The sequence below is a fragment of the Mycetomoellerius zeteki genome, unplaced genomic scaffold, assembly GCF_001594055.1.
Source record: "Mycetomoellerius zeteki isolate Tzet28-1 unplaced genomic scaffold, Tzet1.0 scaffold126, whole genome shotgun sequence".
Classification (NCBI taxonomy): Eukaryota; Metazoa; Arthropoda; class Insecta; order Hymenoptera; family Formicidae; genus Mycetomoellerius; species Mycetomoellerius zeteki.
This window is the reverse complement of record NW_017256190.1, coordinates 53049-117019: the sequence shown is the minus strand read 5'-3', so window position 1 is coordinate 117019 and position 63971 is coordinate 53049. Positions and strand designations below refer to the sequence as shown.

General features: G+C 32.1%; 2 protein-coding genes across 2 annotated transcripts; both read left to right on the top strand.

The window, feature by feature from the left end:
* The first annotated feature begins 4050 nt into the window (after positions 1–4050).
* Positions 4051–16472, top strand: LOC108731406 (phospholipase B1, membrane-associated). The gene is made up of 7 exons (XM_018461734.1): positions 4051–4312; positions 10044–10145; positions 11029–11240; positions 14228–14404; positions 14754–15052; positions 15515–15693; positions 16150–16472. Exons 1-7 carry the CDS (start codon positions 4177–4179, stop codon positions 16338–16340), a joined length of 1296 nt encoding a protein of 431 aa, XP_018317236.1. The 5' UTR covers positions 4051–4176; the 3' UTR covers positions 16341–16472.
* A 3455-nt stretch (positions 16473–19927) lies between these two features.
* LOC108731407 (phospholipase B1, membrane-associated) lies at positions 19928–51733 on the top strand. Its single transcript, XM_018461735.1, has 8 exons — positions 19928–20054; positions 29433–29533; positions 31569–31773; positions 34792–34968; positions 35075–35234; positions 39142–39301; positions 39548–39699; positions 51484–51733. Exons 1-8 carry the CDS (start codon positions 19953–19955, stop codon positions 51669–51671), a joined length of 1245 nt encoding a protein of 414 aa, XP_018317237.1. The 5' UTR covers positions 19928–19952; the 3' UTR covers positions 51672–51733.
* Positions 51734–63971: the final 12238 nt, after the last annotated feature.

Below are 63971 nucleotides of genomic sequence, written 5' to 3'. Positions count from 1 at the left end.
AGAGAGAGAGAGAGAGAGAGAGAGAGAGAGAGGAAGAAGTGTTTTATAGAAAAGGTATATAGTTACATATTATAAATTGTATTTTTTAAAAATAGCTATGTATTTTCACCAATTGATTAGTCTCATTATTCTATGCGTACAAGTGTTAAGGTATAGTTATCAAAACGTGATCTTAAAGAATTAATTCGCATGCACATATAACACTGCCGGAATTATTCTTATATTCGAAATAACGCTATCTTTTATTCTTTATAACATGGCTAAGAAATAAGCTATTGAAGTAAAAAAAATACATTTTATAAGGGATGAACAGTACTCTTATTATTTCTATCACTAAAAAGTAATTTTACAAAACAAAGAGGGATGTATGAACATGTATGGATAATCATATTTCATATATGATTATTTCGTACATTTATGAATTTTTATGTACGTTTTATACATGTTTATGAATTTTTATGTACGTTTTATACATATTCATGCATGAAAAATTTTTTACCGGGATTTTTTTCTAAAAAATGTCAAACATCGCCAAAAAAAGTCATTTTTTACATATACATTGAACTTCAATTATCTTGGAAATATGACGTGTTAAAATTTTTTGCTCGCGGCATCGTTTTTAGCATTCAAAAATCTATAAGAGACATGTAGTCCGGTTCAAAGTAATTTTTTGCTGTAAACTAGTGTTACTTTTGCTATTTTTATACTTTATTTCTTTTAATTTAATCCAAAAAATTCTTATTTTAATTTAATGTTATATATTGAAATTTTTAGTTTTCCTGTCTTGATACAGTTTTTGTTTTGGTTAATCTTTTTTTCCAATAAAAAATATTATATAATATATAATAGTCATACGTAATCAGTTGTACGATGATCGGTTTAGATATGAGAGGAGAATATGTAAAATAGATTACATAAACTAATGACGTCTATTTGCAAATCATATTTGAGAAAAAGATACCTATGTGAATATAAGATGCTCGTTAGTCTTGTTACACATTTTTCAAATGTTTTTTCTCATCATTATAAAGCGCTGCGTGCTATCTGTATTGTGTCGGCAAACAAGAGGCTGAATACTTTGAACATCATGAACAGATGCATCTCGGACTGTGTACGTGTCAACACTTTATGCATCCTGTTTCTCTCAAAATTTGCACAAACAATCTGATATTTTCTAGGTGTTTATCCAAACAATAAAATATATACTACTGTGTCCAAAAAGTAAGACCAATTTTCAATTTAAATTGCGCGGATATATCGAATGTGAGAAATATTTTTTTTTCTAAATTCGTAGCACTGTGACAGACATCTGTGTCAAACTTCACATCATAAACGACATTAGTGTTTCAGCTGCGCTTGGTTTTTTACGACGCAAAAAGTGTTTTTTCCGATTTTTACAATGTGTGATTTTGTTGAGCAAAGAAGTTGCGTTAAATTTTGTTTGCGAAATCAAATTTCTTGTGCAGAAACGTTTAGGATGTTGCAGAGAGTCTTTGGTGAGCAGACTTTGTCGGAAAGAAATGCTTACAAGTGGTATAAACAGTTCAAAGAAGGCCGAAAATGAGTTGAAGACAAAGTGATGAAAATCAAGGTGATGTTGACAGTTTTCTTTGATTATCGTGGTGTTGTGCACTATGAATTCCTTCCACCGGGCCAAACTGTTCACAAGGAATATTATTTGAGTGTTATGCGTCGTTTGCGTGAAGCTATTCGCAAAAAGAGGCCGGAATTGTGGAAAGACAACTCTTGGTTTTTGCACCACGATAATGCGCCATCTCACACTGCATTGGTCCTTCGAGATCATTTTGCTAAAAATTCGACCCATATCGTTCCACAACCACCTGATTTAGCACCGTGTGACTTCTGGCTATTCCCTAAACTCAAAAGACCGCTCCGGGGACACCGTTTTAACTCGATTGAAGAGATACAAGCTGAATCGAAGAAAGCTTTGAAGGCCATTCCGGAAATCGACTTTAACAATTGTTTCGAGGATTGGAAAAAACGTTGGCATAAGTGTATTGTGTCTGAGGGAGATTACTTTGAAGGCGACGAAATAGATTTGAAATAATAAATAAATATTTAAGAAAAAAAATTGAAATTGGTCTTACTTTTTGGACACAGTAGTACACTTGCAGAATATTACAGTATAAGTAATATTATTCATTTAGAAAATACTTTAAACCCGCCTTTTCGTTTTTTGCCTTATTTACGATTCCAGTCGAAGCTTATAGACTATTTTGCATATTCGAACAAATTGCTAACCCATGTCTGCCGATATTAAAATATCAACACTATGGCAATTTTGACGTCTTTCTCCGCTAACATGTGGCCTTGCAAGATCTGTTTTCAATACAACTTTTGTCAAATTTACACAGGCATGAAGATCTTATTTCTTAATTTTAATTATTATAATTATCATTTTAAGAAAGTATGTTTTTATTTTTATATATCTTTAATATACTAGTAGAATAACTTAGAATAACTGTAATGGAAATCTATATCGATAATTATTTTCTTTTACTTTTATATATTGAGAAAAAATGTATTAAATTTTAATAAATATTTATTCCTTTATGAACTCTTCAATAAATAGATTTAAATTGATGAAGATTCTGTAATAGTAGAAATGTATTGTTATTTAAACTATAAATACATTATTATATTTTCTAACATCTCACTTGCTCGATCATTGTTTATTTTAAATTGTATTATTATTGCTGTGCAACTGAACGAGCATCAATTTTAATTGTTTTATTTAATAAATATTTGTTTGAATAATACTAATTTAACATTTACTTAAGGTAAATTAAATATTTATTAAATGAAAAAAGTAGTTAAATCAAATTAACGGTTCTTATATCAAATAAATGTATCAAGTAAATCTAAATAAATATGTTTATATTTAGTAAATCTTCAGCTAATACTATTCAAACAAAAATTTATTAAAATTTAGTACCTTTTTCTTAGGGCATGAGTCACCAAAGCACAAGTTGTGTGTATACGTATGTATTTTTATGTGTGCATATATTTTAACGAAGAAAAAAGGAAATTTTGCAATTCATTCGATGCGCTTTATTGATGCATTGCACATACAGCACGTTAAAATGAATCGCGATGTGATTTAATTACAGTCGAGTTGTAAATTGAAACAAAGAGAGACAACTTTACTATATATAGAAATGATGTTTAATACAACTTTTATTACTTCTTGTGATCACGATCAGTAATGTGACGTATACGTTTTGATCTAAGTCATGTACCGAAAAATTATCCAGATAATTAAAATTTAAATAAAATTTTACCAAGCCTTACTACTATAAATATTATATATCAATAATAAGATTGAAAGACCGCTAATGTTAAACATAATACTTTAAATGAATTTACAATAGTTCAACATCTTAACGTTCTGACCGTTATGGCGCTTCTTAATTTAAAGTATTATATAAATACATATATCTTTGAACTAGAAAAGTCTTATTTTTATAAGTTTTTGTCTGCAAGCTGATAAGTGAGATTATATAATTAAGTTTTTTTCTTATAGGAGAAACACGCACTGAATTCAGTGAACACATGCTGAAGACAATTCTATCTTTACTTACAAAAGAAGATAAGCTTTTCATCTTTCCTTATAACAGTATAGTAGTGTATAAAATATATTGATGCATTTATACAGCCACTATTTTACGAATGATTAATAATTTTAATTTAACATTACGTGCACGTGTTATAAAATATATCATAAAAATCGCTTGTATTTATTAACATTCATTTGCACGTTTTGTATAAAAAAGTCATCATTTATTAATTATTCCAATACAGACAACATGATTGTTAAATTTGAAGGAGTGTTGAATAACCAAAGATAATGTTGTATAATCTGCCAGTGAATAATGGCCTTTATTCTAATATTTCTGAAATCAATTACTCATAGTTTATTGTTGCTATGACGACGCAGAACAAGGCGGCCTTGCCTTTGATTGTCAGACAATACAATCAAGGTCCCAGGTTTTCCATTGCATCCGAGTCTTCTTTGTAGGTTCGGCTCTGCGGTGGGTCATTGAATATCTCGATCTCGGACGGTTCAACACGCCTCTGCTGCAAATCACCAAATATCACAGAGTGTTCAGTCAAAACAACTTTAAATTCTCATAATCGATTCTGTACCTCGGAACAATGTTGAATTGGTGCCAGTTCTACTGTATCTTGCTATATACATCCGTATTGGCAATGGAAGAGAAGACTGCTCTCGATACGCCCCTTAACATCATGTTGCTCCGTGCCTTGCGAAATTGGAGTTTCGATGCTTTCGGTATGTTTAATTAGTAATATGAATGGTACAAAATTCTTTGAGAATTCTATTCTTATATTTTCCTCGTGAATTGCATTAGAAACACACTTAAGGCAAGAACATATGATAGACAAGTGTCGGCTAATGATTGCATCGTTTTATGGAAAACAATTAAAATTGTGTTACTCATATATGCGATTACACACACTGCCAAGGATTTTACATAAACCGCACAACAGTCGGCCTCTTTCTATCGTGTGCTCTTATTATCATTTTATTATAGTGTCAATGCTGAAATCTTTTTCTAAGGACAAGAATACACAATAGACAAGTGCGGCCGACTACTGTGTCGATTATAGGAAACAATTAAAATTGTGTCATACTCATGTACACGGTTGCATACATATGCATTATCAGGAACTTTTATTAACAACTCTTCGTTTATGTGTACTCTTGCCCTAAATAATTTTGCAATTTTTATTTTGATATAAGATTAAAATTACAGACCTTCATTTCAAATTCATCATTATATTAAAGCTAAAAATTTTGTTTAAAAATCCTGATATGTAGAGGAGACAGTTGTGGAATAGGTGAAGAGTTATAAAATCAATATCTTATGTAGTTTGCGCTGTGTGTGTTGTGCATTTTGAGAGCGACCATCTTTAAAGCGAAAATGACTTCTTCACAGTGTGAAAACGTTATAACACATTATTAATGATCATTAATGTTTACTATATCGTAAAAGCTGCATTTCATTGTCAGTTTTGTAAATAGTAGACAATTCTACAGATATGTATTCTTCATGCAATTTTAAGAAATATATTGAGACAGAAACACCACTTCAGTGGCTACGTGGTATCATTTTATTCGTGTTTAATATTTGATGTATAACAAAAATAAAATTAACTAAAAGCTTAATTAATTAAAACTTACGCTCAGAAATAATATTTTCAAATAAGAGTGAAATGGTACATATTAAACAAAATGGAAGCTTTCGGATATATGACATATTAATTTTCTAATTTCACTTTATAATTTCAATTTTGTAGATTAAATGTAGCTTTCAAATAATATAATTAAATTAAATTTGACAATTAAATGTGTGCGTGTATTCGATATGTGAAGTTATATCGCGCAGCGAATACAATATTGAATTATTCACAGTAAAATCTTAAATGTTTAAACATTTAAGATTTCATTGTCTCGTAAATAATTTGATAGTTAATTAAGAATGAAATATTATTTCAGTTAATAGAAACAATCTTGTTTCTCCGTTTCTCCGAGATATAATCGCTAGATGAGTATCGTCACACTGAAAAAAATTTACTAAATCTTAATATATATTTCTTTTAATTGTATTTACAGTAAATAAACATTTCAATAAAAATAAATATTTATTTAATAAAAAAAATAGTTAAATCAAATTAATGGTTTTTGTATCAAACAAATATATGTTTACATTTATTTGTTATATTTAGTAAATATTTATTCAGAACTATTCAAACAAATATTTATTAAAATTTAGTATTTTTTTCAGTGCAAAGAGTTTTCATGTTGCGTGTGCGTGTGCGTGTGCGTGTGTGTTGCATTAATATATTTTTATTTATCTGTTACCATTAAGTGTTGATGTATTTAACTATAAGTAATTGATTGCACGAAAAAAGTTAATTAAAAACGTATGTTGAACCTGTATAGCGATATGTATATATATATATTGTTGCATCCGCGACAATCGTTCCGAATCGTTAATGTCCGTAACGCTCCCGCGCACTCACGTTCTCGAATTGCGGAAATAATAACATATATACATGAAAAGGGCATACGATCTTAATTAGGTTTTACAGAAGTTATTGGAACCCCCGTGAAGTGCTTGGTCTACTTTAATCGTTTTCAGAGAGATGATTGCAAATCTAAGGGAAGTTTTTCAGCAATTTCAGTCGGTAAACTTAAAGATAAATCCTAAGAAGTGTAACTTTTCGAGAAGGGAGGTTAGATATTTAGGACACAATTTCGGCTAGGGGAATTGCTTATTAATATATGCAGAAAAGATTGCTGTCGTAAGGGACTGCAGCCTATTCCGCATAGCAAGAAATAAGTACGAAGCTCTTCAGATCGTATTACCGTAAATTTGTGAAGCGATGCTCCATCTTGGCTAAACCTCTTTATAAACTCACTGAAGAGTAAATTTGTTTGGGGGAAGGCCAGAAGGCCTTTGAAGAACTGAAGCAAGCGTTGATATATCTTGCAATTCTCTCCTTTCCAGAGGAGAAGAAAAGAAGTTTATCTCGGATAAATCTCTAAAATGTCGCACGTGCGACGTTCCGAACTGTAAACAACTGTAAATGTATGTGACGCTCCCGCGCACTCACGTTCTTGAATCGCAGAAATAGTAATACATATATAAAAAGGGCACAAGACTCTTTATTGAGCACACAAAGGCAACAATAACGACGATAAAAGTAAGAGAAGCGAGCTCGTTCGTCCGCTTTGACACAGCTTCCAGCTAAGATCAAATTCAAACGCGGTCAGCGTCCCCTTGGAAATCACGTGTCATTTCGTCTTAGGGTGCTGTCCTATGACAGTTGGATTTCGGAAAACGGAATCTCGGAAAAGTATTAAAGTGGGAATCAACCAGAATTATTAGGAAGCATTACTGTTCGTCTGCACATATACGTTAAATACAAGATTATCGAAATTGAATTCTATAGTATAAAAAGAAATTCATTATTAATAAATAATTGTTGTGACAGCACCCTATGACAGCACCCTTACTCGTAACATGATTTAATGTGCAGAAATTCGATGTATCACAGGCGTAACAATATATACTAATATATATATATATATTATTACGCCCGTACATCGAATATATATATATATTATATATCCACCAACAGTCTTAAAACATTTTCGAATAGATACTAAGGGCGCGTTCCATTAAATATTGTTTAAGGTGCTAAAATTCAATTAGGGTGCGTTCCACTCGACGTTCGCAACACTCGCGGGCATCATTTCATTGTTATTGTTTTTAGGTATTAAGGAGCTTTTCTATATAATTCGAAAATCGTAAAACGTAGTTCGTAAACACTGATGCAGAATGAAGATTTGCGTTTGTTTTTTCATTGCATGCAGTTGGTTTTCGTTTGTATGTGTCTTGCGTGCGGTGATCGTCATTTTGCGTCTGCGTTTGCGAATTACGTATTAAGCTTCTCGAATTATATAGAAAAATATCTTAATACCTAAACAATAACGATAAAATGATGCTCCCGAGCGTTGCGAACGTCGAGTGGAACGCTTAGCTGATATTATTTCGCAATTATTTTGATGGTTTCTAAGATTATTACGACGCTTTCAAGCATAATGAATAAGATAAACATACGAAGAGAACATACGTATACTAATCACTGTATACAAAATATTTCATTTCTCTCCGTAATGTTGCGATGAAGCTTACTAATTGTAATTAGCTTAATAAGCCTACGAAGTATACGAGGAAAACAGATAAACGGAAATATAACAGGAAAACAGATATGTACACCAAGTCACTATATACAGAATATTCCATTTCTCTTGAGCAACATTTCTAAACAGATTATTTAATTATTTTTGATCTCTCCTTAATAAAAATATCAAAGACTCAAGAATTTTTTAATTATAGGAGCGAAAGAAGAAGAAAAAGTTGTCTTTTAAATTAAACTTTGGAAGACTAAAATAAATTCTAAAATTATATTATTCTTAACTAATTTTATGTAGAAATGTCATTAATATAATTATAATGTAAATAAAATTGACAATAAAAGTTTTCAAAAGTAATTTCACAAATGATAAGAAAATATTTGTAATAAAATAACGCAAAATATCCAATATATTCTTACAATTTGTGTTTTGAAATTTTTGTTTTTTAGTATTTTACACATACAAATACATCGTGATCCTTTCTTAGTGTATAAAGTAGTTTACTATATGCATATAATTTATGTACATCGATAGTGTATAATAATAACAATTAATAATAAGGTAATTCTGATTCAAATGGATATTATACATTTTTTCCGTTATAAATATATATTTTAACTGATAGACAGTATCATAAACTTTTACGCGAGGAATCATGCGTTATATTATTTATATGCGCGATATTCAAAGATACGACATGCGAGATAATACGAATGATATAAATACTTATGTTTCCGCAACACGTTATACATTAGCATTAAAGATGAATAATGTGTACGTAATTATCTGAATTTTTATGAATAATTAAAATGCTTTGAATAATTAAATTCTCGTCATTTAATCTCTATACATATTCATTTATAATTATACATACATTTATAATTATATCAGATTATATTTATAATTTATACATATATAATATATATATATTATATTAAAGAAATATTTTGAGAATTTTGCGAAGCTGCGATGTTACACTGTGATGATTTTCTAAGGACAAAAAATTCTTACGTTATATAATAATAATTAAGATTGTAATGGTACAATTTCTACCTGCGCTTTTAATTCTTTTATCTTGAGTTTTTTCTCATGAAAAAACATTGCTTCTGCTGTATAATCAAACATTGTTATCTTCTGTAATCTATAATCAAAGGAAGCAATTTTTTTCCGGTAAACGCGATAAGCGAATGTAACTCGCGTCTTCGCGATACTTCTTCCTACTTTGTTTAGCTGCTCTTCTGCATAATTCATCGTCTTGTCTGATAATTCGATGCACGTAGCGTACTGCATTTAGGATCTCATTATTCTGTACTTCATCATTATTTAACTATGATACCTTCGTTCCTTTTGCTAAATTCGACATATAATTTAAAATGTCAAATTACATAATTGTGTATCATAAATTCCTTAAAAGATGAATTTATAAAAAAAATATGGACTTACTTTTTTTATAAATTCATGTTTTTTGTATTGAATTTATGGCACAATTATGTAAAAATCTAAACTTTTACGAATAAGTGAAAATAATTTATTTCCTAAATTTATTTTTTTAACGACAAAATTTATGACATTATATAATTTGATATTTCAAATTATACATTTGACATTTCAAGTCTGACAACACGAATCATGCGATAAATAAAAAAAGTGAAGGTCTTAGCAATAAATTAAACATATTTACCAAAAGAAATAAACTGACAAAGTAGTATAAAATGTATAATTTATAATTTTAAATTAAGAAGCGCCATAACGGTCAGAACGTTAAGCTGTTGAACTATTGTAAATTCATTTAAATGAATTTACAATAGTTCAACATCTTAACGTTCTGACCGTTATGGCGCTTCTTAATTTAAAATTATTATGTTTAACATTAGCGGTCTTTCAATCTTATTATTGTATAATTTATATATTTTCATTTTTAAAAATGAATTTATTTTGTAAAAGTAAATTTGTAAAATAAAATGTATAATCATTTCAACCAATTACACTGTATAAAAATAATCATAACTATTAAAATATTCTGTCTATCTTCACAAATTGAATTTCTTTATTTGAAGAAATTTATGATAAAAAGTAGATGTTTTTGATAGTTATGGTTATTCTTATATTGTAATTGGTCAACAAAACATTTCATATTATTCTGTACTTTATTAAATTAAGTCAATCCAAAAATAGATTTAATTAATTTCGTAAATTAAATCCATTTTTTAGAGACATAATTTATGCAAATTTATTTATTTTACTGTGTGTACTATCTTCTTTGTAAATTGTAACACCCGATTTCTCAATTTCGCAGGTAGAACAGGAATGGAGGAAAAATATTTGCAAATAGCAAGAAGAGCAAATAAAGTGCAAGAAACTATTCCCAACTATGTTCCATTTCCTTGTAATGTGACAGGTAGGTTTTTAAGAATTTATTTTTCATTTTTTTATTAACAATTATTTATTTCCATAATTATTTTGTCTCTTTACAAGTTAGTATGAACATACACTTGTATAAAAAAACATCATCATTAAAAATTATGAAACTTTACCAGTAACATCTTTAACCCAGCGTGAGTGAGGTCGGGTATTTCATACCCAGACATTTTTAAAACAAATATTTTTGCTTGTTATTGTGTTTCATGGAACTCCGCTCTCTTAGTAGTTGGAGAGAAGGGTGCGGAGAGGGGTTTGCATTTTTACGAAATAATTATAACCTAGCGTTTTAAGTGCAAAAATAATTTCAAACACAAAATTATTATTTTATTATGTTGATAAGTTTAGAACATCCAGGAGAAAGTAATATAATGTAATAACGAATCATTATATAGTATTATTATAAGCAAAAATCTTTGAATAAATATATGGGTAGGTATATGATACCTATCTCATAGTCGGTGTAACAATTACCCACCTCATTCACGCCGGGTTAACAAATAAATAAGGCATTTTACTTGTAGTTCAATATTTTTAAATGTCTATGTTCGTTTAACTAATTAAAATTTTTCTTTTAGCAAAATTAACTGTTGCGCAATTTTGTATATATACAATTAATAATAAAATTCTTATACAATTTTAATAATTTAAAATTTTGTTACGGAGCAAGTTTATTTAACTAAAAAGTGTAATTTCATTTCAATCATTATTTCCATAAAAATTACTGTATGTCAATTCGACGTTTCATTGAAGAATAATCGATTCCAAGTTGTGTAGTTAACCAAATTATTATTAAAACAATAATAGACGTATAAAACAATGTGTACTTGAAAGAAATCTGCTTGACTGATGATAAATTTTAGGTGGTCGGTCATCAGAAGTGCCAGAATCGGTACATAAATTAAGACCAGGTGATATTGATGTCATTGCTGCGATGGGTGATTCTCTTACGGCTGGAGCTGGGATTTTTGCAGACAATGTGCTTCACGTCGCCATAGAAAACAGAGGAGTTACTGCGACTGGTGGAGGCCAAGGCACGTGGAGAGAATATTTAACTCTTCCCAATATAATTAAGGTAAACTGAAATTAAATTTTGTAACCTCCTTAGCGAAATGCAACATGAACAACGCGTAAGATGTAATAGATAAAAAATGAAAATCGGTTGTAGTTAAACGTGGAAGTTAAATCCAAAGAGGATTAGAACTAATTCTCTTTGGTTAAATCAAATGTATTTAAAATATTTAAAATCAGTGAAATATCTAATATATTACAATTATTTTTATAATATTCCAAATTGTATTAATGCAATAATAAAAAATCATCCCTGCTGAAAAAAATCACATCACAAAGTTATATAAGGAAATTATGTAATTAAAACATATATTGATTTTTTAAAATTACATAATTTGTAAAGTCTCACGACAATATGTTTTTTTTCTTCTATTTCTATTTAATTATTTAAAATTCGATCACTACAAAATCATACGATAGATAAAAAAATTATTTCTAATATTATGTGATTTTTCAAATTACGTGATTTTAAAAAATTACGTACTAATTTGGAACAATCAATTATGTGATTTGCTTGTTTTAATTATATGATTTCGTCATGTAACTTTGTGACATGATTTTTTTTAGTAGGGATAAATGTGCTATTAAAAAATTAAATACTTTTGTTATCATATGTACGTATTTATAAATACATATATATATATTTCAGTTTTTGCACATACATACATATATGTATTTTTTTTTATTACTTAAAATTTATTACCGATTATTCCAGTATTTTTCCATCAGTGCAATATTCCATATGCGTTACATTTAGAAATCCTATAATAGAGTCTGGTCACGAACGATTTTGTCAAGCTTTTACAAGAGAGAGAAAGGTATATACACTTTCTCTTTGTAAGTATATATATACATATACTTATGTACGATAGTATATATATGTATATATGTATATATACTATCTCACTCTATAATCTAATTGAAATTGTAGAGTGTAAGTTAACGTGAGAGATAATATACGGAGAAGAATATATGTATTTTTCTTTTTTATAAATTTTTAATAAAATCGTTCCTGACCAGACTTTATTATAAAGTGTTTATAGTTATATTATTTTTTTAATAGCATTTTTTGTTTGATCACAGAACTCCGAGTCAATTATTTTTCATTTCTTACGTATAAAGTATAAATGAATAAAAAATCCCTGGTAAGATAAAATAGTTTGTCTCTTCGTGAATTGTTTTTCAATAAATGATAATTAAAAAGGACTTTTAATCTTTAAAATACAATTGAAGCTAAATTATATCAGGGCTAATTAAGTTTTGCTAAGAGAATCAGCGCAGTTATTCAGACATAAATTATTAATTACAATTAATTAGATGTAGATGAGATGATATCCTTTTTATTTTCACCAATTGGACGTTTCAACTCTCCTCCTCAACAATATAGATATAAATATAACCAAGATGTAATTAAGAAAACCAATATAATTAAGAAGCTCAGATATACATCAAGATTCTTTTTTAAATTATGTGACGCATGATGCATCTTATCAATTTTGTAATGTCGGTGCCGGTAAAACAATGACAAGGCAATCGACATTTTTTTCGCAACACGCAATTCAACATCTTTAGCTTTACTATTTAAAGAAACAGAGAAGGAATTGTTGCAAAAGGATTTTAGCATAACATTAACATAATCATATATCTTTGTTTCGCGTTGAACTGCCTCTTTTATTTAGACTTTCGTCAATGATTGCATTCGATCTTCACGAGACGCTCGTGTCTCGTATTTTAGAGATTATAATATATTAAGTGTGTAATTTTCTACTTCTTCTTAACTTTTGAACAGTAGATTACCAGCACAGCCATCGATTATTCCTGACTAATAGCAAATCGTTTTATGTATGCTACAAGTGGCTTTTCATTTCAAAATCATGTTTACATTGCAGCTTTGACAAAAAATATTAAGCGTTTTTTTTCCTTACTTTAGTAAATGTCTTACAGAAAATTTCTTTTCTTTTAATTAATTTTATTTTGTTAATTTGTTAACTGGTTAACATTATTTAACGTTTTAGTTAAAAAATTGGTTTATGACAGTTACTATAAATTATCTTTTTCCTTTTAATTATTGAGAACTCTTTAAATGTTGGTAATTAATAGGAAACAATACAGATTATAAGAGTTTCAGATTATAATGAAAAAAATATAGGTGCCTAATATTTTTGGCCAAGATTATATAGATTCCTGAAATATATTCTTTCCTAAAAGCTTATATTGTATTGCTATATAGTCTTATATAATAAAAAGAAAAAAGAAAAATTTTTTTACCAGAACATTAAGCAATTCGCCGAGCGAAAGTTAACGTAATTCAGGACGTAATATTAATTAATGGGGTCATTGTCATAATCATCATTAAGTAATATTAATTTATATTCATGATTTTTTACGAGCTCTCTAATTTCTTTCCTTACTTTAATAAATGTCTTACCTAAAAATTTCTTTCCTTTTCAATTAATTTTATTTTAAATAATTCTAGAGAGTTTACAATTAAAATCACGATTTTTTATTTTTAAGATTTTGTAATTTGGCTGAATAATAATTAAAAAAGTTAATATATATGAACCTGCTGGATGAATATTAACGTAGATAACAAAAATTATATTCTGAGAGAGGAGTAATTCTAAAGACTGACAATTATAAGTAGAAATTAGATCGATAAGAATATAAAATATATATCTATATATATATATCAATTTAAAAAATAATCCTATCTTCAATTGTGTGAAGCGGATCTTAATGTGTGCTTAATAGTATTCATATCCAAATTTTTACAAAAACATCTAAAGCAAGCTTGTCCAAAATTTCGAAATTCGGCTCGTGAGTCGAAACGCTTTCTATCTATCCGCCGTGCCGCAGCTGTCTTAATAGAGCGAGACACGTGGACAGGTAGAAACGTTTCAACTTACGAGGACAGGCCTGATTTAAAGACTATATAATCAAATAATACGTGTGTGCGTGTACAAATTAATCACCTAAAAATTTTTAATGCAGGAATTCAACCCCAATTTGATAGGATTTGCATTGGGAGACTCTTTGACCACTCACAAAGCATCGCAATTGAATATTGCTGAATCCGGTGCCGAATCCGTGGATATGATATACATGGCGCAAGTGCTGGTCAAAAAGATAAAAAATGATCCGCGGATAAATGTGCAGAAACATTGGAAGGTATATTGCGCTAGACAAATTCAGTTCGTTACAACGAGAAAAATTCAGTACAATATATGCTATTATACAAACTACGTTTTGTCATTTGTAATTATTCAATTAAAAACTACACTTTATAGTTTTAAGCTAACTGTTTCTACAACAAAAAACTAAACGGAGCGTTTCATTGCTTGTCACAACGTAAAATTCGGGTATCCGCGGACCCATTACTCGTGTATAGATTTGGACCGGTTCCGCGGGTAAAATTTATCGCCCAAAAAACTTTTCTCACTACGTGAGAACCACTGACAATAATAAAGTAGCTTGATTAAAATTATATAAAATTATGTAAAATTATTCTGATTTGTAGTTGGTTTCGCTGATGATTGGAGCCAATGACTTTTGTACTGAAATGTGTTGGACTTCATCACCTTGGTCAATTCTTGAAAATCACAAGACCGATCTACTTCAGGTTTTGCGGATATTAAGAGATAATTTGCCACGGACTTTTGTAGCGTTGATTCCGCCGCCACATTTAAAGAACTTGGTCGATACTCGTAAAGGAAGACCATCATTGAAATGTTTCGTTGCAACGGACATCGAGTGTTCCTGCATGTTTGGTCTCACATTTCGACGTTATAGATCAATGTATTATGATATTATACGACAGTAAGTAAATAACATAAAACAGAAAATAATCTAAATTATATTATTTATCAAACGTTAAAAATAATTACTTTTTAAAGTAATTTTAATTCAATCTTCAGTTATATATATGTATATGAAGTAGGGATGTAATCGGATACAGCTAATGTCGGATATTGGATATTTTCCAAATATAAAAAGTATATTAGTGATACTAAGAGTTTTCAGAGCATTCACACCATGATGCACGTCATTTCAATATAAAATTTTGACCGGATATGTATACTATACATTGCCAAAAATCAAATACTAGCTGGATATCCGGTTGCATCTTTTTAATTATCAGATATATTAAATTAGAAATATATATTTAAAAATGTGTAATATTATAAATTAATATTATTATTAATATATTGTATTATTATTATTATCACTATAACTGATAGCAAAATGCGGATTGATTAAAAATTTGAAAATATGTTTTAGATGGCAGATGCTAGATATGGAAATCGCTGATTATCCAGAATTTCAAAAAGACGACTTTGTAGTTGTAGCCCAACCTATCTTAATGGACATAACTATACCACTTGCTTCAGATGGATATACCGATATGACATATATGAGCAGCGATTGTTTTCATGTTAGTCAAAAAACCAATGCTCTTTGTAAGTTTGTTCAGAATTCTTTAAGAAGTGTTTTACTAATAATTAAGTAAATAATAAAAAAAACTATTAAATATTAATAATCAAATCAATAGTTAAAAAATTAATCTTTTATATTCAAAATGTTTTGCATAAAATGTGTTTTATTTCTCAATCCGATTTTTAAATATAATGAAACAATAATGTGAGAAAGTGCAACAATATTATTTGGCAGAATGTTAACCTAATATTAACCAGTTTAATCTATTTGACTACCTTCACGTGTAGTTTAGATTGTCTAATTGTAACAGTCGCGTTAGTGTCGAGTTAGCTTAAGTTTTTAAATAGGATAAAAAAGAATTTGATACAAATGTTCAAATATGTTTCATGAAATTGAACTAACTCTAAACTAATTAGAATATTTTTAATTATTTAGAAACAATCAGAAAATTATTTAGAAAATCTTTTCTATTCTTACAGTTGCAAACGGTTTATGGAACAACTTGTTGGAAACAGTGGGTGCTAAATCGACGACATGGACCGAACTTTTTCATAAATTTCACTGTCCAACGCTGGAGAGACCCTATTTGATTACAACATTAAATTCAAAGCAACAATTTATTACTACTACAACTACCGCTGCGTTTCAAACGAGAAATATTGGCACTTGACGAAAGAGAAAGTGTCGATAGCATTATTAGGTCATCAATCATAGTTACGATCCCGTGATTTTTAAATAGAGTCGCAGTATCAATTATTTAAGCGTAAACAAAATACTATGATGCGTTTATTAACCCTTTACAGAACAGAAATGGAATAGATAGAAAATTATTTCTATGCCAATTTTATATTCCATGATACTATAAAGAATTAAATAATATTAATTTGTCAAATACTTTATCATTTGCCATCTTCTATCTATACAGATTGAATACGTAATTTAATTTAATTGTACTTAATATACTTTTAGGATATTATACTGTGAACTGTGCAATAAACGTGTGAACGATGTATTTAATATTATTTCCAAAAATAGTTCAATAAAAGAGAACCTTTTAATACTTAAAAATTTTTCTCTTTCTACGTATAAGATATGAAATTTTAAACGGGTTTGAAAAGCAAAGTCTCATCTCGTAATATTTGCTGTAGCCTTTTACTCACTCTTACTCACCTCTACCGCATAGGAATACGAAAGAATGCAGGGGAACCGTAAATATGGTCATCGTACAGGTGGGGATTACATCGATGGGCACGAGAACGACTCTTTCTTCAACATGCTTCATTCATGTTTAGTAGTGTCATCCGGTAGTATCGGTGAAGAGCATCGGCCTCTTTCCTAATTGACATCTGTAAACTGCTAAGTTTTTTTCATTTCGAAAGCAGTATAATTTATTAAAAATAATTTGGCGTGATAAATTTGGTGCTTAGATAATTACATAACCGGTTTGCCGTTTTTTGTGTAAAAAAAAAATACAGACAGTTTCTACGTAAAAAGGAGGAAAATGTCAATAATAGAATTGAAGAAAGCATCATGTCAAGGAAGGATTAGTTTTAAATGGGAGAATTACGTCCTATAAAGAAAAATATAATTAAGATGGAAAATAACGAGAGTTACATGGTGTTTGATTGATCTTTTAATCGTGTAACGATGCGGAATAATAAATCATCGGAAAGCAAGGTATATTTATGTAGGTATATACTTACACACACACACACACACATATATGTATATCTATATATTTATGTATGAAATATATCCATCGCGTAAGTTATAATATGTAATTAGTTGAATTTACACAAAATAGATTTATTAAAGTATTTAATTAATATTATTAGAAAGTTGTTAATTATTACTGATTCGCGGAAAAGTAAGAAAAGGTATTTTTAATGTCTGTGCACGTTTTCTGACATATACATAGTAAAACGTTTGCTGTGCATCCGTACGCAATCCAATATTTTTATGATGTTGTCTCTATTCTTTTTCATGCAACAAACAAAAAATTACATTTTCTAAAGGTGTGAAGAATAATTTATGAAAATGCCCAGGGGGCTAAGATGCAAATTTAGACACCAGCGAAAGTGCCTTATGTTTCTTAAAGAAAATTCCGACGTAAAACGACGCTTTCAAAGTCTTTGTCGACACTTTCAGTTTTTTGTAAAATTATGGGGAAACATTGTGTTCATTGTTTATGTTCATTCCTATCTGTACATTTTCGAGTGATCGTTTTCTTTTTTTGCAAGAGAACAGTCATCGACATATCACAACATAATGAATAATGTAAGTTAGAATGTGACGTAATTTAAAAAGAATATGTAAATTAATGCGTTTTCAGTCGAATGATAGGCATACGCAGAGCTAAATTTCGGGCCAAGACACCGGAAGATGTTCACTTTCTCCGCATCATAGATAACGAAGTTAACGGAGCTAGAAAGAACTAAGAATTATGACTATATTATTGCGAAAGGAAATTATACTTTCTTTTATTTTATTTAATTAAACTGTACTTTTGAATTTCGTCAATTTGATGCTTTTTCGTATCTTAGAACGATCTTAATAATACTGAATGACATATTATAATGTCAAATCTCTCGCATTCTTATTATCTTAATAATACTGAATGATATCATATGTAAAAGCTCTTGTATTTCGTGCGAGATAATAATATTCAGCATTATGAAGATCGTTCTAAGATGCAAAAAATCTCTTGCATTCTGTGTGATATAATAATATGTCATTCAGCATTAAGATCGTTCTAAGATGCAAAAAAGCATCAAATTGTTAAATTGCTATAGTCAATTTAACTCGTGATATTACTGCAGTAGTTTCGTACAGTTTGCGTTTCAAAACTGAAAAATCATTTTGATCCGCATTTTAAAGGACTACATATGTAATAATTTCACATGGAATCATACAAGTACTTAAGATCCAGCTAGATCGTTTAAGCCAGTTTAAGGTATTGATTTGTATAGATTATGTTTCTCACATATACTGTCCTATGAGATATATATATTATAAATATGAAGATTGATTATATTGAATGGTCGAAACAGAATACATATGTACAATAAACACAGTGGAAAAAAATAATATTAGTACAATTTTCAGTATTACAAGTTTCTAATTTGAATGCGAAACAATTTTCTAGTGGTGTTATATAATGATCTAAATGAGAAGATAGACAGCATGCTTTTTCAAAATCAGGATGTCTATCTTCTCATTTAGATCATTATATAACACCACTAGAATATTGTTTCACATTCGAATTAGATACTTGTAATACTGAAAATTGTATTGATATTAGTTTTTTCCGCTGTGCTTATTCATTCAGTATAATCGATCTTCTCATCATATTTATAATATGTATCTTATAGAATCGCATATGTGAGAAACAACCTACAGAAATCAATACCTTAAACGGTCTAGTTTGATCTCAAGTGCTTGTATGATTTCTATATGAATTTATATACTACATATGAAGTCCCTTAAAATGCGAACCGAAATGATTTTTCGGTGAATTTCTTGAAACGTAAACTCTACTACCGCAGTAATATCACGAGTTAAATTGACTAGCAATTTAACAATTTGATGCTTTAATCCAAACCTTATTATCGATATATACAAGAAAAAATTCATAATCTCTATTTTTTCTGGATTTATAACAAAATTAAGAAATTAATAAAGTTCTTTTGCATTTCAGTATTTAATTAGGATTTTTATTATTCAAAAATATAATTAGAAATATTGAACACAATTTTACTGTAAATTGTTGCTTGTAAAAAAATGTAGAACAAAACGGCTGCACTTTACCTTAAATTAAAAAAGAATTTGCAGAATATAAATTTTGGTTTTATATCTAGTAAAGATTAGTCAGGAAATTATTCGAAGGATTATGTAAGAGATTAACTAAACAGCTCTCTACGATGCGATAGGTAATCGCCGTTAAATAAACAAAAACCCGCTAGTGGCTTTATCGATATGACTCGTTGTATGTATGGGTAATTAATGGTTTGCATGTGTATGTTAAAGTTTGTAGTTCTCTTCAGTCGAAGACGCGGAAGATCTGTTACAGATGCTCGCGTTGTAGAATTGAAGGAAGCGCGCCGATAACGAGCGGAAGCCTAGTTTGACCAAGTCAAAGGCCGAATAAAATCTTTCAACATGAAATGATAGTCATTTCAAGTGCAAAAAAGTCTGAAGAAAATTGAAAGAGGACTTTCTTTGGTAGACAATTTTTAAAACAATTTTTAAATTGTTTTAATTTTGATCGCCACATTTTTAAACTATGAGAGCTATAACGTGGTTGCTTCTCATTATCGCTACCATCCCTTCGGGCAAATGCAACCTCGTCATGGATTTTTTGCACAGCGTATTTCAGGGAGGAAGGGTAAGTTGTTGTATATATTAATTAAAACTCGTCAATTTTTGTTCTCAATTGAGAAATGAAATTGTGTAGGTTTTTTAAATAAGTTTTGAGCTACAGAATAACAAAAAAGTTAATTAACCAATATTCCATAAACATGAAGGGTAAATAATAAAACGTGAATGAAGTCAGTAAATAAGCATAGATTTTTGCCATAAAAATATAATGATCGTTTTTAATATTTTAATTCTGAAAAACCTTAAATACATTGTTACCGCGCGCACATGCCGGGTAGGCCTGGATAACGATTATGTAACTTTTTCCTTAGGGTAGAAACATGAAAATTTTTTGTATGTACACTGCCGTCGAAAAGTTTCCGGACATGGAACTTAAAATTGCATAATATTCAGGTCACCGTAATTCGATAAAAAAATCATTGCAGACAAAAAAATAAAACAGCATTGTAAAGCTTGAAACTTATACTTTAGCATGCTTTTTATTTTTTTGTCTGCAATGATTTTTTTATCGAATTACGGTGACCTGAATATTATGCAATTTTAAATTCCATGTCCGGAAACTTTCATGTCCGAAAAGTTTCCGGACATGGAACTTAAAATTGCATAATACGACGTGTATATACAGGGTGTCCCATTTAACCTGAAATATCGAAATAACTCAAAAAATACGAATTGGACGACATAATAACCAAAATAAAAGTTGTTCCTGTCGAAGAGAGCCGTCGAATGATATCAAAATCGACTTCGCCCCCGCCCCCCTGGGGGTGGGGTGGAGGGCAACTTTTGAATGTCAAACGGGAACCCCCATTTTTTATTACAGATTCGGATTCTCCATGGAAAAATAAGTAAGTTTTATTCGAAACTTTTTTTTCGATTCGTGGCAGATGGCGCTGTAAACGATGAAAACGAAAGAAAGTAGGAGTAACGAAAGATTGAGACTGGGCATTGGATATAACAATTTTTGAGAAAAGTATCCAACGAATCAAACTCCCCTCGCCTCTCACCTTCGGGGTGCTTGTTTTCGGTGAGTCCCCTCGCCTCTCACCTTCGGGGTGCTTGTTTTCGGTGAGTCCCCTCGCCTCTCACCTTCGGGGTGCTTGTTTTAGCGGGCCAATTTAAGATGCGTGCAGGCATTCCGAAATGTTCGGAGTCGCACATTACGAAACTTTATTCGCGATTTATAAATTTACTTTAGAAATAATTTCTCGCTATCAACATCCTGCGAATGTGGCCAATGCCCTTGTCTAAAATTAATCGTTTTAATACTCAAGTCAATTTTTGTGTTGAAATTCATCGTTTGTTTCACTAATTGTTTACTTTGTTGTGAAGTAAAAAAACCGTAAAAATAAAAAGGTCTCTCTACTTAGGAGAGGTGCTTAATTAATTATTGACAACTGTTTCATGACGCCCAATTGTTTTTAATTTTGCATCATGGATTATCTTACTGTAGAAGAAAACTCCTAAGTAGAGAGACCTTTTTATTTTTACGGTTTTTTTACTTCACAACAAAGTAAACAATTAGTGAAACAAACGGTGAATTTCAACACAAAAATTGACTTGAGTATTAAAACGATTAATTTTAGACAAGGGCATTGGCCACATTCGCAGGATGTTGATAGCGAGAAATTATTTCTAAAGTAAATTTATAAATCGCGAATAAAGTTTCGTAATGTGCGACTCCGAACATTTCGGAATGCCTGCACGCATCTTAAATTGGCCCGCTAAAACAAGCACCCCGAAGGTGAGAGGCGAGGGGACTCACCGAAAACAAGCACCCCGAAGGTGAGAGGCGAGGGGACTCACCGAAAACAAGCACCCCGAAGGTGAGAGGCGAGGGGAGTTTGATTCGTTGGATACTTTTCTCAAAAATTGTTATATCCAATGCCCAGTCTCAATCTTTCGTTACTCCTACTTTCTTTCGTTTTCATCGTTTACAGCGCCATCTGCCACGAATCGAAAAAAAAGTTTCGAATAAAACTTACTTATTTTTCCATGGAGAATCCGAATCTGTAATAAAAAATGGGGGTTCCCGTTTGACATTCAAAAGTTGCCCTCCACCCCACCCCCAGGGGGGCGGGGGCGAAGTCGATTTTGATATCATTCGACGGCTCTCTTCGACAGGAACAACTTTTATTTTGGTTATTATGTCGTCCAATTCGTATTTTTTGAGTTATTTCGATATTTCAGGTTAAATGGGACACCCTGTATATATATATATATATATATACACACATACACTGCCGTCGAAAAGTTTCCGGACATGGAACTTAAAATTGCATAATATTCAGGTCACCGTAATTCGATAAAAAAATCATTGCAGACAAAAAAATAAAAAGCAAGAAACTATACGTCGTACATATATATTATACATACATACATACATAAAAATCTTCACTTTTCACGTTCCCGTTCTAAAGAAAAAAATTACATAATCGCTATCCCAAGCGGGTTGGTTCAAATATTTGGCTACTAGAAGTGTGAAGAGCGCGGTTTTAGAACAACCATCTTTGACGTTTGGCGTTTTGCCGTTTCCGAATCTACATTACGTTCTGTAATATAAGTATTGATGAATGAAGTTCGTATTAAACGAATTTCCTTCCGTAAAACGGTATCTCTTTAATCTCGAATAAAAGTGCGAGCGTTGAGCGGAAATCTGAATTTGCTCTCCGAACGTAACAATATGACATTTTGTTGTGATAAAGTTGAAATAGACAAGGAAATAAACGTACGACAACTCAAAGGATATAAAATGAGAATTTCAGATATGCATTTTGCACGTCGTTTTCCCGCCTTCTAACTCTAGACTCTAAGTGCGTTCAGATTAAAAGCATCAAGCGAGCAGTAAAAATTAATAAGCGAGGCGATACGGGTAGTGGTGTAAAAAATATTTTTTACGCTACTTCCTGTGTCGCCTCGCTTATTGATTTTTACTGCTCGCTGCTTGATGCTTCCATTATACTGAATGCATCCTTGTAGTCTATCTCAATTTCAGACTTATAAATCTTTAAACTGAAATCAGAAACTTCGATCTCATACGATTAAACTGTAGATATACAGGGTATATCTGAAATAACACTCACTAATCATACAGTGCTATTCCTAATAAAATTACTTTTACGGATAAAATAAATGGATAAAATATAAGACAATTTTGAAATATCTTTCGGTGTTTTTTGTGAAATATCTTGAAGATGTTTTTTAAAGAACTGTTAAAGTCATAAAGATATCTTAAAGTCTTATACGTCGATTTTAGACATTTTGTTCATTGAGTGATTAAAAAAAAGAATATTGCGAAAATTGAAAAATGGTAGAGGACTTTTTGACTCAGCTTTTATTAGGAATAGCACTGTATATAATAATATGTAGTTAATGGGCGTTATTATACTCTGTATAAATCCCAATCCATTAATGACAATTTAATGCAATTGTAATTAATCTTTGCTGTCCACTCATACCATCGATATCAGCGTTACTCGATGTACAAGAGAAGTTGCGCGATGGGATTTTGCATGTCATTTGACCCTAAAAGAATCGATTCGAATTCTGTATATTACAAGCTCCGAGCTATTTGAGTTCTTCGTGCTCCCGGGCTGAACGCTCGTTCGTTCGATCGATCATGTCACCCCTCCGCGGTACATGTCGACTAAAGCTGATGTTGACGGTATGGAATTAACTACTCTTATATGACTATATTTATGTCGAAATCAATAACATTAATAGAATATAAATCGAGCCGGATAAACAAGTCGTCGACATGAAATATCAATTTTATCTGTATAATTTACTGCATAATCGCATTATATTATAAAAAAATGTATACTATTTTTTTCCGCTTGGGAGCGGAAAATCGACGACTTTTATCCGTTCTCCTACTTTTTTCTTCTTTTCAAGTTATTTTTTTGAATTAATCATAATACGCATTTTTATATTGATAAATAATTTTGTTTATAGAACTGAAAAATGTACTTAAAAACTTGCATATAAGTATTATTAAATACCAAAATTTACTTTAATTAAAAATAAGATTCTTTCTCTTATTTGATATTCCACTTATAATAAAATAATTTTGTATTATGCAAAAAAGAAAAAATTTTATACAAATAAAAAGAACATTAAAGTTATGCGAAATGTATAAATAAGCGGATGTAAATTTATATAGCAGAGTCATGTGAGAAAAGAAATTTATTTCCAGTAATGTTAATTTTTGTGTAAACAGAAGTGCCCTGGTAGAAATTGCAGTTTGACTGAACACCCAGTCAATTACTACCTAGTACTATTGATTTCTCTTTATAATACAAAATATTGCGTAGCAACTGGGCAAAATTAGTTAAAGCAGTTTTACTAGGCAATATCTGCGTCAATTCTTTACAAGAGATTTTGTATCAATACTAAAAAAATAATTGTCCATTTTTCGACCATTTTTAATATAATAGTTATGCAGTGCTCATGTCCACGTATAACATATATATTGTCGATACGTCTCGTACGGAATATACTTATTTTTCTGTTATATAATATTATACTTATATTTATATTTATGTTTATATTTATATTTATACTTATATTTATATTTATATTTATACATATATATTTATATTATATATATATATTTATATTTATATTTTTATACAATATTATACTTATATTATGCTTATATTTATCTGTTATACTTATTTTTCTGTTATAAAATTGTGTAATTAAATATGTGTGAAAGTCATAAATAAATATGTGTAAACGCATACAAAAATATAGAGCGAAGAAGAAGAAAACTTGGAAAATTTAGACAGAATTTTATAGCATGTACTATCATAAAGATTTCAAAGGTTAGAAGCACCAAATATCAAAGATTAGAAGTATTAACGAATGAGTAACAGTTACACAGAAATGAAATATATGTGAGTAGTGAAGAATGAATTTTAATAAATTTATTAGGATATACACACAATGAAAAGCATTGATAATAAGAATAGAGAACAACACAGACAATAGACTTCAACCTACTAGAAACTGAAATCGCTATACTATGTACAGCGATTTCAGTTTGATTGAAATTTTATATCGCCTATTGTTATCTTACTACTTACACAGAAAAAAATTTGCAGATTTTAAATAAATATTTACTCCAATAATACTAACGAAATATTTACTAAATATAAACATATATTTATTCGATTTAAACGTAATTGTTTTATTTTGAATAAATATTTATTTACTATAATAAATATTTCGATAGTACTATTAGAGTAAATATTTATTAATAAAATCTACAAATTTTTTTTCAGTGTAGTAACTGTATTCAGATTTTGCACTTCTTTATTGTGTAGTAACTGTGAAAAAAACGTGATTGGTATTCTGAACAGTTTTGCTATTCAATTTCTAGACAAAAGTCAGTACAACTCCCTAATAACCAATCGTAAACTGCGTTAAATTTCTACCAGGGTGAGAGCGGTCTTGCAATTGTTTACAAATTCTGTTAGCCTAGCTGACGGGCAAAGGTATGTTATCACAAAAAGATTACCGAAAATATTTTAGCATGCAGGAGGCCTCTGTACACATCCGTATTATACGAGAAATCGTACGTGATTTGCGAGGCAAATATCGATTGGACGCACTTGATGCGCTCTGATGCACATAAAAAATGTCGTATACAGCTTGACGTTGAAACTGTGTGTTTAATATGAATAATCTTTCGCCTATAGTGCTAACCGTGCTAAATTATATATATATATATATATATAACTTCAGTATATATGTCGTTACGAGACGCAGTGGAATGTAAATCGAAGAAAGCAAGAGTGATACGTGTCGAATGTTAAATGCGCTAATCAACATCAATTTAAATGACAGAAGAAATCGCTGGTGAGCCGGGTTAAACCGCTAAGTCTTCAATATATTTTATTATTGGGAAAAACGTGTATTTTATAATTTGAAGTATATGCATTTCACATTTTATACCAAATGGAACCAATATACAATGGCTTTGATGTACGCAACAGTGCTTAAACGGCCACCCGAATTCGTCAAAAGTCACGCATTTTACCTTGACGCTTTGTCATGCTCGTCACATGCACGCGCACACACACATACACACACACACACACACACACACACACACACACACACACACACACAGATTGGTAGAATATTTTCACATATAAATAATAAATAATACAATGCGATTATTCATATGAAACAAAATACTCACCTCGCGCTAATTTTAGAAATGTATACAACAATCATTTTTGAAAATTATTCTGCAACACGATATTGTTGTTCGAGTACTGTCGGTGCAATAAATATTTATTAAATTATTACATAAATATTGCCAATTAAAAATCAATTACAATGTAAAGAGGCAATTTAATGTTACGTAAAGCCAGTAGGTGCGAACGTAATTCGAAAAAAAAAATGCTTTGCATTCCGAGCAATTGAGGAGAAAGGCTGGAACATTTTCTTTCATCGGTTTTGTGACGCGCACTTCTGTCACATAGCGGATGTATTTTTTTTTAAACACATTTGAATTGTTATAAACTATTTCGATACACTCGACGTTACACTCTCTTCACTACTCTTCAAACTTCAAATCTATATATATTTCGAAATGAAAAAGATGCAAAGTAAATGTCACTGTCCTTTCCTTCATTTAAATTCAATACGTAACAGATATTAGGAATTCATAGTGTAGTAAAACTAAACACTTACATTTTGTTGTGATGTTAAAAATATTATTAATTAATAAATTATTTTAAAATACAAATTAACTAAAACGTACCATAATGGAATCGTGAAAATATTTTATATGTAATGATAGAAAATGATTGATGTCTTAAACGCTTGAACAAACAAGTCTTAAGCTAATCTTCAAGTAGATTATCTTAAGAAGCCATGAATGTATTATGCCTTTCTTGGCCGCAGCACGCTATAATTGCGACAGATTACATGTATACATGTATCAGTCAGGATCAGTTATGATCTCAATCGCGACGCGATGTGACGCAGTTCCGTATAGTACTGATAATACGCAGTTAACGCAGCTTACAAAGCCTAATTAACAAGCGTTAACGAGCGCTTGCAATACGTATAATCGCTCTGCACGTATAGTCGGTTTGCACGTGTAATCGCTTTGATACTGTTATGCTACTTGTGGATTAGAAATTGAAGGGAACAAGAACGTAAATAATGTGTCGAATGCTAAATGCGCTAATTGACATCGATTGAAACGTTCTGTCAAAAATGTCGCAGGCGAAAAGACTTATATTGTCTCAAGAATATATTTTTAATACTGCCGACGGCACACGATGTTCGTTTTTCTACTTGATTGCTAACTGGATTAGAATCTTGCCATTATATTGGCTGCGGTGCTGACAGTAGCATTACATCTAATGTAACGCATTTGATTGGAGGGTGCATGATGCACATTAATCCTCGGACAGCAGACGATGTGATACTCGCATGCATGGCGGACGCAGGATCAAAAGTGAAGCAAGAATGAAACGTTTATTTCGAAACGTTTGAAGAACAGTTTTTTATTATAATATGTAGAAGGAGAAATAAAAGCACACATTTATCATAGAAACAAATATCTATTTATTCATTTTGTTCACAGTTGAAAAACAACTCTAACTCGCGGGTCTCGTGAAACCCTGCGTTCGCCGACGGAAGGTTAAAGCCGTCGTACACAAAATGACGTAAAGATATGTTTATAAATAAACACAGAAATCGATTAAATCGTGAAATACTCAATACATTTTACTGTACTATTAGGTAAAATATATATTTCATAATTCGAAATATTTGCATTTTATTTTTATCTCACTCAAATAAATCAGTGTACAACGGGTTTAATATGCACCAGTGCGCATTAATGCTTTCAATCGAATTCATCATTATATATACAGGGTGTTTGGAAAGTAATAAAAAATCTTTCGCATAAAGGCAGAATGAACTAAATTGAGAAGAAAAGTCCTCTACCATTTTACAATTTTCGCAATGATTTTCGCAAAACAAGATATTAATTAAAAGAAATTGGAAAGAATAAGGGCAATAGGAGTCAGGCGCAGAAAACGTCGCGCAAATAATACACCCATAGATAAAACTTCTTTATTCTATTAAACGCGCTTACATGTTTCGGCTCACTTTTGAGCCTTCTTAAGAAGGTGAAAATTGTAAAATGGTAGGATTTTTCTTCTCAGTTTAGTCCATTCTGCTTCTATGCGAAAGATTTTTCATTATTTTCCAAACACTTTGTATACTTGCAAAAAATTAAAGTCAAGTTGCGATAACCAAACGGTAAATCGTGTTTGCAAATTGCGCAAAACTTAAATTACCAAAGCGAGCATCTAATGATAAGTATCATTTTAATGAAGATTTCATGTAATTGTCTATTGCGGTTAGAGTGGCATGAAAATAGCTGCTTCTTTCTTTATTGTAGAAGAAATTATAAACTATAACCGCTTGCCCGCGCATCTTATAAAAAAGTACGATTAATTGTGAAATCGTGTACTTTTATGTCAGTGTTGTACAGATTTCGTTTGATAAGTCGGATCGAAAGAAAATAACGAGTATATACCCAGCGATGAGTTGTCGGATGAGGTTTAATGGAGCGGCGGAACGTTAATTCATATGAACGTGTTTTATTCCCCTTGGCTGTCAGTTAAGCTCCATATGGATTGTATACTAACGAGCAGAATGTTCTCGTGCTTACATTAAAGAACGGTTTGTTATCTAAACGATCGTTTCATTATTTCTGCGAGCAAGAAATTCTGGAAACAAACAAGCGGAGATACGTACGCGAGTTCGATCGTCCTCAAGCGTAACAATACATAACAATTTTTACGTTCTGTTCCGAAACATTTCCACATTGTCAGTGTTATTATGATCCATAAGCAAATATTAGTTTTAATTAAATTAAATTAAGATACATTTAAATACGATAAAATTTATATGAACACTTTCGCGTGAAATATGTATATAAATAAGGAAGTGCAAATCATTTAAATCGTGTTTCATTCCCCTCGGCATTTCCAAGTCCGATATGGATTGTATATTAACGAGCAGGAGCCTCGTGTCCTTCTGCTTGCCTTACATTAAAGAGCGATAGTTTCGTTATCTAAACGATCGTTTCATTATTTCTGTGGGTCTGGAAGTAAACAAGCGGGGACACGTATATGAGTTTGATCGTCCCTGGGTGTAACAATACATAAAAATTTTTACGTTCTGCTCCGAAACATTTCCACATTATCTGTGTTATTATGTCCATAAGCAAATATTAATTTTAATTTAATTTAATTGAGATACATTTAAATACGATAAAATTTATATGAACACTTTCGCGTGAAATATGTACATAAATAGTGCGAATCATTCAAATCACTAATTTTTTTAGGACAAAATGGGAATTTCATATCCAGCACAGTATGACGGTGTACGAAAGCAATCGATAATTCCTGATAATGTCCCGTTTCCTTGCAATGTGCATCGTGGCAGGTACAGCTATATGTAATTGAAATTAATAAAAAAATTTTGAAAGCGTAATATATCTGCTTTAAAATTAATAATCATTCTTTATATGTCTCTCTCTCTCTCTCTCTCTCTCTCTCTCCTCTTTCTTCTTATCGATAATTACATATTCTACAAAATATGTAATTATATACAGAATATGTAATTAATACAGACACGCCTCCATTTACGATGAGGTGACGTTCCAAGACTTCGTCGTAAATAGACGCATATCTATATTTTGTCGATTGGAAGTCCAATTAATTGTGTAAATCTTCTTTTAAAAAAAATTTTTTTTTGTACCGATGTATTAACGCAGTCCTGTCTAAAACTCAGTTGATGAATCGAAATGCTTCTATCTCTCCGCCGTGTCGTTACGGCTGATGTGTCAAAATACTTCCACCTCTTCTTCTTCTTTTCTGGTCAATAGATTTCCAATCTTATGGAGATCGAAGTAACACGCTTCTAATTTCACTGGGCTGGAAAAGACTGTCAAATCGGTGCATGTCTTTAATATAGTTCCTCATTGTTTTCCATATGTTGATGAGAAAGGAGCACCTCTTATCAAAGCTCGTTTATCAAAGCTTATAATTCATCTTGAGCACGATAGATGAACTTAAAGACATTATTTATAATTCCACGATCAAAACTCGTCATTATATATTCAAATGGAAAAGGGGACATTAACTGGGATGAAAAGGGGTTGCGTTACGTGTATATACTGGAGGTTTGATCAACTTAAATGTTTTACTGTTCATCCAAGCGTATTCCGCTGTGATTCAGATGATCAGACTGGTCAAATTGTGTAAAACCTCTGAAAATGAGATTGTAATGGAGTGTAAAGCCCCCACTGGCATCTTCCTCGCATCCATCTCTCCGCTCGCGCCGTTTTAATAGAGCGAGATGGCGGAGAGATGGAAGTATCGACTCGCGAGCTTCGGGCAGATCTATGTAAAGTGTAAATGGTATAAATACGATAAAATAACTGTACTTATTTGCAATTAACAGTTGCAAATTGGCGCTAGCTTTTTATATCAAATCTTTTTTGTGCAGGTATACTTGGCGTTGGCTTCTTTATCTTTTCTTATTAAATCATTCGGTAAAAACAAGTAATTTACTTTTTCATAGAACTTTTTATAATTAGTTACCTATATCCAGAATGGCTAGTATATATAATACAAATATTATTATTTAAAAAAAGAAAAACAATATGACTATTTACGCCAGTGCAGTGCTGAGATTTACTTGCACATTTCGACTGATTATCGGCATTTAGACTGCGCGCGGGTTGATGAGATAAGAAGCAGGAACCAAACTGAAAATCCGCCGAAATATGCAAGTAAATCCCAGCACTGGTGTAAATAGTCATATTATTTTTCTTTTTGTTTAAATATCTAATAATATTTGTATCATATACATATCAGCCATTTTGGATGTAAATAATTATAAAGTTCTGTGAAAAAGAAAATTAATACTCGTTTTTATCATCGCAGATTGATTTACTAAAAAAAAAAATTAAAAAATGCCAAATATACATGTCATTCACATAAAAAAAAGATTCAATATAAAAAGCTAGAGTCAATTTGCAGTTGTCAATCAAATAGTTATGGTATTTATATACTATTTTACCTTTACACAGAAGTATTGATTTTCGAAAGCTCAGGGACCAAAATACTAGCACCTCGTTGCACGCGCCGTCGCGGCAGAGTCGAAACGCACTACAACCTGCTGCGCCGTCTCACTCTGTCGAAACGAGGTGGAAGGGTTTACCCAGCTCATCAGCCGAGACGTTGCCAAGAGGTGCAAGCATTCAGATTGATCGCTCAGCCGAGTATTGAACACTGCGTTAATACAGCAGAACAAAAAAACTTTTTTTTAAAAAAAGGAATAAAGCGTGAAGTAGAATTTTCTTGAAAAATAAAAACTATTGCATTAAATAAAAAATAATTTGCTAAATAATTTGGTACTTTTATTATTAATGATTCCAAAAAATGTCACGTAAACTTCTGTTTCGTGCATTAAGGTCCTTGTCAATACCAAACAATGTGCACCGATTAAGACCAGGTGACATCGATATAGTAGGTGGTCTCGGTGATTCTTTAATCGCCGGAAGTGGCGCATTGGAAGAATTTGCTGTAGGAACCTTTATCGAAGCGCGCGGAGTCAGTTGGTGTGTCGGTGGTCAGGGAGATTGGAGACGATTTTTCACCCTTCCAAATGTTTTAAAGGTATATAATATCAGAAACATCTGAAGACTGTCTCATTGCATCGATCTCTCATCATGTATCGTTTCATCAAGATACATTCAGAGAAAAAAATAGTAACTGTAACATAAAAATGATAACTATACATGTAATTATCATTTAATATAATATACATATGCATATATTGTATATAAACATATAAATCATATCGTTATCATATAATTGTACTTAACATTACCATTTTTAAAGTTACTATCATTGCTTTTCTCCGGCGTTTTCCTCAAGTACTTTCGAGGATCGTATCATGCTTGTCGGCCTGTGATGTTTTCATCGTAAATTAATATACAGCCGCACGCTCCGCATTCTCTCGATAACGCACGCTCTCTGATTTACTCTTATACTCGAGTAGATCAATTTCATAATAATTCTAATTCGTATGATTATCACAGTAGTCTGTCTGTCCAATAATGTTCATTAATTCTGTTTATATGAGCTTGAACAGACTCGTATAAATGCAATGTAATAATGAATGTAATTTAATAAACCGCTGTGGAAAGCGATATGGGTCGGAATTGTCGGAAATCAATATATTCGAATGTGTAAGAGCAGATCTGAAAGCGTACGTAAGCATCACCAGATACCGAGAGAACATGCAGCATATGCTTATCAATCATACATATTAAACTCAGATGGCACACGATGATTACTTTTCTGTTGCATTGCTAGTTGGATTAAATTTTTGCCACCGTATTTTTGCCACCGTATTGGCTGTGATGTTGGCATTGTCAGCACGGCAGTCAACCCTAATGAAAATAAGAAAGCTTTATAAAGCGTTGACAACTATTCAATAACGATTTATTAAGACTTTATATTAAACTTTATAAGAACGCTTACATAACACCATTAGGTTTTAAACACTTTCAGTGTTATATATCGTTCCAAGAAAGTTCTGTAATGCTAAAAGCAATGCTTTTCCGAAGACGCTCAGTAAACGCTGATGCACCTTCCTGCAAAGAGTTCACTGTCAAACTTGGAAATGTCTAAAAATCGCTTCTGTTTTTCAAACGCTGCAGCGTTACAATTTTCGCTTTACGGACACTCTACTGAGCGTTTCTATTCTCAACGAACTCCTACAAACATTTATTTAACCGTTCAAAATATTCAGGAAACTTCTTATTTTCTTCAGGGAATACGGTGGCGAGATTGCAATCCAACAAGAAAACAAGCATCATGTGGCTTAATTTATAACGAAAACATGATTTAATAAATATATCGTAGATCAACAAGTTTTTTCATTATCCAACTTGAAGCGACTTCTAACTATCCACGGCTAAAGCTATTTTTATCTTCAATAATCAGAAGACCTTTAGCTGCGAATGCTTCTGGTTGCGTAACGAAAACCACGATCTTCAAATAATCAGAACACCAACGCTCTTATAACATCATTTTATATCGTTACAATACTTACTACAATACATAAAACAATTTATTTAATTACAGTTAAATAAACTATAGTTTTTCATTATAACTAAATATAATACATTATATAATTCAACTATAATTACATAAACTATTCTATAGTTATTGTAACTAGTTATAAAATAATTTATTCAACTGTGTACATTGATTCTACATCCAAAACTTGTATAATCATTATCTTTATGTCTGTTTCTATCAACATAAATTAACTTTAATCTTGATTCAATTTACTTTTTATTTTTCTTTAGAATCTCGATTTAACTTACTTTTAATCCTTTTCTAAAAATTAGAAATATATGTATTATGTCTTATTCTTGTACCTTATTCGGTTATATATTCGGTTATATATTCAGTTACCGAACATTGGCTATCATCATTAACGATACTTGCTGCGTCGCGGAACGAGGGCGCAGATAATCCGAATAAATCTCTTAAGTGCCTCCAGACTACGTGAGCGGTTTACCCCCACCTTCTTTTTAAAACTTCGCTCTATCAAATGATATAATCGCTAACTTTTTAAAAATATAATAGAATATATTGGAAAAGAAAAACCAACCATTTTATAATACCGAAAACCGACATTTTTGTCATGATTTTGCCATGTTATGCTTGTCGACCTGAGATATTTTCGTTCCGAGTTACTATACGGTTGACAAGCAAACGCTCCCCTAAATGTTCTCTCGGTATCCACGGTGATACTGACGTACGTTCTCCGATTTGCTCTCACACACTCGAATGTATTGATTTCCATCCCCCGTAAGGAGAGCAGTAACTGTATCCCGCTTACTACAGCAGGATCATGCATATATATGTATTATAATTATTACAATAATAAGTAATAGTTAATAAGAAAATGTTTTAATGTTTTTTTTATTAATAAATTAAGAAACAAAGGAATATAACATAATATAAATACAAAAGATAAAGTGCCAGGAAAAAGAGGACCAGGGTATCGATCATGTAACTTTTTCTCTAGAGCGGAAACGTGAAAAGTGAAAATTTTTATGTATGTATGTACGTACATATACACACATATAGTATACAAAAAAATTTTCACTTTTCACGTTTCACATTTTCGTCCTAGGGAAAAAGATACATCATCGATATTCAGATCGGAGAAGAACATCCTGGTTTCGAAACCGAGTTCCGAAGATTTTCTGCGCCCTTGTTCCGTGACAGTAAACATCATCAATAATTTCAAAAAAGTAAAATAAAATAACAGGCAAGTTGGGAATTGACGCTGTAGACGGTGCAGAGTTTTTTTTCTATCATCAATAATGATAGCCAACGTTCAGTAACCGAATATGGCACAAGAAGAAGAAGATATAATATATTTTTTTATTTTAATTTCATTTTACGAAAAAACATTAAGAAACATTTACGTAAAAATAAAAATATAAAAGATAGAATGCTAGGAAAGAGAGGACCAGGGTATCGGTCATGTAACTTTTTCTCGATTTTAATTAATACGTTTTCATCATATTTCTTTGCACACGGCTCTCCGCATATTTCGCGCGTAATAAAAATTTTCATTATTTTTTATTACGCGATGAATGGTTATAGGTATTCAATCCGAAATTAACTGGATATTCTACCGGCACAGGAGAATTTATTTCGACCGCAGCGAAATTAAATATTGCCTTTCCAGTCGCTGCTACGGAAGACGCGTTGCAACAAGCGAAAATCCTGGTGCAGAGAATTAAAAATAATCCAAAGATAAATATGAAAAAACATTGGAAGGTAATAATAATCTGATAATTTCTTTGTCGCGACGTACGCTTATTGATGAAGAGAAACTTAAAAAGAAATTTCGCTCAATTTTAATTATTTATATTTCTTTTATTAGCTTATTACGATCCTATTTGGAGCTAATGACATTTGTTCGGCGCAATGTTACGATCCGCAAAAATTCTCACCAATGCGTTACATCCTACATTTACGAAGAACACTTGATTTTTTAAAAATCGCATTACCCCGTACGCTAGTCAATTTGGTTCCAGCCATAGGTAATAAATTAATTAATAATCAATAATATCTAATAATATTTGATTATAGTAATTTTGCAAGTACAAACAAAGAAAAATGTATATTAATATTGCAATATTACTAAATTTTCTAATAGACTAATGTGTTTTATAAATTATACACGAAAGAATGATTTTGCAAAAGGATCTTTTTTTGCATAATCTTATGGTGCGGTCCTTTATCAAATTTTCAGACAATTCTACCGAAATTGGAATTGGCAAAGCAAAAGTTCATAGGCAGGCTGTAATAACTGTACACTCTCATTGTCACTCCACCCTTACTTATATTTATCTATCTCACGCTTCTCCACTTCAATAGCATCCACTTCCATTCCATTATTTCTATCTCATCACCCACCCTTAGGTCGATATTACGTACGTCCGTTTGATGTCATCCGATGAATTTTTCAAGCGGATTAATTGGTTGCAAAACAGATAGGATCTCGAACCTTTTTGTCCTATAATCAAAAGGCTTGCAAAATTTGTCCGACGGCAACAGACGGACGCGTGTAATATTAGCCTTCCCCTATCATCCCCACCCTATCCCCACCTGTACTCCATATGTACTCCCACTCCATGCCTGCCGCCAGATCAGCTACGCCCACCTCATACCTATCCCCTCTTCATACCTACCCCAAAGTAGCTTGGGATGGGAGTGCCGATGAGATGGGTGTGGAAAAGGATAGGGTAGGTGAGGGTGGGACAGAATATGGGAATGACATGTAACCTGTTATTTTGGTATATTGATTTTTATTGTGGCGATTTATAGCGAGCTTTATTCCCGGGGATCCCCGGATTGTTGTTATTATTATCATGAAGAAATTTGTTCAAAACGGTGATACATACATAAAATTTTAGACAATTCCTCCGAAACCCAATTTTCTGCTTGTAAAATTATGGCAGGAGTTTTGCTGAATATATGTATGAAAATAATTATGTTAAGAATTTAAAAAAGTATTATATACAACCAGTTTGAGTTTTCAATAAAATTATTTGAATTGTCTCATAAAATTATTTTCAGATTTGTATCCAGCAAAATTTTAGATTCTTTTAACCAAAACAAAATTTTAGATTCTTTTAACAAAACAAAGTCGTTCTTTCCATGTGGATTTTAAAATAACAAATGTTATGCTTGCATCGTACTGATTTTGTGTGTACCGGATCAAGTCGCAAGCGAAGAGGATGGTGACAAGCAAGATTCCGAGGTCTCTGAGGATTATCTTCGATATATTTCAGGAAATAGTTGCGGAATTGTTGCCAAGGAATTCTGGCTAATTGTGAGCCGTTGTCGCGCGCGAACGTCTTTCTACTCCGTTTCATATTTTCCTGATCCTTTGTACATTACTCTGTTCTATATTTTCCTGATTTTATGTTATGTTAAAGAGAATATTTTTTTTTTAATTAGGGTTTTATTATTTTTAGGTGTTCAAATGTACACGAGCGCGGTTCTGCGCGAGCGTGTGTATGTATGTGTTTGTAAGATTGTGAGTTCGACCACCGCTGGTGCAACGTTTACAAGCCTTCGTAAAAAATATTTAGCAGCTCATTAAGTATTATTTAAAGTTTTAAACAATGGGTAATAAGGTGCATAATATTTTTTACGAAGGCTTGTACTAAATTTTACATCAGCGACGGCCGAACTCGCGATCTCACGTTATACACCCGCTAATAAAGCTTTAAAGCTCAAAATTTGATTTATGCCATTTTAATAAATTATCCTTTGTTTCGAGAACACTAAACTAAACTTATAATAAGTTCTTGAAATGTTCTCGAAACAAAGGATAATTTATTAAAAATGCCATAAATCAAATTTTGAGTTTTAAAACTTTATTAGCGGGTGTATAATGTGTTCGTGCGATCGCGAGTTCGGCCGTCGCTGGTAACGTTTAGTACAAGCCTTCGTAAAAGATATTATGCACCTTATTACCCATTGTTTGAAACTTTAATGAGATTGCGAGTTCGGCCATCGCTGGTGTAACGTTTAGTACAAGCCTTCGTAAAAAAAATTATACACCTCACTACCTGGCATTTTTCCAAAAATAAGAATGTTTTTTCTATCAAATTTGCATAGTTTGATGTACTCTACGGGATGGAGTAAATTTCTATCGTGAATGTCATGATAACCATCGTAAAATATAAACTTTTTTCATATGAATTAGAGAAAAATTAAGCTTTATACGATTTTTTTTCGAGGAGATATACAGTGTATCAAATTTACCTATGCATATTATTCAATTACCACCAGCATTAGCATTACCAGATGCGCATACGGGAAGGTTGTTCACGCGCGCGTGTGCGTGTGTGTGTGTGTGGGGAGGGATTGGAGATACGTGAGCGTACATTTGCTCTTTAAAATTATGTATATCCGTCTCGTGTTTGAATGGCCTCTCGTAAACGTACATGAATATTGATGCTCTAATTGAAGTCTGTGGAATTTCTCATCATACATAAGATATAATATTTCGACGCAATGCTGCTTCCAATTGTTGTAGATTTGTTGACTGTTCCTCTAATCTTCATAGTCTTCTTCTCACCATATCTCATGTTCAAATTTGCGCTCATTGGTGGATATAGTAGTATTTCGATGTTTCATCCTGATGTAGGACGCTCATCCAAATACTGCTAAACTTGCAATTAACTATCTTGAAGAGAATAATATCGAGATACTACTACAGTCACTAATGAGCGCGGATTGGAATCTCATTGAACGTGTATGGGATATAATGGGAAGGAGGCTACAAAGATTAGAGCAACCGCCAACAAATCCGCAGCGATTGGAAGCAGCATTGCATCGAATATGATGGGAAATTCTACAGGCTTCAGTTAAAGCTTGCAACAATATGCGTGCACGTTTACAAGAAGTCATTCAAAGAGGCGGAAATACACAATTTTAAAGAGCAAATATACTCCCCTACACACACACACACACACATACACACATACACGTGCGCGCGAAAAAATTTATTCCATTCCGTAGAGTGCGTCAAACTACACTGAAAAAAATGCATGTAATTTTACACTGTTAAATCTATAGTCTCAGATTTAACTTGACGTGAGTCGCCACTGCTCCTACTAAATATATCTTTTTTTTTTACCAAAACGATAGTTAAATTTGACACTATATCGTGTCCATTTGACACTGTATAATATCAAATATAACCATTGTTTTAGTATAAAATAACGATATGATGGAGTAGGAGCAGTGGCGACTCACGTTAAGTTAAATTTGACACTATAGATTTAACAGTGTACATGGAAATTACATGTTTAGGACTGGAAAATTATTTAAATTACATAAATATGATTGAAAATTTACTGGAAATTATAAATTTCCAATCATATTTAGGTAATTTTCCGGTCACAGACATGTAATTTCTATGTAAAATTACATGCATTTTTTTCATTGTATGCAAATTTCTTAAAAAAAAATACGTCCTTAATTTTAAGATGCCAGGTAAAGGCAAGAATAGATTCAAAATCCATTGAAAGCTTCGTAAAATAAAGACTTTACCCATGAAAATGAAATAATAACACTTTTAAATGCGATCATTATTCGCGGAGTTACGCTTATTGAATTTATGAAATTTTGATATAAATTGATGTGATAATTTTGTTTATGAGTGTAATATTTTTGTCTCTTCCATGGGTATTTTCTCTAAAAAAGCTACGTCACATTTGCAGATTATCTCTGTGTCCTGATCGGTAAATGCCACAGACACGGAGACAATCTACAAAATACGTATACACACTGTGTAGCTTCTTTAATTAATAATATAATAATATATTCATCATATGTATATATATATATAAGAATAATGATAACATATTATATATAATATATTCATTACATATTAAATTTTCATCTAATCGTATTATTATTTTTCGACAGATGTCACAGTCTCAGTTAGAGTAACGAAAAGTACCATGTGTAATATATTGCATCCTCTTTATTGTGCCTGCATGCATCAGGGTAGTCGACCGGAAATCGAAGCATCGAAAATGTCACGGCTTTATCAACAGGCAGCTGAAGCTTTAGTATACTCAGGAAGGTAAAATCGACGTTTATATACAACGTTAATATACAATTAAATGCGTCTTGTTTAATCAATAAGATTAGTTTCGTACTTTTTATCAGAATTTATCATATCCGTGAGTAGTTTTTTTAGTATGTCCGATATCAGTTTTTTAAATTACGATACGTTATATTTGTATCTCTATTTATGTTTATAAAATATGTAGCTAAAAAATTTTAATTTAAAGATTTAATTTAAAGATACTGTTATTTCGTTTTACAGATACGATAACTCTCCGGATTTCACGGTGGTGTTGCAGCCATTCATTAAATTATTTAATGCACCTAATGCAGATCCTAATCGTGCTTCACCGATCGACTCCAGTTTGATTACGTATGATTGTTTTCACTTTAGCCAGAAAGGACACGCACTCGGTAAGACACGATTAATATTCTTGTTTAAATGCATATTGTTATTTCATCGAAATACCAAATTAAAATGCATAATGTGTGTTAAATATAATAGCATTATCTGCTATTTATCATATTTTCAATAAATACGGTAGCAGATAATGCATAACATTAAAAAACACATTAACGCATGGATAATACACACACACACACACACACACACACATATGTACGCATGCACAAATTCTTTCACCTGACAGAGTGCAACCGCTATAACATCACGATATTCTTTCCAATATGACAGGCGTATATTTGCTACGGCATTTATCGATTGAAGTGCGCTTATTGAATCGGAAAGAACGTAGTCGTAATGAAAGCGGTTGCACCCTACCAAATGAGAGAATTTCAGCGTACGTGCATGCGTGCGTGCGTGCGTGCGTGCGCGCGCGCGCGCGCGTGTGTGTGTGTGTGTGTGTTTGTGTATGTGTGCTTGTGTGTGTGTAACTTGTCTTAATAATTGGGGGGATCCCGTTTGCCTACAAATCGATTGCCTACAGTATCGTTTGCCTACATCCCATTTGCCTACAAATCGATTGCCTACATGTTCTATTGCCTACAGATCGATTACTTACATGTATTATTGCCTACATGCATTATTGCCTACATGTATTATTGCCTACAAGTATTATTGCCTACAGTTCGATTGCCTACAGCTCGATTGCCTACAAGCACTTTTGCGCACAAATAAAAATTTACATATACAGTATACGAATTGTGATGTCAGAAATGAGAAATCACATTTTTTCTAGGAAAATGCGTCGAACTGAAACTTTTTTTCGTAATTTTTTATTTATCAACAGAGATGATAACTGCAGAAAAAAATTGTAATTTTTCTGCAATATATAGGATATTATAGTCTTTTTATACCGCCGAAAACTTACCCAGGGTTGACGGTCTTTAATAGTATCTCGTCGGTGCCCAAACTCAGCATATACTACAGAAAAATACATGGGTTGGACCTATCTTATATGTCTATGAATTACCCCGGATCTACGATAGGATTTGAAGCCTTAAGGCCCGGTTGCATCAACGTTACTTTAATTTTAAGCGAGACTTAAAACTCTCTCTGTCTCGTTTCAAAGTTGAAAAGAGACAAGAACAAAGAAAGTTTTAAGTCTCGCTTAAAATTAAAGTAACGTTGGTGCAACCGAGCCTTAAGGCTTCAAATCCTATCGTAGATCCGGGGTAACTCATATAAGATATATAAGATAGGTCCAACACCCATGTATTTTTCTGTAGTATATGCTGAGTTTGGGCACCGACGAGATACTATTAAAGACCATTCTATTAAAGACCGTCAACCCTGGGCAAGTTTTCGGCGGTATAAAAAGGGCCCGGAGGTAATTGAAGAACGCTGACATTATCGACAATTAATATAAATTTGCTGTTATTAACATAAATACTTGGCTCATACATTATTTAATTAATGATTTTTTATTACATAAATGTCCCATAAATAAATTTGCATATTTGTACAGTTATAATATCCTATTGCAGAAAAATTACAATTTTTTTCTGTAGTTATCATCTCTGTTGATAAATAAAAAATTACGAAAAAAAGTTTCAGTTCGACGCATTTTCCTAGAAAAAATGTGATTTCTCATTTCTGACATCACAATTCGTATACTGTATATGTAAATTTTTATTTGTGCGCAAAAGTGCTTGTAGGCAATCGAGCTGTAGGCAATCGAGCTGTAGGCAATCGAACTGTAAGCAATAATACTTGTAGGCAATAATACATGTAGGCAATAATGCATGTAGGCAATAATACATGTAGGCAATCGATCTGTAGGCAATAGAACATGTAGGCAAATGGGATGTAGGCAAACGGTACTGTAGGCAATCGATTTGTAGGCGAAAGCAACCCTCTCTTAATAATTTACGTAATATATTTTTAATTATTTTTAATTCCATAGAAATTATCGCGATAAAGCACACCTAATATCGCATCAATGTTTAATATATGTACACCTCCCGAAGCGGTTAACGAAGCGTAAAACAAATCATGAAATCAGTTGTTGTTGCATAATTAGTTGATGTTATTATTACAATAACCACTCAAATATTAAGTGCAATCTTAATTACATAATCTGTTGTCTGATGCAACGCAGTGATGCAACAATTGTATAATTGGCTAAACAATATGACAATTATTGCGGTAGCAGTAAATAGTGGAATAATAAGATAAGACAGTATTGACAGGTTCCATTAATATTATTGTTCAATTGCCATTAAGGCAGATTTAGAAATGAAACCGACGTCATTAACGATTTAATATGATTAATATGATTGTAATTTCGAATTTGACTATTTCGCGATAATAACTACCACGTACATTTCGAAGCATTAAATTGTTTAGCCTTATCTACACTCTTTAGGTTTGTTCGCGTCGCAAGATCCAACATGCTCCAACATGCTCCTATCATAGCTCCATCAGTCTGTCAAGCGCGTTAGAGTGAGTAAGAGCTATGGTAGAAGCGTATTGGAACGTGTTGGAGCATGCGACGCGAACAAACCTTTTGTTTTTACTCTTTTTAACATCTGAATATCAAGCGACGCAGTAGGGTCAAGCGCACAAAACTATGAAACGGGCGACTTGACTGTTTTGATGCTTGAACGTCATTTAAATATTAATCTTTTTTAATTTTTTTTCAAATATTAATCCTTTATTATTAAAATTTTTTATATCCAATTTATTAAATTTTGTTTTCGAATGTAACTATTTTTTCGTGTAAGTGCGTGCGTGTATGCATATGTGTGTCCGGCTCTCGGCGGAGGCGTTACGAATGGTTACCTAGGCAATGACGAAGGGCGGTGGATATCCGCTTCTACCTCCTACCTCCCGTGCGCACGATATCGATTTTATAACGCTGAACAGATTATGCTACATGCATACACTGTAAACGCCCGCATTTAATAATTTACGCATTAAAAGGACTTGGCAACAGTTAAAATTCGAATTTTTTTTCAAACGACGCGGTGGCATCACGACGCCAGATTCATAAAAACATGAAATAAGCCACTTAACTGCTTGATGCGTAAATGTCATTACGTATATATGTTCGTGCTGCTGGCAAATTCGCGACGATACTTACCACTATAGCTTTTCCCGGAGTTTTGACATCGACAAACTTTCGATTAAGATTATTCAGAAATTAAAACTGCAATAAAAAATCTAACAACGCTTTTATCATATAATGCCAGCGCAATCTTTCGATTGCGATCAGTCCGAAAAAAATTAGTGCAATCGGTACCGAGATCTGGAGATCGAGTCTCGAAAAGGGATCATTTCAGATTTTCAGATTTTATTCAGTCATGCATATAAACACATACATATATTTTGTCTATCAAGCTACTTTCACAATGTCTTCATTCAAATGACATTATATTAAAATTAGCAATATAAGTGAACATTAACGTATAATACATGTATAATAATTATCGATGTACAGGAGACCGACAAACAGAGATAGAGTGTGTGTGTGTGTGTGTGTGTGTGAGAGAGAGAGAGAGAGAGAGAGAATGACGCGGATAGGAAAACACGCTGATCAATATCGAACAATTACGAACGACGCTGGACGACGTTAAATAACGTCGACCGACATCCAAAAGTGTTCCGTCGAGAAAATCGGTATCTATGTATTCGCCGTCAGAGAACCGAGTGTCTAAAGTGTTTGTCATCGAGGAATCAAGCATCCAAGTGTTTTCCTCCGAGGAAGCGAGAATACAGATCAACGAGGAAAATGTCACTCTTAGATTAAGTTGCGAATAATTCGCCAATTCCTCTGAAGAAGTGGATGTCCAGGTATAAATCATGATCAGGGTATAAATCTTTTTCCCTAGGATGAAAAGTGAAAAGTGAAAAATTTTTCCATTAACTTCAATGGTAAAAATTTTCACTTTTTACTTTCTATCCTAGATATAAAATTTCATGATTGATACCCAGGTATTTTTCCACCTGAGAAGTCCATGTCTTAGTGTTAGGCCGATGTCCACGAGCTACGCGCTCGTGTGAACTCGGACGACAGAATGGCAACGACGATGATATAAAGAAATAGATAGATAAGCAGATAAATAAAAGCGTTTATTACTGCTTTAAGGCAAGCCCTCTAAGAACAAAGTGAAACGCAGTAAAAAAGAATGAAAAATAGTACGAGAAGAAGAAGCGCAAAGGTGTACAAAATATTCATAGTTTAAACAATGTAACTAAAGGAAAATGAAATTGAGACGATACAAACAAGAATATTCGACATGCGCCGAATAAATTGAGTTGAGATCAGACGCTTGAAAGGGTTGGAATAACCAACCCTCAGCTGGAGCATTGGGTTACATACTCCCGAGCTGTATATAACAACACGAAGCATTTACAAGCCGTAAGGGTGGAATGAATTAGAGTGGAGGGTAGCAAAACTTTCATATACTCAATTCTCCCCCATTTGGTTCCGAGGATCAAATGGGAATTTCCCACGGTTGTTTTTTATTTATTAGATTGTTGAATTCTATATAATGAAAATATTGTGGCGAATACATTGCCACTGCCTCAGTTGCTATACTATAAAAGCACGATAATTATAATTCGGAGAAATATTGCATTCGAAATACGCTAGAAATGTATCACGTTTTGTCCGACAGCCGCTGAGCTTCGAGGCCGGGAAAAAAAGATAAACACGCGAGTCAGCCAGCGAACGTTTACCGAAATTAAATAACGTATAATTATAAATTTAGTAACCAGGGTGCATCGCAACATTTTCTGACTTAGTCGAATCCTCGATACAGCTGGAGGCCAAACCACGTTATAATTATTCGTTTTTTTTTTTACGCGAATGTTATACATGGTATAGGAGAATAAAAGAAAAGGAAAATCGCGTCGATTTCAAAGGCAGGCAAACGAAACCGTTTCGAACAATCGAGAAATAAGTCTCTGATTCTTCGAAGACGGGTCGTGAAATTGCTTGCGAGACAACGAGGAGACAGATCATTACTGTCTCTCGACACGTGCGAACGCATAGCGTATAATCGATTGTATTCTAATAAAGACTAAGTTATTCTATCAATGAGATACTTTAATTCGACCACATTTAATCCGATTCGTATCTCAGACGCTAAAATATGTTTTTTGAAAATAATTGAAATATATATAATAGTTTTTTTTTTAAATATCTTCGATTACGTTTGAAATCCAGTTAGAAAAATCTCCCTATCAGTTTTCCCCTCGAAACTACGAATTTAATAAAATCTTGTTTTTCATCAATTAAAACATTTTCTTTCCTTTTTTCCTAAATATTTCGAATATTTTCAGTTTCTCAATTTTCACACCTATTCATTCTTCTTTGTGATCCTTTGGTGTACCGATTGAAAAAAATTTGTTCAAATTCTGTGCATTACATGACGCGATTGAAAACATCGGGATAACACACACCCATATGCTCCAAAATCTCGAATCAAATATAGTGCTCTAGTTGAGGGTTAATTAGTCGCTGTAATATAATAAAAAAAAGAAAAAGAAAAGAAAAGATGCGCGCAACTATAAAAACTTTACGAGTAATACAAGTGTGATTTACACGGGGCGACTTTATTCGCTTGAAGCAAGCGAATTTTTAAGTCGTGAAACCACTCGACGCTGCGACTTCAATATTTTAGATTCTAGCAAATAAAAAACAAGCGTATAGAAGAAGCTTTCATCAGCGAATTCGCTGACGAATTAAGAAACTTGTAAATCACGCTTAAATCGTGTAAAAGAAACGAAAAGAAAGAGAGCAAAACAAAAGCAGTGAGTTAGAAAAAAGAGAAAGAGCGAAGATAAAGTGAGAGGTGACAGCAAGAAAATGAGAGAGAATGATGATGAAAAAAGAAAAATATCGAAAGAGGATATATCGAGATGTGAAAACTAATTCATTTCCAGCTGTCGCGTCTCTTGCAGCCGTAGATGACAGAAGAGTTAATTTCTAAAACTGCTCAAGGTTTCAGATACACTCTAATATCAGTGAGGATTGAATTTCATGTGAAAGTTCTGGCGTAGTGAAAAGAGTGTTAAATAAGAGAGATAGAAATTCACAACAATCACATAAAGGGATTACTAGATCGGAGTAGGGCTGCCTTCTGTAAAATCACTAATCTAGGAGCTCCAAATCCCCGGATTTTACAGCTAAAACCCGGACATTTTTTTATGTTAATATTAATTTTTTCATCGTACATTTTTATTATTTAATATAATATTTAATATTTTTATACCTAAAAGTATTTTCACTAATAAAACGAAAGTGTTCAAATAGTTATATTTATTAATCATAACAAATTTACCTTTTTAAAACAAGGTAAAAAAAGGCGCCAAGTGTGCGTTATTTGATAATAGTAATACGAGTACAATGAAAACCTATATAAAATCCGAACAGCTTCGAAAAATCCGCTCGGACGCTTCCCGACACTTTCAAATCCGAGAAAATTGGACAGATGGTAGTCCTAGATCGGAGGGATATGTCCGGGATTGCGAGGCTTGACATAAGGGTGAAGATAGGAAGCGATGTATGATGGAATGCCAGAATGGATGACAGAGTAGGAGAAGCAACACATGAGAAAAGCCCTTTTGTTATCAGCGGTGAGCCACTCGAGAGTGCGACAGAAGGGTGAGACACGATCATCCTTACACAGATTAAATATGAAGCGTACGCAGGCATTCAACAGCCATTTAAACTTAAGCCTCTGCTGGCCTGTGAGTGCAAGTAGAAAACGAGTAAAGGCACAAGAAAGTGGAGACAAGAGAGGAAAAGAGAAAGAAGAAGGATGGAAGGGAGGGGGAGGCAAATAATTTTTATTTTTATATATGTATTATTAACCGAATATTCAATAAATACAAATTATTATTGTTATTATTATTATTAATATCTCTTTATTTGTAAAAGATTTTTAAAATTTATATTCTTACAGTTTCAAAAATTTACAAAAAGCAGTGAAATACCTAAAAAAAAGAACCTTTTTTTAAAAAAGAAAAAATATACGCCAAGTGCATAAAAAGGATATCGAAAATATTATATTTTTCTAAATTAAATAGTTTTTCTTTCGTCAAGTTTTTTCTTCACTATAATCCAGTTGACCATTTTAGCTACTTTCAGTATCAGGAAAACATTACAATCAATGTATCTACACACGACCTTCTTATGTTGACTTTTATTATCGTTTAAACAAATTTTAAATTTTAAATAATGTATAAAATTAGAAACTTTTATACACTCAATACCACTATTAATTTTAATAATACGGTACTTCAGCTGTATATTGTTTATTATTATGATTGTAATTTACACAATTTATTATTAGAACTTTATTACCAGTACGTATTATTAATACTTTATTCTAAGAAAAAGTAGTATTAAATATCATATTGGATCAATATAACCTACATACATATTTCCTTTTTTTTTTTGCCAGAAATGTTATTAAAATGGAAAATAAAGTGATTGAATATTATCTTTATAAGATTATAAATTTATTAACATATTGACTTGTAAGAATATATATATATATACACTAAAGAACTATTTTTCAAAAATAATTGAGATTAGCTATTTATTTAATTATTTCCACGATGTTTAACAGATTTGAATTAGAAGTCATGGTCCGGAATAACGTAAGTACCAGAGAAACATAACAGTCGATGTATGTATACTCACAAGTATGCCTAGATTGGCTATATTGATTCTATTTTATAAAGAATTTCCCCTTTCTAATTATAAATAACATGACGGAAAGATAAACTGCAATTGTAAAGAATGAATACAGAGTTGTAATAAAAATGAACTGAAATTAATGGTATAAGCAATCTTGTGTGTCTTGTGTAATGATACTTGATTAATTGGATTTATTTCGTATTCATTTTTTATTAAGAGAAATGTAATATTTGATACCTTTTTCATGCACTTGTATATTTTTTCTTCTTTTAAAAATATATTTATTTTGTATTAAGTGCAAAATTTTTGGGAACAAATGTACACGAAGAAAAAAGCGGTTTTCATGAAATATCTAAAAATTTAGTTAGATTATCTGAAAATAATTTGTTTGGATCGTCAAAGTAATTATATGTATAAAGACGCTTAATCTAATTGTAAGATAACTGGACCTTACATGGTTTAATTTACCCTACACACTATTTATGGAATTACATGGTTAATTTCAATAAATAGCACTAGTAAGTCGCGCAGGATAACTCGATTGCATCAATTTATTGTTCAATTTATTCATTTTATTATTTTAGTAAAACAAAATGTCGCGAAATATAATATTTCATAGATGTGTAATTATCTTTCTATAACTATTAAAAGTTATTAATTTCCGCTATATCATTAATTTCAATTCATTTTTATTACAACTCTGTATTTATATGTTACAACATTGTACTTAGTTTATTTTTCTATCGTTTTATTTATAATCAAGAAGAGGAAACTTTTTGTAAGATAGAACTAGTACGGTCAATCATACTGACCATAAGTATACCTATGTTGACTGTTATGTTTCCTTGGTACTTGCGTTGTTCCAGATCATGACTTTAAATTTGCTAAATCGTGGAAATAAGTAAATAAATAAATTATGCGACTCTCTTAAGGACATACATACGTCTATGCATAATTAAGAGTCGCAAAGGTCTAATATTAAAATAATGAAAATCAGTTATATATAAAAGTTTTGTCGAATAAATGATTTGGCCAAACAGGATAATCAATAATAAATTTAACGATAATAAATATAGTTGAGTGTCAAAAATTTTTTATGATGTGTTATAATTAACTGATTTGTTATAATTATTATATGATCTGGTAATAATAAATGTAATTCGATATAAATCATATTTGTAGTCAGTTTCAGTGTAAACTATATCTATATTAATATTATATTTATATTTAATAAAGAAACAAAGCCAAAAATGCATTTTCATACGTTAAATTGCTTAACTCTATTATTATATTAACGACATATTGAGTAGGATTAAGAGAATTTATAAAAACGATTAAAATTAACTCAAATTGAATACAATTTAAAATTATGAATTTATCAGTGCAAATCTATTCATGTTGTTAGAATTTTTCCATTTAACAAATAAAATTATTTAGATTGGTATTGATAATGTTATTGCATTATATGTTTAATTACAATTTCTTCATATATTATTTATAAAGCTTCTAAACAAATGTGTAAACTTTATTCACATAAAAAATAAGTTAAATCTGCTTTCATTCTTAAGTAATTACATTAATTATATTCTCGAGGAATCAAGAGACACGATAGTGTCTCGGCGCTAAGCTAAGCGCAACGATACTACTGTGGTTCCTTTACGCGAGATCAATATGTAAAATCATTACGCGAGATCATATGTAAAATCATTTGTAGACATCATAAATGCAAATTCATGTATATTCGCATAAATGCATTTGAATATTACAATATACCACAACGGAGATAATATTGAGTATTAATAATTACTCGCCACGTATTAACCGTCACGTAACAATTCTGTTCTAAACAATGTTTGTTCAAGATACACATTGTTAAATCTATAATATCAAATTTGACCAAACTAAACTGCCACTGCTCCTACTCATTATATCGTTATTTCATATTAAAACAAATAAATTAAACAGTTTAAATTGTGTTAAATTTGACACTTTATAATATTAAATTTAATCCAATTTAAACTATTTAATTCCATTGTTTAGTATAAAATAACAATTTTCGGTAGGAATAATGAGGCGACTCAAATTAGACTAAATTTGACACTGTGGCGGTTATATTGCCATTATCCCAGCTGAAAATTCATTTTTGAAAAGATATAATTTTCGTCTGTGTGTGTGTGGAGAATATCGTATTCTCGGAATCGCGAGAGAATATACGCGAATATAGGATGCTCAGCTGTTCGAGTTAGAAAAAAGGACAACACAGAGACAGACACGAGACGATTAAATCGATGAACAGCGGCAACGAAAACGGATAATAATTAGCGACAAGTTTAAATTGCATTTATTAGAATATGTATCAAATAATCCGACTTGCAGTCAAGTGTACCAGGTATGTAAATATGAAACCGGAATTTACCAATAAATAGCCATAGCTGTCAATGTAGTTGCCGTCAGACCGCGTCATTGACGCCATTTCCTTGTTCTGACATCTGACAAAGATTTTCAACTCACAACAATACAAGTTTCATACAACAGTATAGTTTATAATAGCGTTGAACATGTCGAATTTTGTGCCTGGAAACTACAATTTGGAAATCAATGGACAGCATTGATTTTTTGTTACCATTTGAAGAAAACTGCTGCAGAATCGCATCGAATGCTTGTCAAAGCTTACGGTGAGCATGCTCTTGGTAAATCACAGTGCTTTGAGTAGTTTAAAAAATTCAAAAGTGACGATTTTGACGTGAGAAACGAAGAACGTGGAAAACCACCGAAAAAGTTTGAAGACAGCGAATTGCAAGCATTGTTGGATGAGGATGACACTCAAGCTTTGCGTGATAAACGACCGGAATATCAAAAAAGGCAACACAAAATGATTTTGCTTCATGATAATGCACCATCACACACAGCAAAACTGGTCAAGGAAACGATTGAGGCGTTTGGTTGGGAAATATTTTCGCATGCGGCTTACTTACCAGACTTGGCTCCGTCCAATTATTACTTATTTGCATCGATGGGACACGTACTTGCTTAGCAGCGCTTCACTTCTTACGAAGATGTACGAAAATGGCTAGATGACTGGTTTGGCTCAAAAGAGCAACAATTTTTTTGGCGCGGCATTCACAAATTGTCAGACAGGTGGGAAAAATGTATAGCTAGCGATGGGCAATACTTCGAATAAAATATTTTTTATCATTTTCATGTAATAAACGTGTATTTTCTATTAAAACATTCCGGTTTCATATCTACATACCTGGTAATATTGCACATGTTGTAATCTGTTAGAAAAATGAAATGCAACCGCTGCATCTTTCGTAGAAAACTAAGGCGAAGGATTACATACCATATATTTCAAATCTAGATTTCGAAACCTTGAACGGCCGAAAACATATAGTTTTTTTTTGAATGTGAGGTCGAGCAGGTAACGCTCGCGAGAGATATGCGACCTTCTCCGCCGGCTTTTGTCCGTTCAGTTGCTGTACCAAATTGTAAATTTCAGGCTGGAAGGTATCAATGAAGGTATAACGCTTAGTGTTGACACGCTCCACATAAAGACTTCTATTCGTATCCCAGTTGAGCCGATTATTACCGACCATAACCTGTGACCACATCACTGTCCGAACTCTCGAAGAGGCAGCTAATCTTACCAACGCAAATAAATAAATTTACCAAATAAATTTAACAGTACATACGACGTCTTTTATACATCTGTTTGTAATGAGATATATATATATATATATATATTTATGTACAAAGATTAATTCGTTAATAATGTTAATAATCTTTATTCATTGAGATTTAAATAGTTAAATATAAATAACTCATTTAAACAACGCCGCAATAAAATAATCATTAATCCCGTGCAGATAACATATATTGTAAACACGAACGCGTGTTCATTAGTGGGTGTGGTGAGAGATATCATTAAATGCCTCTTAGACGGTGTCAACAAGAGTCATGGTGAAAAAGAACGTCATACCAGCCATCGTTGATATTGTTATTTTGCGCAAAAATAACGGAATGAATGACGCGCAAAGTATTCTCGTTTTTTTGCGAGATAAACTCGCTTGCATTTTATTTTCAGGCGCTAATCTCTTGTGGAATAACATGCTGGAGCCGGTCGGAAATAAAACAGAAAAAGGATTGCCTGAGATACTAAAGAAAATACTCTGCCCTACGGAAAACGCACCCTATATCTTTACGAACATCAATTCGCGGCTTTTTCGAATGACTGGAAGGCAAGATGGAATTATCTCTAACAAGGCTCAATAGTGATCGATGTGACTTGTCACATCTGTTATTTACAAGGTAAATAATTGCGAAAAAACTTAATTACGGCAAACGCAATGAAAATATTAAGAAGATCATATATTTGTTATTGATTATTTGCACAAAAAAACTTTTAGATAAAAATAATATAAATAACATAAATATAATAACAATATAGTTATAAATGTAAATTAAGAATTTCTATTCATACATATTAGCATAATTGATGTTCAATTAATTTATGTTTGATTGCGTTTGATTGCGTATTATAGATAATTTTAAATGTACTTCTCATTTTCTTCGCGTATTTTTCAAAAGAATGCAATTGCTGGATCTAACGACATATGCATTTTGAGAAATATTTATAAGCAAATATAATATGATGTACAAAAAATTATTAACTAATCAAGTATCTAAGATAAAGTTAAAATTGAGAAAGATTTCGATAAAGAATACATTAATTTTTCCGGACAAATCTATAAAACATGTTATATATGTATATATTTTGTTTACATTGTATACGTGGCGTTTTAAACGCATTAAGAAAGATTTTCATAAATACATGAGATAAAAAATGATGCAAAATTTATTTGATATTTTTTTTTCGAATCCATATAGCATAGAACATTCCTACAATATTACAAGAAGTAGCATTGTTGCAAACTTCTGCATGGAAGGAATCGCATTCCTTCATGATCGTTCACTTAATTTGCTTCTTTTTTTGTGGAAAGTGTAATTTTGGACGGAATACGTTACAAAATTAATTTGTAAAGTTCACATAGTCTAGATTTTAAACAGAATGCCTATTACAGTAAGATCTAAAATCCAGCATACATCTGCAAAATATCCGGTTAAGAAATGCTTGAGGAATTTCAAGCTATAAATATGTGTCATATCAGAAAGTATCGATTTGTATATATGCCCAGACAACTTCTCCGATTGAATATGCTTCCCACTGTGACAAATATATCGCAAAAAATCGGACAAACAGGATATTTTAAATTTAATCATGTCATTTCTCTATTATATAGACTCAGCTATTTTTAAAATAAGTAAAATAAATAATTTAAAATAAACGTTTTTGCAATTAAAAAGTTAAAGAAATTCTTCCATAGAAAAGATAATATTATATATCATATTGTTCTCATTTTTGAAAGAAAAATTGTTCAACTTTTGTTTGAGCAGCAGACAACACATTTTTAAAATATTTTTTAAACATTTATTTAACATGTAAATATAGTAAATAAATATTTTAAAAAATATTTTTTAAATGTGTGCTGATTGGGCACGTGGACGAATCCTTGGTTAAATAATCAACCTACTTTGGTTTGGCCTATAAATAATGTTTTCAGTTTTCTTTATTCTTAAGGCCGATCCTGCTATAAAAATAAAATTGTCGTCTTTTATGATTACTCGATCCTTCGAATGAAGGATCCAAGTTGGTGGATTGCTTAATCTCTCAAAATATCATCGAAAATTCATCAAACTTTCGGAGCCTTTATTTATATTTCCTTATTTCGTGCCAAACGTCGACTCTGCTATCGAGATAATAAAATTTACGCCGCCAGCTAACCAACACGTCCTTCAATCTATTCAAGTTGATCCTAATTAACTTGGAATACTTGCATGATCGAAATGAAGTTATAAAATACATATACCTTTTACTCACATGACAACCGAACTATATACTTTTTCATGCACTTTGAATAGAAATTATAGAATTGTTAAAAAAACAATAAATCAAATATATCAAACTATAAATTGTACCAAACTATAAATCTTCTTACGAATAGAAATGACAAAATCTCAAGATTTCACAAGCTCCAGAAAGCTTTCTAAAATTATATTTAGAACATAAAAATTTACAAGCGGTTTTACCATTATAATACAACACGCCGCTCGAGAAAGGAAAACGAGATTCTAGGCTACAACTGTTGCATGATCTTCAAAGAACTTGACCCTGGTTACGAGATATCGCTGATAACGAACGTATTCATAGTCGTGTTTCTGCTGAGAACGTCAGTCGAAACTAATCTTAATATGGAACAATTCAATAGACGAATCTTGAGAGTTTATTTGATATTCACAACTTCACATCTATAATTGCGATTCAAGTGAGGAACTTGAATGAAGTTTATCTCAAGATATAAACCTCTTGAATCCTCTTTTTCACTATTCAATAGTCGAGTCTTGAAACAAGATCTCGTAATACATATTAATAGCCCTCGAAATTTGTATCAGCTAAAAAATTTTTGAGTTGAGAAAATTATTTAATATTTATATATTAGAGTGCATTATAATCTACATATATGTATATATATATGTATAATTGTATATAATATATTAATATTATATTTAGGTTATTCATTTGTAGTATCTGTTTAAATGGATTTTCCTGCGGAATACATAAATTAGATGGAAAATTATAACAATTTTGAGGAATTTGACATATTTAATGAACGTAAAAAACGGTTATTAAAACGTTATATTAGAGATGCGAAATCTTTTCAAGCGGTGGTCTGACAACGAATTTATCAATAGATATAAATTTCGGAAAGAATCTGTCATATTTTATATTCTTCCTCGTCTTGAAGAATTCCTCCGCAAAGCATTCCGAAGAGCCCTTCCAATTCCATCTGTTAAACAAGCTTTTGAGATGAGATTTGAGAAACGATTATAAATACGAGCCTTTGTCTGGTGCGCGATTTCGCGCTCGAACGAAATCGTTAGTCATTCACCTGTTCGTTCGAGTCAGATATTTCATTGCTTGGAATTTCCTTCCTACCTTTCACAATTTGATTAATTTGTTATTTACCGTTTAAGTTTCAAGGGTAATTCCCGGACACATTTTTTTATTGCGTAATTAAAATTCATAGTTTAGTATATGAATCCAAATAATATATTATCTTATAGACTAAATATTCGCCGTTCGCGTGAAAATGTGATTAGTTTTCTTACAGAAAGCAAAAATAATACGATAAGCTGTAAACAAGAGCACGTAAAGCGATAGCACATAAAAAGAGCAGGATCTGTTATATTACGCGTTACATAACTTCTCGAGACTTCTTAAAATTCACAGAATTTTAAGAAGTTTTAAGAATTTTAAAATTATCATCATAATTATTTTTTATCTGTAACAGGTCAATAACGTTCAATCTATTATATCATTTCTTAGAATATAAGGCAATTCTAAGATCATAATCTAAGATCATAATCTAAGATCATAAATGAAAGTTTGCGTTCTGATTTATCCAAAATTATTTTTTTTTATTTTGGCAATTCGAAATTAAGTTATTACTTATTTATAACTATTAATAAAAATTGAAAACTTTTCAAAGCAGATTTTCGCTAAAAAAATCAATTGCAATTAGATCAAGGCATGAGATTTATAACGTATTTTTTTTTAATCTTTTTGTGGTGTAGTATATTATTTGAAAAATATATGCAAAACAATACGTAAATCTCGAGAGTCTTTGATTTTTCATATAGAAACCATGTCATGTGTCTATAACGACATCGTTACACCGGCGAAAATTAAACCGGTAATGTGTTTGTGCCAGATTGCATCATAAGTGGCGTGCATTACGGCAAGGCGTTAATATAAGTGGATGTAATCTCGGCCCCATCTTCGAGATCGTTCGGAAGATTACTTCTGTGACGATCAATGGAAGAAATCTCTTCGCGCGCGCACGTAAGAGAAACAAGAGAAACGAATGGCAAAAACGCGTCGTTCTTTCCCCGTGATCTGTTTACAAACATTACTGTTCTTATCTCACTTTATACTTTAATTATACTTTGCACATCACTTAGAAATCTGCTGTTATTTCATTTGTAATGTGCATTCGTTAAAACGATCGGTTTTAATCGGATTAGTAGGTCAATCCGACATCTTAATTGACGCTGTACATGGAAAGAATGATCTTCCTGAAGCATTTAAAAATTTAGCTGATACAGATCTGAAAATAATTTTATTGGATCATTAAAATAATTATGTAGCACGTTCAAACTGACTGTTAGAATGTCACAATTTTTTGTAGCACTGCCCATCATGCTTCAGTTTCCTACGTAATTATTTTAACGATCCAACAAATTATTTTTAGATCTAAATCTGTACCTAAATTTTTAGAAAAGTTGTTCTTTCAATGCAATGTTTGTATTTATCATAAGCGATATTTTGGGAACATTTACGTAATAATTTATTCTTGATTTGGTGTGAGAGAAAATACAGTATAATGCATTGTTTGCGATTTAACGCTAAGCTAAATAAAATCAAAATTAAAGGAAGTATCGTAAAATGAATAAATAAAGAAAATCTTGCGGAACGTGTACATTTACATGTATTACAGCGGATTTCCAAAAAGCTGTTGATAATTACTCAGACCCAGCCAGCTTGGATCCAACCAGCTCGGATCTCATTGTCCCTTATCCCCTCTCCAAACGCCGGGTAGCATGAAAATCAATTGCCACGTAGTTAGGTTATAAGGTTATAACCCGTCTAGAGTACTAAATCGCGCGGCATCATCGCATGTAACAAAAAAATATATGACGTAATATAACATAATATAAATATAAAGAAAATCTTGCAGAACATTTACATGGTTTTGTAGATGTCCAGAAAAAATATTAATGAATGTTTAATTGTAACATGCAATTTAAAAATTAAAAAGAATTACATAATCCGCTTTTTACATCATAAATTCGTGTAAAAACTCAGTGTTATTAAAATTTTTTTTATATGCAATATAATTCTTGTATCTTTACAGACATTGTATGCATAGCTAATTGCATAAATAGAAACATAAATTTCCTTATATGAATGAAAGAAACTTTAGCAGAAACATCGTTCAATTTACGAAATTTGTGTTCAGACTAAAGCTGTCAATAATTAATTAAAGCCCGTCAGCCCGGAGCTTGGATCTTCGTTGCCTTTCCCCGCTCCAAACGCCACGAAAATCAATTGCTACGTTGACAGGTTATAATGGCTTAAAGTACTAAATCGTGCGGCATCATCGCATATAACAAAGAAATATAATATAATATTGTTGTGCTCATGTCGTGCCGACACGAGCACAACTTGTTGTACCGTCTCTAAGCTAGTCAAGTAAAACATGAAGAACGTGTCGCCTAAACGGGCTGCAGTTCAGCTGTTTAGAGAGTTTGACAGATTTGGTGATTGAGATGTCACTTCGCTCGGACGTGCACCGAAGAAAAATATAATATAATATTAGGTCTGTTCTTTTTGGCTGAACTTTTGCACCATAGTTCTTCTTTCTTCCTCTTCTTTCCTCCTGGAGAGAAAAGGAAGAAAGATGAACTATAGTACAAAAGTTCAGCCAAAAAGAACAAGCCTATTGTTATGCCCGTGTCGCATTGATACCCGTGTCGTGCCGTCTCCGAGCGAATCGAATAAAACATGAAAAGCACGTCACTAAAGGTGCTTTTACATGGCTTTTACATGGGAGCATCAAGCGTCGAGCATCGAGCATCGTGAGCATGTACAGTGATATATGTATCATATATATGCTTATGCCGTCGTGATCAAGATTTACGTGTCAATTTTGTGAATTCGATCATTCGCACTGGATTAGTGCACTTTAAAGGCTACTTTATATAAAATATTTAAATATAACAACATAATATAAACAGCTTTGACAATAAAATAATACATGCTTTATTAAATAATGTGACAAAGTCAGTCATTTTTGGGCATTTAATCATATAAAATGTTGATACGTTTTTACATTTAACTTTACTAATTTCATGTATAACAGATTTTAGTACTAATCTAATATAATGCAAATGACCGAATTCGCTATTAGATAAAATCGGAATATATATATAGTATGCGTCCCGTCAGAAAGTCGTCAGGATGACGGAATGTAACTAAAAAAAAACGAGATGATCCTGTTAAAAATAGTATGTTTGGTCACCCAACTTTATTATCATATAATTAATTAGTAATATCTTACGATTAGTAGGATAAAATGTTTTATCATTTATTGTGACACTGTGCCAATCTTGAACATATTTATGATGTACAATAGTTTTTTCTTCTACGTACGACATACAGACTCCGCAAGTAGTGATGCCGGATTTCGATTCGATGCATCGAGAATCGATTTTTTTTCGTACTAAAAAATCGATTTACCAACGATTCTGAGAAGTACGATTTATTCTCGATTCAATTTTTTTTCAGCTTGAATCGATTATTCTGGCTGTGTTCCAAAATTCACTGCCAGTGCTGAAAATATATAGGCCGTGGTCCGATTCATGCTGACAACGCTTATGAGCATTATTTGTCTTCGTTCAACATTTGACAAACAACAAGGATGAAATAATTTTTAAGCGTTGCGAGCATGAATCAGACCGCGGTCATAATACACGTAAATATACTATAGATTTTTAGCGCTGGTAGTGAATTTTAGAACACAGTCTCTGAGTACACTCGTCATTAATAGAGTCCTACATGTGTAATAGAGTCCTACAATGTAACCGTAACTTATTTATTCATATTATTGATACACAGAGCAAATGTTGTCATATCACACCAAAAAATTTTACTAATTGATCAATCAAAAAATGCTTCGAAGCATTTGTAGCGTTTTTTTTTCGATTCTTCAGAATCGTTCGATTCTTCAGAATCGTTCGATTCTTTTCTCTTAAATCGATTAAAAAAATGGTGGCTTCGAAAATGAATCGATTATCAAAAAAATCGATTCGATTTCAGAAAACGGCATCACTATCCGCAAGTATGTATAAATATATTTGACAGCTATAAAGTATAATGTTACAAAATAATTCAAATGCAGAACAGATAAATAAAAAAAACAGGATTTTTTTTAAAGTCTTATGAAAAAACATATGAAAACATTATGAACATTTATGAACAAAATTATTATTTTATTAAATTAGGTTAGAATCCAATGTACACTACCGATAGTACAATTTTGTGTGTGTAGTTCTCATTATGCAATGTAAATAAATATAAATTTTTATTAATACATGTTAGAAGTAATAAGTGACAGTAATGTATATTAAAATATAAACTTTTTGTGCCCGTATTCATAGTCAGACATTGTACTTAAAGCTACCTTAAATTTATCTTTAGATGATCAGTAGACAATGAAATAATTCGTAGAGCATCTGAAGATAAATTTAAGGAAGCCTTAAATATAAGGCCTGATTGAATACGGGCATAATTTATTATGTTAGCACCGTTAGCATCAAAAAGCCGAAATCAGAAGATTCAGAGGTTACATTCACACCGTGCATTTAGACCGTGGCCTATACGACAGATGTTCTTGTTTATCCTGTAGGTTAAACAAAGACACCTATAGTATAGATCGCAGGCTAGTGGCCAGGTGTAAGCGTAGCCAGAATCATGCGTAATAGGTTTCTGCGCATCAGAAACGCTCGATGCTCCCATGGGACTCCCATATTAAAACGAGAAATACGATGTATAGAAAATTCAACTACAAGTATTCAGATACGGCGATTGAAGCGTCGCTTCGCTCGGATGCATCGATCGCTCTTGTATTTTCGCTGCAGTGATTTGCTTGTTTGAGTTATGACAATAGTGTTTCGTTTCTCCTTTTAATCAACGTGATTTTATTTCCGCGGTTCGGGAAGCGCATACGCTCGTGCTTCGCGAGAGAGTGAGTGAGTGAGTGAGTGAGTGAGTGAGTGAGTGAGTGAGAGAGAGAGAGAGAAAGAGAGTGAGTGATATATAAGTCTAAGTAAATAAATAAAATCTTGCGGAAACATTTACATGAATTTGTGGATGTTTAGAAAAAATATTAATGAATGTTAAATTATATAATATGCAATTTTAAAATTAAAAAGAATTATATGATTCGATTCTTGCACTATAAATTCGTGTAAAAATCCGGTTATTAAAATTTTTCTTCTAAAATGTAATTTTTGTACCTTCACAGACATTGTATACATAGTTTGCATAAATAGAAACGTAAATTTCCTTACACGAATGAAAGAAACTTTAGAAGACACATTCTTCAGTTACGTTTATATAGAAATTTACATTTACGTAGAATGTAGCTGTGTAATAATCGGAGCCTGGATCTCGCTGCTTTTCTGTGTTCTAAGCGCCGCACACCACGAAAATCAATCGCTACATTGGTCGCGTTCAGTAGATTCAACTGTTGCGGGGCTGATCCGTGAGCATTCGCTACTATGATCTAGAAGAATACACTAAAACTGGAAACACACTAGACACAGGCAATAGGCACAGGCAACAGAGAATAACAAGCCGTTCTCAACAAGAGCTCTGGGATATAAGTTCGATATTATATTCCAGAGCTCTGATTGGAGAGCTCGTTATTCCCTGTTGCCTATGCCTATTGCCTGTGTGTATTGTGTTTTCAGCTTTATAGCGAGCCCTCATGGATCCGATCTGCAACAGTTGAGTTCGCTGAAGAATGAAAATTTTTTATTCGGACAAGAATGGATGTGACACGCTTGGACGTTACTATTTCCAGTAAATTTCCAATCATTTAGGTAATTTTCTAGTCATGAACATGTAATTTCCATGTAAAATTACATACATTTTTTTCGGTGTAGGCATAGATAGGCTTTTCTGCGCACTTCGGGTGAAATTCGCCGCAGTCTCAAGTGAGGCGAAAAATTGTCGTCTAGACGTTCGCTCTGAACCCACCCCAGAACGCGACCATTGTAAACGCTTAGAGCTCACCTGGATAATATATGCACGTGCCGGCTGATTTGCAGTTGGGTTCCCACGTTCCCACTCCTTATTTGAATATCTCGAGCGTAGTCTAAATGCTGATCTACCAGCTCTGATCCAGAGTACTAAAAGGGCATTGCAAAGGAATATTACAAAGGAATAAGATATAATATAATACAATAATATAATACAATAATACAATGCCATATAATATATGTTGTCTTAACGCTCGCATACACCCAGAGAAAGGTTAAATCATATACATTTTTTATTTGATTTCAAAAATAATGTTTAAATCAAAGAAACTTTTTCTACAATATAACTGTATAGCACAGAAATATTTCGTTGAATCGAAGAAACTTTTCTCTTAGTTGTATACGTACCGGCAAAAATGGTATTCCCCAGAGTTCGACGCGCGACGCTACACACTCGTATCGAAGAGCACACGTACGTATTACTGAAAACGCAGAGGAGACGAGAGGAGAAAGTAATGGGGGACACACTCCGATATTTTGTCCTTAGCGCAAAGCGCACGATTGAGAGAGGAAGCGTAATTAGACGTGATGCCGGCTCGCGATGTCCCTTCGTTGTCTCATACATTTATTACTATTACACCGGTGTCTCTCGCTCGCCAAGATTCAAAATAATACTTTTATGTGCATAAAATGTTGTAATTATACATAAAAATTTTTTACAGTATTAAAAATTTTTATGTATAATTACAACATTTTATGACGACCGGTGTATCTCACTCGTAATAGTAATAAATGTATGAGACAACGAAAGGACATCACGAGCCGATATCACGTCCAGTTTGCGCTTTCTCTCATCGTGCGCGTCTTGCGCTATGGACGAAATATCGGAGCATCCCCCACTACTTTCTCTCTTCGCGCTCTTCGCTTGCATCGTGCTTCCAGTAACACGTGCGTGTGCGCTTGGGTGTGTAGCATCGTGCGTTGAACGCCGGGAACACCTGCCGGTGCGTGTACACTGTTAAAATCATAATAATTTCTTGAAGAAAGCAACATCAAAGTGTTACTACATCCACCAATTATCCGGATTTAAAGCTTTTTGAACACGTGCCGAATATGAAGAGAATGGGAAACATAAAAGGACTGCCGACTAATCGCCAATAATTGAAAGCACCATTACGTCACATGTAATATCGCACATTGAAAAAAAAGACTAGCTTACCATTTAATTTGCCGCAGCAACCAATCTTTTTTTTAGTATAGTGTTATTTACGTTGGGATTCGTGTACGACGCATTCGAAGTTGTGTGTTCCCTCCTCATTTCAAGATAAGTAGACGCTCTCGCATAATGTGAGTATTGACATAACTGGATTAGAATCTTACCACTGTATTGATTACGATGACGGCAATGTCAACACTGCAGCCAATATGGTGGCAAGAATCTAATTCAGCTAGCAATCCAGTAATAAAACAAATATTGTTTGCCGCCAGTATTAAATTTCCTGTATTGACGTTCTTGCATGTTAATACTCATGTAATGTGAGAGCGTCTACGAGAGGCTTATTCTAATAGCATTTTCGAGTAGAGTGGATTTGAACCTGATCCGATCTGGTTAACCCATGCTTGACCCAAAGGTATCATAATCTCGTCTAATCAGAAATTAAAGTAAAGCGTGTGATGTTATCGATCCGATCCAGAGAGGTTAGGTTCAAATTCACTCCATTCGAAAACGTTATAAGATGAGGAAATCGCAACTTTTTATATTTAATCGAACAATCCAGCATGAAAACAAGCATCGTGTATCGCCGGTTTTGTTTAAAGAACATGCGAGAGCGTTCAAGAGACTTATTGGAAGATGAGGAGGAAAAATGCAATTTTGTGATGTTTATTATATTTCTCGCGGCGCGGGACTTGGAATAGTGAAAGCAGCACGAAATCCAGGCATGTATGTATATGATGAAACAAATCGGAGTTGAATTCTCTCTCTCTCTCTCATCGGAATTATATCGTTTTGTTTAGAAAACACAATAGAAATTTCTGATTTAATTATTCGTAATGAAATTTATTTAGAATAATTCCAATATGTATCCTGGACTCTGGTAATAATATTAGCTATAGCGATGTAATAATAGTAATTATAGCAATCTTTATAATGGAAATTTATTGCTATTCAAATAACATGAATTATTAATTAATTTCATTAAATGCAAACTTGTCGATATTACGTCATTATAGGAATGTTTACAATTATAATTCAAGCAGAGTGGAATTATTGACATTTATTAATATTACATTCGGAAATTTTCCAGAACATTAATCATGTTTAGTGAGGCGGTCTTTGCACAATAATAGGTTTTTTTTTGAACATTTATAAATTTAAATAACAAAAATACTTGAAATATAAAGTAAAAATATTTAATATTTTTTTACTTTAATTTACATAGCTTTATAATTTAATTATTATATTTGATATTTTTAACCAAATCGTAAGATCTCGCAATCTCTATTGTAGCCAGAAATATCAAAAGAACTTATGCGCGTGTGATCATAGAAGAGCATAGAAATGTGACTAAGTGTTTGCCGGCGTTTCAGATAGTGTTTTCAGCTCGGTCCACCCGGTCGAGTTTGACCTAACCTAACCTAAATTGGATGAATGGCGTTTTGTGTTCTCCCCTGGTAGAACGTCAACCAAAAGGAAAAATTGATCCACAGGGGGTCTATTCTTGAAAAGAAACGAAACTATACGAAAGTCTAGGGAAATACTACAGTATACGTTACATATACTATAGTATTTTCCTAGTTTTTCGTATACGTCTCTTTTCAAGAATAGAGCTCCAGGTCTTGGTGCCAACCCCGAAAACGCTAAGAATTTCGCAGCTGTAATATATTTCTCTTCTTCCCTAACTTAACTTCAATAGTCGTCCATTTTGACGATTAGTATTTTAGAGCAGAGTTACAGTTATTTCTTTTCAAATCTTTATTACGCGAAATCGTATCGATTCAGTGTATTTTTATCAAATTTTTGAAGTGTACGAGCTCTCCTTAATATTTATCTAGAGTGCGTTCCAAGTTACGCATGAAGCGTATATGATGCATCGTTTGTCTTTGTTTTTCACCAAATGATAAAGAAAGATAAAGGTAATGTTATTTCATTTGTGTGTTTTTGCAGTTGGGCGTGCGGCAAATTTTTCAAGCCTGTTGATTGGTTACAAGGCAGAGAAATCCGATGACCTCTGTCCTGTACACGCACCGGCAGGAATAGTGTCCCTCGGCGTTCGGTGCGCGAAAAATACTACAAATTTATAAATGCATGCAAAGCTATTACAATGAGTCTCAAAATTACACGTAATTATGCACAAAAATTTTTTACAGTATTAAGAATTTTTATGCATAATTACATCATTTTGTGCATAATAAAAATATTATGAATATTGGCGAGCGGGAGACACCGGGGGATCTCACTCGCGCTAGTAACAAATGTGTGAAACAGCGAAAGGACACCGCGAGCCGATATCACGTCCAATTACGCTTTCTCTCTCAATCGTGCGTCTTACGCTAAGGACGGAATATCGGAGCGCCCCCCACTACTTTCTTCCTTCGCGCTCCTCGCCTCCTCCGCGCTTCCAGTAACAC

Coding starts and splice junctions, on each gene's coding strand:
- LOC108731406 (XM_018461734.1), top strand. CDS start 4,177: ATGTTGAATTGGTGCCAGTTCTACTGTATCTTGCTATATACATCCGTA. Junction 10,146..11,028: donor ATTTCCTTGTAATGTGACAG/GTAGGTTTTTAA, acceptor GATAAATTTTAG/GTGGTCGGTCATCAGAAGTG. Junction 15,694..16,149: donor TCAAAAAACCAATGCTCTTT/GTAAGTTTGTTC, acceptor CTATTCTTACAG/TTGCAAACGGTTTATGGAAC.
- LOC108731407 (XM_018461735.1), top strand. CDS start 19,953: ATGAGAGCTATAACGTGGTTGCTTCTCATTATCGCTACCATCCCTTCG. Junction 29,534..31,568: donor TGCAATGTGCATCGTGGCAG/GTACAGCTATAT, acceptor TCGTGCATTAAG/GTCCTTGTCAATACCAAACA. Junction 34,969..35,074: donor ATATGAAAAAACATTGGAAG/GTAATAATAATC, acceptor TTCTTTTATTAG/CTTATTACGATCCTATTTGG.